Source organism: Tenebrio molitor, chromosome 8 (assembly GCF_963966145.1).
Source record: "Tenebrio molitor chromosome 8, icTenMoli1.1, whole genome shotgun sequence".
Taxonomy (NCBI): domain Eukaryota; kingdom Metazoa; phylum Arthropoda; class Insecta; order Coleoptera; family Tenebrionidae; genus Tenebrio; species Tenebrio molitor.
In genome coordinates, this window is record NC_091053.1 from 17,465,081 (window position 1) to 17,537,169 (window position 72,089).

The following is a 72,089-nucleotide window of genomic DNA, read 5'->3' on the forward strand; positions in this document are numbered from 1 at the left end:
CGCTATGAAGACTTAGCCAGTTTCGAATCCCCCTTACATCTGACGCCGCACCAGGAAACAACGTTGTCGAGATTCTTGGACCGACACTTCCAGGACTCATCCGAAACACTCGGATGCACCGACGTCATCAAACATCGAATAGTCACCGATTCACCACCCATCAAGAGTAGATATTATCCAGTGTCCCCCGTGGTACAACGTGAAATTGATAAGCAGCTGCAACAAATGCTGGAACAGGATGTGATCGAAAAATCCAATAGCCCCTGGTCGTCGCCCATACTACTTGTCAAAAAGAAAGACGGCACCTACCGCTTTTGCGTGGACTTCCGTAAACTCAATGCGGTCACGGCCAAGGATAGCTACCCCATCCCATACGTATCACACACCCTCGACAAGCTGAGAGACTCGAAATATCTCACCACGCTCGACATAAAATCCGCTTACTGGCAGATCAAAATGGCGGACGAATCCAAACAGTTTACTGCATTTACGGTACCCAACAGAGGCTTGTACCAATTCAAGAGACTTCCATTTGGACTTCACAACGCTCCGGCGACATTCCAACGATGTATAGATCTAGTAATCGGCCACGATCTAGAACCTAATGTCTTCGTTTACCTCGACGATGTCATCGTGGTAACTAAAACATTCGAGGAACACGTGAAGATATTGGAAGATGTGCTTCTCCGTCTCGGAAAGGCTGGTTTTACGCTGAACAGGGACAAATGCAAGTTTTGCGTGCCAGAATTAAAATATTTGGGGTACGTCGTGAACGAGAACGGCTTGACAGTGGACCCGGACAAAGTGCAAGCGATCATCGACATACCGACACCGAGAACGACGAAAGAGATCCGCCGAATCATAGGAATGGCCAGCTGGTACAGAAGGTTCAGCCCGAATTTCTCCACCCTTATGGCCCCGATTTGCGCACTTCTGAGGAAGAACAGCAAGATACAATGGACCCCACATTGCGACCAGGCTTTTGACAAGCTCAAGGAACTCCTCGTGAGCGCCCCAATATTGAATTGTCCCGATTTTGATCTATCTTTCTCGCTCCAGACGGACGCGAGCGATTTTGGGTTAGGAGCCGTGCTCACGGAGATGACCAGCGATGGCGAAAAAGTAATTTGTTACATTTCCAGGTCTCTCGAAAAAAGGGAACGAGCATTCTCGACCACCGAGAAAGAATGTCTCGCCGTTTTGTGGACCATCGAAAAACTACGGCCGTACCTGGAAGAAATTCCCTTCACCGTGATTACCGACCACCACAGTCTCACCTGGCTACACAACCTGAAAGACCCTCATGGGAGACTCGCCAGATGGGCCATCCGGTTGCAACAGTACGATTTCAAAATCCTTCACCGGAAAGGGAAAGAACACGTAGTTCCCGACACCCTGTCAAGGTCAGTCCCCGTTGTTGACCCCGTGGAACCACCCGATACACCGTCCGACACCTGCGACAAGTGGTACCTCGACCTTCACCGCAAGATAGCCAGCAGACCCGCCAGGTACCCCGCCTTCACCATCAAGGATGGGAAGATCTTCAAGTATCTCAAGTCGAGCCACGTCACGGTTTCGAATAACGGTTGGAAAGAAGTCGTACCCAGAGAGAGACGGAAAGCCTTGTTGTCCGAACACCACGACAGCGCTACTGCCGGCCACGTTGGAATTGCAAAGACCCACAGCCGCCTTGCGAACTTGTACTATTGGCCAAAGATGAGACAGGACGTCTCTCGCCACGTCAGCAAGTGTAAGATTTGCCTGTCGGTGAAAACCCCGAACCAGGCTCCCGCAGGACTCATGTTGACGCCGAAACCTCCGGGACAACCTTGGGAAAATATCGCCACCGACATCTTTGGTCCATTACCACGATCCACCAGCGGCTACTCGTATATACTCGTTGTGCTCGACCTGTTTAGCAAGTTTCCCCTGCTTTTCCCCCTCAGAAAAGCAACCGCACCCGCCGTCGCGAAACACCTCGAAGACGGCGTCTTTCTCATGTTCGGAGCTCCTTCCTCCATTCGCTGTGACAATGGAAGCCAGTTCCGAAGTAGAGAACTCAAGAACTTGGCCCAGAAGTATGGTACGAAACTGTCCCTGAATCCACGTTACCACCCTCAGTGCAACCCCAGCGAAAGGACTAATCGGACCATGAAGGCGATGATTAGAGCCACGTTAGCCTCCCACGCCGACAGCAATTAGCGCGTATGGGACAAGGACTTGGGGAAAATTGCTTGTGCCCTCCGCACGTCGAAGAGTGACACCACCGGTTTCACCCCGTACTTCGTCAACTTCGAGAGAGATATCATTCTCTCGGGAGACCAACATCAGAAACCACCCCCGGATGAAAACCAGCTCTCGGACCCGACCAAAAGATCAGCAGCTCTTCGCCAGATATACGAATAGGTCGAAAGACAACTCAAAAAGGCGAGCGTGACACAGAAAAAGTACTACGACTTGAGACGGCGAAGCGACGAATTCCACGTAGGGCAGTACGTCTGGAAGAAGAACTACGTCCTGTCCGATGCCTCCAAGTACTTTTCGGCGAAACTTGCCCCTGCCTGTGTCGGCCCATTTAGGATCTCGCGAAAACTAAACCGGTGGACCTACGAACTGTCCGACGACGCTGGAAAATCCCTAGGAGTCTGGCACGCCAAGGATCTGAAAGAAGACCCGTCAGACGATTGAGAAAATTTGTAAATTTTCCCTCTACGTAAGGGAGGAGTTTGTAACGTGTCGTTTCCACCCCGTCGTCACAGCCGTTTGAGGTTATCTTGTTTGTTTACATCGGATAGCCGCGGACTCCGTCAGCGATTCTGACCTCCTGTTCCACCCCCACCTTGACGCCGCGTCTCTTCAGTTCGACCAACCCACTTTTCTAGTGATTTTCTCCTTTTTCCGTTTTTTGGGGTCGAACCGTCGAGCATCATGGGCGGAAGGGCGGCCATGTCACTTGTGGTTTGGTTGGTCTAAAAGTGAGAGTGCGTGTCTTGTCGATCCTGGTGACGAATTGGATTTTGCAACCGCAATCTTGGCCGGTTGGTTCCATCGACTATAGGTACCTACGTCGGATTAGGTCACCAGCGAACCTCCATTGTGCTGCTTGGACGAACATTTTGTCATTTCGCAACCTTGAGAAGGTTGAGCACGCGACTTCAGGTCGGATAGCGAAGACACCACCACGTGAAAGCCGACCACCATCTGAGGTAAAGATCGCTGCCGAGTTTCCTACACCAGGCCAGTTTCCCGTTGTGACGCGGATTTCGACTTACAGGCTTTTTTCTTTTGCCCTCCCCCCCCCCTCGTCCGACCCGATTGGACCCCCCTTGCTGACCCGATTGGAGCCCCCTTGCTGCACTCGATTGGATTCTGGAGCCTCGCCTGGGAACGTCTCATCGACCCGGACGTAGCACGCCGACCACCCCGAGGAGGTTCGACCTCGAACCGCCGTGCCCCGCCAATCGACGATTTCATCACGCAGAGACGGTCAGACCACACCCCCTTGTTCCCCCATTGTTACTCCCATTCAATTCCTCCTCACCCCCTTCAATTTGGATGTAAGCCCCGGTCGTAGTCGTTAAGTCAATTGTACCCTTGGTTCGGTTTGCATTGTATTATTGTATCGCACCTGTGGATCACTCCCGACCAGGAGTAATTGTAGACGAGCTTCGGCCAAAGGAATTACGCATTATTCTGTTTGAAACTTGTACTTATTTGTTTAGCATAGTGTGCTTATTTTATTATTTGTTTTTTGTCAATAAATTGGAGACGGTTCTGGGAAATTTGTGTTTCCGATAATCCCTAATCTTCGGATTTAGATTAGTCGCACCGCTCCGGGTTGGTAGAGTTCTCGAAGTTGAAACTCCGTGGCGCTCGTGAAGAACCGAATTTCGAACCCCCCGTCTCCGAATAGTGGGTCTAGTCAGGCCGGGTTCTCTACCAGGGCGGCTCTTGAGGTTTTTCATCACAAACTTCCCAGGTATGAAATACTACACAAATTCTGGAATAATCAGTGGCGGCTCGTGAGGGAGGGTCCAGGGTGGCGCCCTCCCAGAAATTTATAAAGGAAATAAGGAAAATATTTTTTTAAATATTAAAGGTTGTATAATTGACTCAAGTTGCAAAAAACCAGTTCGCCTTTGCAACAGCACTTTTATGGCATTAGTCATTTGAAATTACTTTAAAACTGTACTTATATGTTGCAAATGACAAGTGGTTTTTTGCAACTTGAGTCAACTTTAGTAATCTTACTGTGTCCACGTTCGCTGTAAGTTTAATATTATTCAATCTTCCCTTTTGGGCGTCCAGCGCGGAGCTCTCTATCGCGTATCATGCAACAATGAAATGCAGCGTCGAGTTGTGTTGCCATGACAACGTCACCTTTTACCAGACGATCTGTGGCAGGAAAAGTCGGCGCCCAGCGTTCACAGGCTTCGTTGCAAACGAGATTTTGACGCGTGTTGGCAGTATTTACACTTTTTTAACGTTGACAAAATGAAAGTAAATGACTTAAAAAATCTGAAGTTTAAGGTACTTGACTTGACTATAGAGACGAAAATGTATTTAAAAAACAGAGTGTTTATAAAAAAAAAACACCGTGGATATGTGGTTGTGAAGAAACAAATGCCTTTTTCTGTTTTGTGTGCCTACTGTTTGGTGGAGACGATAAGTGGACTAAAGAAGGTGTGTGTGATTTAAAACATCTTGTTACAAAAATAAACAAGGGGGACAGGTAATCTCGCCACCAGTAATTACCTTAATCTTTTGCGCATCCCTGTTGAGTAAAATCCCATGGGTAATTTCGCCACCAATATTTTTCAATATATTTTCATACCCAATAAGGGTGGATTTAAGTAACTACCTGACACCTGACCCAACTTTATTTGTGTTTTTAGAAAAAATGAAAGAATTTCAAATAGACACTTATGTGAAAATACAAAGTCTACATTTGGTAGCAAAAATTCATAATAAGCATGTCAGAGACAGACAAAAATTTATAAATAATATGATAAAGCGACATAATAATAAGATTACAATGGAAAGATTAATTCTTAAAAATAAAAATTTTATTTTTAAGAATTAATCTTTCCATTGTAATTAAATAATAAATTGTTTTTCCATATATGTACATGCATTTACTTGTTTTCCTCTGTCAGACTCTCAGATACAGAAATACTTATGTCGGCCGTCCGCCGACGCCATCCTTATGGGCAGGTAGGTGTAGAATGTAGATTAATTCCGGGAAGTACGGTGGCGAAATTACCGGTAGGCTTAGCATGCCATTAAACGGTGGTGGCGAATTTACCTGTACCTTAATCTGGTAATGATGCTTGGTGGCGAAATTACCAACACCGTAAACAAGCATGAGGGTCCCAAAAAACATAAAAACAATTTTGTGAGGTTACGAAAAATAGAGATATTCTTGCAAAAACTATAGATATTTTACGTTTATGTGATGTAAAATGGTTTGTTCAGTTCTAAAGTGGATAAGTCAATTCATTTGAGATAGGCAACCAAACTTACATATACATTAGGCGTATGTTCAGTAAAATAAAAAACTCTCGGTATAATACGTTTCGTGTACTATTCGTGTTTTTGTGTGATGTTCATACAGCATAAAACATTTTTTTATCTCATATATGTGACAGAGCCCTCCCTCGTCAACGAGTCACGAGCCGCCACTGGGAATAATTGCCGCTTACAATTACAGTAAACATCTGTAAACTTTGCTAAAAGGTTAATTACAGCACATTGTTGACGTTTCTTTGACATTTCCGCGGAAAATCTGCTTACCAGTGGCGTCGCGTTTGGCAACAAAGCTGGTAAATTACCCATTCTTCCGAATGTAAAATGTTTATTTAGTAAATTTCCTTCATTATCAGAGAATAATAATAAAATGCACAATTATAATTCCAATGTCTAAAATTCATGAGGTATGATTTATTATGAACTGGCGTTTAAGACCACAAATTGTCTACGCCCATGCATTGAACGCTTATTTGCATATCTAGAATCCGCCACGACATGACCGATAATAAATTTGCAACGCCTGCTGTGTTTGTATGTTCAGGGTAAACTCAAGAATTACTGGACCGTTTTCCAGAAATCTTTCAGAGGTTCAGTGTTGGATAGCTTTGTTCTTTCGCATTAGCATAATCACGCTATCACGTAAGGAAGCTAAACAGTGAAAAAAATATTGTGAGGACTCCAGCTGAAGACTATGTCTGTTATTTGATTACGAGTGCAACTTTAATCACAGCCTACAAAATTGCTAAGATCTGTGTCATCATTATGTCACTGATCTTGAGAGAAAAACAGGGACTGCGTGTCCATCCATGCGGAGGAAGTCATAATTTTATTGTTAGTTATGATTAATCATTATAATCGATTAATATATATTAATCACAATTAATTACGTCGGATTAGTTGTTTTGGAAATATGAGCAATTTTGCACTTATCGGGTGTCTAAATAAAAACATGTTTATTTTCTCTGTGCTGCGGCTTATGAAACCTTATAGCCATCACAATATGTTGTCACTGTCGTCAAGTGTAAACTTCCAGTTTGTGATAGAACATCTTCTTCGTTCCTTTCGTACACTTCTTTATTACAAACAGTTTTTTCAAAACTAACTGATATGGTTTATTTATATTTATTTTGAATGCAAAGTAACTAGACACAACAATTACACTTAATTTAGAGCATGATGCCTCATTGGTTATCTTTCGACACCTCCAGTTCTTAAAGGATGAAATTTAGGAAGAGTAATATTTAATAGTTTTATTACTAATGTTTAAAACGCACAATATAATTACAATAACACTGTCATAAGAATGTTCAAAAGCCCATCACCAAAGATCTTGCAGAAACGTTATACACCAGGCTTAGTTGTTCTTTGCAGGATCCATACATATGTGACCGCAGTTGTTGGAGCAACATTTCTGGTCCTTTGCACAATCTTGATCTGACTTACAATTTTCGGGACAAATTCCTGGTCCTGTAGAAGTGGGACAACGACCAGGTTTCTGATTTTGTCCAAGAACCAGAACAAAAATACAAAGAAGAATCAAAATTTTCTTCATGCTGAGCTAACAACGCTTACAACAAACTAACTTGATAAATTCAAGTTTCTACTTTATTTATTGTAAAATATGCACTTAAGGTATGTTTTAATTATTTCGGGTATTTAAAAAGTAATGTGCGTCAAAGGATTTGCGTCAGCGCATAAAATAACATTGAATAGTTGAAATAAGAAACGAAAACAGGTGGTGATAAATATGCAAATACGAAGTGATGGAGTTGTCAAAACTGTTTATTTTATTCCTCGTAGTCACTATTCTTGTATTTATTAGTGATCATTTTCTAATAAGTACAGGGTGCCGATTTTATCTCTTCCCGCCTTACGGTTTAGCAATAGGCAACACATAATACATTGCACAGATATCTTGGTGGAAATTATTTATTTTTTAAAATAAGAATCATAAAAATTATGTTGCCTATTTTGTAGTTTTAAGGCGGGAACCGATAAAATGGGAACACTGTATTGGAAAAAAATTATTACATGTCATTTTACCAATAAAAAATTTGAAGAACGAAATTTTCACTTTTTAAACTATCGTTACTTTTCCTTACATTTTTTATTACAATTTAATTCTGATAACTTTCAAAATAAAAGATTCATAGATTTCCTCTTTGGATCAGACTGTACATCCTGCTTATTCGTCTTAACCTAACTCTCTACAACGTAAATGCCAACATCCTACATTAGAACATAAGAAATTAAATTTTTCACTAATTTTTGTATTTCTTCAATCATTTAATTTAATATCATCCCTGGCAGTCTCAAAGGCTTGCTGCCTTGACGCATCTTCTACTTCAGCGTCTGGATATTTGCAAAAGAAAAAATTTAACAGAACGTGTAAAATAAAGAAGATATACCTAATGTTCATTTGAAATACTCCTACCAACCTACATATTACATATAATTTCCTCAAATATTGTACCTTCGTGTTATTGACGAAATATCAAAATCCCAATTTACTTTACGCAGAGTATTTCACGAGTGATAATGAGCCCGATTTTGATTTAGAAAACGTAAAACATAGTTAACTCTGCAGTTTCGTAAATTTTGACATAAATGTCATATTCGCTTGGTTAAATGAAATTGTGAAAAAGCAAAGAATTTTTTATTGTCTGCATAAACGCGCAACGGCAGAAGCATTTTTATTACATTCGTCTTAAATCAGGATCATGTCTGTTTTCTCATCGTTCGAATACATTTTAATCGTCGTGTTTTCACTTTTTGGTAAATGTCAGTTGTGACAAATAAAATTATTGGAAGCAAAGCCATCATTGATTCATAATTTCATTGTAAAACAATACGAAATGTATTGTGGGTTGCATTTTCAATTCCGCCGGGCTCATTATCACTCGTGAAATATCCTGTATACAAAGACAAATGTCCTGACTGACCGATTCATATTGTCCATCCTAAACCCTCAGACCAAAAAATATGATATTCGACAAGTATGACATAAACATTCGCTACGATTTCACCACTAATGGAGAAAAAAATATAGTCTCGCAAATCCGGTTGGATGTCAACTTGGTTTTTGTTTACAAAGGTTACCCATCCAAGAGCTTGAACATGTTTAAAGTTTTTTTAATGTTATATAAATACGTAATACCTGTATGTTTCATATACAGATACAAAGAATTCGGATTTTCAAATTAGCTTGGTTAAAAAAGGTTTTATTAAATAAGTCCTTTGAAATCTCGTGTATTAATTAATAATTACCTAATGTTAACATTTAAAATGATTATGTTAATGACAACTTTATATAAATGTTTGTAAATTACGCCATACACAGTAATATTTTAAACATATGAATTACATTACAGGGTGGTCCAACACTTACCATTTTTGCGATTACACGTTTAATAATTGTCCAAAAATTCTGAAACTCGGTAGGCACAATCTACAATTAATATTCTATAATTGAACATGATCAATTTTTTTCAATTAAATTTTTGTGATGGAGCTAACTTTATAGCGATTTAATATCAAATTGGTCCAAGTCTTGAAAGCTTTTTTTTTCTCTACTAGTTACAGAACTCCTCACCTTTTTGACTGATCCACTTCCGACTTTGAATTACAATTAGGTAATAGCGAAAATTGCGATCAAATATCAAGTTAAAGAAAGCTGGAATCCAAGACCGTTTATGGTAGAGCTGAATAGGACAGCTCGTAATATGATGGTCCCCCAATAAATCTTTTTGACACAGGGCTGTCGGCTCCCCCGAAACCATTTTTCAGGTCAGTACTGGTGAAATTCCAGTTTATGATAGAAACGATTCGCAGCAAATAAAGGATTTTTCTTTAAATGAAAAATAGATATTTTAGAAATTGAATATTGAATAATTTCAACTTCATTACGTAATTTATTTGAAAATTTCTTCAAAATGTTTGCCGAAATTGCTAGGCGTAAAATAGTCGAGTTCGGCCCTGACAGGGTAAGTACCTGCAGTTTGGCGATGGGGTATTGTAAATCTTACTTCTGATTTGGTTTGTGATTAGGCACTTAGTGTAACTGCGTCATAAATTCCTGTCAGTTATGTGACACCTTCTTTAATTGCAAATAAATCGGTAATGTGATGCGTTTTAATTTTTTTTATTTTCAGATTTCTGTTTTCTGTATTAGTTTGAACCTATTTAGATTAAAAAAAAATTTTGAATTTTGATTAATTTCACTTTATCGCCTCTTGACGCGAAACCCAATTGATAATAAATAAAATAATGAGACAGGCTTATAGCTCCATAATGTGTGTCTCTTCCTAGCCAAGTGTAAAATTTTTTCGATAATTAGAAACCGCGTAATCGCAAAAATGGTAAGTGTTGGACCACCCTCTATGTGCAGCAAAGAATTTGGTATAAGTACCGGCGTAAGGCAGGGAAGAGTACTCAGCCCATTGATCTTTATTATACTTATAGATGAAACTGAAAAAAATTGACGTGAAAAGATGAAAAGCGCTGTGATGGGAATAAGACATCTGCGATAAATATACGAGTACTCGTATGTACTTGTGGATTACTGAATTAATGTAATTAATTCAAAGATGTCTCTGACATTTAAAGTAGTTTCTGCTTCGAAAATAATTCGCAATTTTGCCACACACTTGCTGACTTCTCAACGGAGATTTTTTCTGGTAATCTTTATTATATTTAATCTTTATTATAGTTCACCATCGTCAGTTTCAGCACTTTCAAATTCAGATTAATCGTGTTTTGAGTAGGCACCGTCAACGATCTGTTCTTCTTCGATTGAAGTTCCATTAGTCCATGCAAGATTGTCAATATGTACAAATTCATGAAAGTTGATTTTTTCAGAGTTTAATGCCATACAAAATTTACTCTTAGAGGCACTTCGTCATCCTATTGCTAATCTCCTTGAGCTTCTTCTATTATACCCTGGTTTAACTGCTCCAGCACTGAAGTTGTCTTGCGGGGTAAAAATACCAACTTAATATTTTTTCAAACTAAGGACTTGTGGACGAACTGACCAATTATGTACGACGACGCGAATTTTTTTTCTTAACGAGTTCCGAATCCCAGTCATGAAGCTCTTCGCCATTATCCGTTCTTTCGATAACTTACCCCCACAAGACTTTTCAACTTTAAATTTAAGACTTAGAGGCCGATTTCAAGTTGAGTTGCGACGGTCGCACTTGTTGTTGTCATGGTAACGGCACAAGAGAGAAAGATGACGCATATTGGTAATTAATGTGTAGGACAAAGATAGCTACACATTTGCGCTGCACCACCTATTTGGCACCATGACTTGAAATCGGGCCCCAAAGAGTCTCATCAGGTGTTAGTTTATACAGGGTGATCTTTAATAATTCCAAAATGCTATTACAACTTTATTTCTTGTCTAATTTCAATAAATTACAGGGTGTAATCGAAATACACGGAATAATTTTAACCACGAGCTACTGGCTTCATGTAGAACTCGGAAAAAATATTTAAAAAATTATATGTCAAAAAAAATTGACATTTGATTTTTGAGGTACAATTTTTTATAGTTGCTTTTAGTCTTCTACGTTGTCCCACAACCTCGTAGGTAAAATTTCACCACATTTTTAAAATACACCCTTGTATATCATGTTTTATAAAACGTACCCCAATGCGGTTCCCTTGTTTCAAAGAATATTCAAGGTATACAAGGGTGTATTTTAAAAATGTGCCAAAATTTTACCTACGAGGTTGTGGGACAACGTAGAAGACTAAAAGCAACTACACGGTGTCCCCAAAAAAAAAGACGAGTCCATAAGTCTCTTATTTATTGGAGGATTTTAATTATTTATACACCAAATTAAATGGCTATTCTTTCGTTTTTTTTTTAAGTGGACAAGATTGACTGGATGAACCATACTCTTTGCATGCTACAGATTTTGTAACACCACCGTGGACTTTTTATAGAATTTCCATTTTTCACTAATTGTGAACTGTCTACGTTTTAATTTAGTAAAAGTCCACATGATTCTCTTTAGAGAGGTCGAACGAGACTGAATATTTGCCGTTTGGAAACATAAATCAAGCCAAATAAGGTCTGCGTCGGTCGGTGATCTATTTTTAGATCTCGTTATAACAGGATTTTTCCGCATGACAATTCAAATATCGTGCGTTCATTTAAATTTACGCTGTGACTAGCCTCCCGGCTCCGGTATTCATACGAATCCCGGTTTTATGCAAGTGAGGTCATCGACGACCGGTATCTCGGCTGGCGATGCAGTCTAGCGTCTACGTACACCAATCTTGCGGAGCTTCGCGTCTGGGTGGATGCGTTTTTCGCGTTTTTTCTGGCTAGACAGCCTCAGGGCGTCCTCCTAGATCGTGTCCCACCATTCAAACCTTGTGCAAATGCCTTTTTTTTCTCTCTTGTTGTGTTTCAAGGTCGCGCCAAGTCTTAGTATAACTAAAGGGTAAGGAAAATTTTCATTTGCACAAGGTTAATCGAATACAAATTCATTGTTCTCGCATTGAAAATGTCCATCAATCGTATCGCTACTTAGAATTTACAGTTCCAGTAACCATCACCGAAGTTTCCACGAATTATTTATTCATATTTAGTCAGTGTAAGTGCTTTATAAAACTCGCGCTTTGCGACTCGTTTTATAAACTTGGACTCATGAAATAAACACTTCGTTATGAAACTCGTTTTTTAATATAGGTACTATTTTTGGGCGCTATTCTACTTTTGACTGCATTGAATTTATTTGTGTCTCATACCATCATTATTAGAATAATAACTTTGTAATTCGTCGAGGAAACGAGGCTTTCACGACCGATCTGTTCCAAAATGAGAGTTTAGTTTCTGGGTATTTTCTGTCAGGTAGAAATGCAAATAGACGGTCAACAATCCTGGAAACCAGCGGAATCTTATAATTCAATTATAAATAAATTTGTTGGGGGTAAAAGAATAAATTTTTCTTTAAAAGGATTTTATGAAGGTAGATGCTATGCTGCAACAATTAGTTATCATACAAAAGGTCAATTTATTTCTACGATATCTCAGGAATTAAATAATGGTAATATAGGAAAATATACAATGGAATATAGTGAGAAAGTAAATAAATTACGTCAAAACAGAAAGGTAACGGGTCGAAAAGTTAAAAATCGTGCTTGCAGCACCGATTCAGATTATGGTCAAAACTGTGAGGCATTTAGTGCGATTCTGTTTCAAAATTTAGCAAGATTGTTATTGAACAATATTGATTTTGCACAGATCCAACCAATCAACAGCTTCATATTATAGCAACTGCAACATTGTTATATAGCAATATTCGTAAATTTTAAAACAGAATCGCACCAATTACCAGAATTTCCAGACATGTCTACGGATAAATATGAAAATGCAAAGATTAAATTTTTGAATGAGGTTTCTAGCGTCAACATTTCTGATATAGAACAAAAAACTCGAGGGCAAAATTCAAATCCTGAATGGTATAGAGAACAATCATTTCGACTTATGGTTAGTAAATTCGGGAAAATTTGTAAAATGCGTTTAAATACTGACACTGCAAATACGGTAAATGAAATTTTATATTCAGAAAGATCATCCACTCGAAATTGTGTACCTAAACCACTGTTACATGGAATGCAAAATGAAGAAAAAGTGAAAGAAAAATTCCGCACGTGAAATAACAATTGAAGAAGGTATAAAAAATAAGATTATTGATTATTTAACAATAGATGACGAAAAGTATATAAAATTAAAAACATCTCACCCGTATTATTATCAAGGTCAATTGCACGTCACCAATCGCAATATTTGTTACTTCGTTGTTTACACTCCAACGAAAGAGAAATTCAATTCGGATTTAAAATACTGCATAATTAAAAAAGACGATAGATTCTGGTGTGAAAATATGGAAAATCACTTGGAAGAATTTTATTTTGGGGCTTTACTTCCGGAATTAGTAGATCCTAGACATAAAAGAGGACAGCCGATTAGAAGAATACTAAAAAAAGGGTTATAATTTTCCATGGTTTAATCTTCTAAATTTAATTCAATTCTAATTTCTAGTCATTTAGATAAGGAATAAATAAATTTATTAAAAATTTTATATCAGTTTTCGAAAAACAGATTTTTGTTAAAATAATAATACATTTTTTATAATTAAAGAAAGTTGATAAGTCGCACTAATTTAATGGAGATAGGGCTATTGCTGAGGCCTTCATAAGAGCCAACCCATCAATTAGAGTACCTCTGAGGTGATGCGGAAAACCCTTGTGAAATTATTTTATCATATTGACCAATACCTCCTACTGCGTGCTGTTAGTAGCCGACCAAATTCTAGTAATAACGACATGGATATTATGTACCTCCTTGTTTACGCGCTTTACTTACCGCAAACATTTGGAAGAGTCGTTTCACTTATTACCTGCTGAGACCCTCATAAATCTACCCTCTTATTGTAAGTTGTGTTGCCTATTTCTTATTTTATTTTAAAAGTCGTTATCTATAAATTCTATCTTTGCTTACAAAATATCACCTTAAACAAAAATCTACGATTGTAGCTGAATAGATAACATTAACAGCTACATATTGAGTGTAATTTCAATATAAAAATCTTATTTTCGAGGGAGTTATGACGATTTCCGTTTTTAGCATTAATACGGTTTTTTTCAAATATACAAATATTTTAAAAAATCTGTCAACGTAGCGTCACTAATACAGATATTACCAATATGTAGACACATCGACCGCTTTTTCAAAGTTAAAAATGTGGGCTGAAACACGATCCGCGTTTGCACCATTTTCCTCGATTTTGCCTAGTAGTTCACAGCACCCTTAACAAGGTTTGAATACTATTTTTTTCCCTACCGGCACAACTTCGTTGAAAAAAGTCAAAAAAAGATGGTTAGGTATATTCCTGATTAAAACGAAAATTTTGAGAATTGAATAGTAGGCTGGGTTATTTGTTTAATTAACTTGTCATCGCATTTGAAGATTTGACGTTTGTTGGAAAATTTGATATAAACAGAAGTTGTAGTACCTACCTAGCTTATCTGTTTATTTTCCAGATTATATGATTGATCTACCAACTTGCTTTATTGAATTGGCTTTCATTTATCAATAACTTATTTCACTTTTGACACTTTTGATATTTGTATTTTGGTACAGTTTTACCATAAACATTTCATGATTAACTTTCTTACCTTAGCGAGAAAGTTGAATTTTCTCACCTCAAATGAGGTATCCACAGCCTACAGTTCTAACCGCTAGGGAAAAAAACCATTTTTGCGTTGAAAGTATAAAAAATATAAATCTGACATTGTCAATGTCATAGCCGCCCCTTATCTAAGTATGTAATTGTTGATCGCACGATACAACCAGCGAACTGCGATCTCGCGATTAATTCACGATACTCGTATTTTGCTGCGCATTAGAGATATCGAAAGAAGTGACGAGAAAAAGTTGTTTCGAATCTAATTTTGAGTTTCCGTACCGAGTTTCAACGCAAAATTCGTATTTTGATTGTTTAGCAATTTCCAATAGTTTGCAGCTTCGGATCAATTTGTGTCCCAATTTCTATTTCCACTTTTGTTGAATACAGAATAAATGTTTTTTTTTATTTGTTATTGACAAGTTCTTTCGTTTTGATGGTACTTTATTCACAACAGTAAATCAAAACTACAACTTATTTATTATTAAGGAAATAAAAATGTGAATGTGTGAATTTTGCATTAAATCTCAGAACATGGGGTCAGAAAAATGAGCAAATGCATCTTGATTAACTTTTTCTCATAACTTTTTTCGTTCTCCAACGCGAAGCAAAATATCGAGAAGAGACACTATTTGTGGAATCGCAATTGGCTAGGTTTACAACTTACGGTAGTGTTAAATACCTGAAAAATCCACACTTTATAAAGTTCTAGGGCTGTGGAAAAATTCAAATCTTTACTCGTACAGCAAATTAAAATAGGAAGTGCGACACACTGTATGTCCTTCTGTCGGGATTACTCTGCTTAATGTAGCCGATTAAATCTACAAACGGACATCGAAGTGACAAGTTTGGAGAACAGACCGCAGCATTTAGCGTAGTGGATTACACTCAGCACTCAAATGGTCAAGTTTAAGTAAACTTTAATTAACGTAAAGCTCAAACGGCACGCTCATGGACGACAAATGTTTGGATAAAGAAAGTACGTATGGTGAATATCTTTCTGAAATTAAAGCAGCGCGTGGGTATTACATTACACCCCCGCACAACCGCTAGAAATGAATTCACAAACAACGTATGAACCCTTGTTAACTAGTAATAAACAAGAGTAATGACAATTTGAGCAACTTTTATACAGACTGTCTATCAAAGAATGTGAGATCGCAGAGGGCTCTGGAATTTGAATTTGCCACCCCCTTTAAATTCATCCATTACTAATTACAAATTGTCAAATATTCATAAAATATAAACAAAAAGTCAACCTCATTTCCGCTTTCGAAGTCCTCAATTTTCCGGTGGTGTTACAAAGGTATTGTCTGCTTTTTATATTGAAAATCAGAATAATTTTAAAACCTCTCAAATATTTTACAAGTAATTGCTAAAATGGTCTTCACACTTGCACAAAATAAGTTCCTTTGTAATGTCTTATTACTGCAACGGTGTTAAAAGAGACGGGGAATGGACATACAGCGTTCAAGCTTGCAAAGAAGAATTTTTAGCCAACTACCTGGACCAAAATATTTTAGGAAATTCCCTCGCAGCTCACATACCTACATCGATTTGTTAATTGTTTTGTTACTACCGGTAGTGCTGAAAAGAGGAAATCGTTAGGTCGTCCCAAGGTGATGGAAGATCTAGTTGAAAATATACGAGATCATTTAGAAGCACATCCGAGAACATCCCTTACTAGACTGTCTCTTCAAACTGCAGTACATGTCATAAAATTGTTAGAGCATTTACATCCATACAAAGTAACAACTGTACAATAGCTCCTCCCTAATGATCCTGAAAGCCGCATAAATTATTGTAATTGGTTTCAGAATAATCTGTTCACCTGACATAACTCCCTTAGACTTTTCTGTATTTGGCTACTTGAAAAACGAAGTGCATGAACGACAAATTAATAATTTAAATAATTTAGAAGAGATTAACAACTGTTGTCGTAACATCAATGAACAGATGTTACAAAATATTTTTGGAAACAAGAAAGTGAGAAAATGTTCAGAGCAAAATGGAGGACACTTCGAGACATTGCTTTAATTTTGATTGATACTTTTTTAACTGAATCACTGATGTGATTTAAATTCTTCTTAAGTGTTTAATAAATACGTAATTTCTTGAGAATGTTGAGACATATTTTTGTAAGTATTAATTTTGTCAAGCTAGGCAATAGGCAACCAGTACAACCAGTTGATTTTGGGGATGCATATCGTAGACCAGACTAATATTATTCGATTTCTGGTGAAAGAGTCGGCACACTTTCAAAGCCTACTTCGATGCCACAATCATTTATAGACGCTCTGTATAAGTTAAAGACAAAGTCTCGTAATCGGAACGGTTCATTATCGTTGTTATTTTAAAGTTATTTTTTTAAATTTGGCATGAATATGTGATCAAAAATAAACAATTGATTGGTAGTATGTATTTTCAAGTTTTTTCAGGTTTCGGTTTAACGGGAAATGACCCCAACTTATTTTTTTTTAAATAGAACACCGGTATATTTTTATTAACGCAAAATCAAGATACCCTTGAAAGCAATGACGTAATAATAATAATCTAAGCATATCAGATTGTTGTGAAATTTTGGAATTTAATTGTGGTTATTGTTTTTTATCATTACACGAGTGTAATCTGGGATCTGGATGGTCCTCAGTCAACTCACTAATCAATAATCATGTGCATTTTGAAAGGTTTCACTTTTCGAGATTTACGAATTTTTAGGGCAAATTCTTGTGAGATCGTGGATTCATCCCAAATTTGTTGCCATAAAAATATTTTAGTGACTTAAATTCGCTCTGATTTTGTAGTGTTTACTCATAAGATTAGATTTAGATTAGATATTATTGCTTTCAAAAGAACATGATTTTTTTTTTTATCGTTTCTAAGAATTATTATTTTATTAAGGTTAAAATTTGACAACAAACTCATAAGATTAGATATTATTGCTTTCAAAGAAACATGATTTTTTATTAATCTTTTCTAAGAATTATTTTTTTATTGAGGTTTAAAGAAAAACGTTGATATTGATGTGGTTTTTTATTTTATTTTCAAAAATGTAAAAATATAGCAGGTGTTGGGATCGTTTTCGCTAAACCCGAACAACAAAACCATTGAATCAATTAATTCTCTATTTTTGCTCAGATATTATGCCGAATTTGTAAAAAATCACTTTAAGACTGTTATTGACTTATATTGGTTATCCACATATTCCTATTACCAATTGATTTTTTTTTGGTAAGTTGACTTGTTTAGAAATAGCTAAACTGAAATACGAAGTACTTTGTGCCGAGTCTTTTAAAGCTCCGGGTCAAGTAAGAAATTTTACTGACGTGTTTTGTATTACAATTTTCCGGAAATCGTAAAAAGACGAAATTTACAAATTTTAGAAAATTTTTTTACAAATTCCATAAAAATCAAGTTTGTCAATTTTGTTGGCAACTATAGTTACAAAGTGAAAAACATCGAAAAAATTTATTTTGCGTCTTGTAAAGTCTTTACAGTACTTGTCCGGAAATAGTTATTTGTATCACAAGGCCAGAAACTGCACGTTTGCGAGCATGAGTACGGTTTGCAATACGAGTCGATAGACGAGTATTGTAAGTACGAATGCTCGCAAAACAGTTTCTGGACGTGTGATACACAAAATTTTTCGTGCCGACTTCTGCGGATTTTTGTTAAATGGAAGTTAAAGCACTTGTTTTAATAATGGGAATTGTTGACTTTTTTGTGTTGGCAACACTTACATTTAAACATTTAAATTTTAAAATCAACATCGCTCTTGTTTCCTGACATTTATTAAATTTAATTAATTTGTTTTGTTTTTGACATTTTCCTGTAGAGCGGCATTTCGTATTTTTACAAGGGTAATGCAAAGGTGACTAGATGTAAATCATTTTATTCCACACTGTAGTTTGTACGTTGTTATAAATAGAAAAACATTTTTAACGAGCCATCCACAGAACAAACATTGACGTTTGATAGAATTCTGATAACAAATGCCAACCGAAACCGATGACAACTCAAAATCTGGACGATTTCGATTTCGAGATCTGTAATTTACCAAATTCCGACCGGCGGCGGCGGCACGAAAATTCAATTTTCCTGCGCGTAAATAAGCAGGAAAATGTTGTTTCCAAGACTATTTCCGGAAAAATGTATTGAATATAATGCCGTGGAAAGAAAGCTCAACAAAAAATTTAAATTTTCGTTAACATGCTAGATATGTGGAAGAATGAAAAACTGTAACCTAACTTTTCATTTTCCCAATATAAAATTAAACAGCTTGTGTTTCCGACATGTGAACGTACAATACTAATTTTTTGAAATCACACATGTATCAAAACATCAAAAATTTTGAAAACAAGTCATGTAGCTTCAATTAATTTTTTTTTTTTTTTGACTGATTATTGTCTCAGCTGATACGGCCTAATCCTGATACCTTCGGGTATCCCCAACAGCATTACCATGTCTCAACACACAAAAGTGAGCCTTAAGGGCTTCGGAGAATTTTCCACGAAAATCAAGTAAATTTTCTACGTTTGTCTGTTGAAAATTGCCTCATTATTATATTTGACTTGGCAAACAAAATACACCAAAAACAACGCCATTGAAGTGTTTTTCTATTTTGCCAAACTATTTGTTAAATGATTATCTAACAAGTATTTGATTTCTTATCTTACCTACCTATGTTTTCAATGAGATGTGGTACTTAATACAAAAACGAAATCTTTTGAAAAGTTGTTTGTTGTTTAAAATAATGTAGTCAACACTTTCATAAGTGGTCGTAAATTGCAAAATAAGTATACCAACTAATGAGAAACAGCTACATTTGAAAGATCATTGTAAATCATCTACCTACAAAATTAAATTAATAATTGCGCTAGACATTGGATTTCTACATTTTTCTGTTGAAATTATATTTGGCTTGTCAAACAAAATACGTCAAAGATAACGCCATTGAAGTGTTTTTAGCACTTTGCCAAACCATGTTAAAATGATTATCTAACAAGTACTTTATTTTTCTTCTTACATAAATCTTTTCAAAGAGATGTAATCTCTTAAAAAGTTATTTGTGTTTAATAATGTCGTCAACATTTTCATAAACACTCGTAATTTACAAAATATGCCAACCAATGAGAAATATCTGCACTTGAAAGATCAATGTTAGATAAATCAGCTACCTACAAAGATTAACTGGTTGAGAATGCTTGCCCAATCTCTAATAATATATTGTAATTCAAGTGTGGAAATAGACTCGTTACAAAACGAATATAAAACTGGATCACGAGTGTTACAATTTTTTTTTCTACACCACTTCTGATAACTGTTCAATTTTCTTTCTTGCTCTTGTCAGGATAATTCAGGAATAACACCGATTTAATTAAATGATGAATATATTGAATAAAACTTAACAAAAATAACACAAACACAAACAATATTACAATGAACTGTGACAAACAGTAGAACTCTTAAGACTTATTTCGTTAACACTTTGGACTCTTGTTTGGGACTCTAAGTTGGGACTCGTCTCCAAAGCTTCCGTTCACATCTTTTACTCAAATTCAAACATCGCTCTACCATTCTTTCATCCATTCGGGATTCATTCTTTACAACGGCTAAACTGGAGCTCCAATCAGAAGTTACTTTCATTACCATTTTTAACCGATTTCCAATTTAACCGTTGTCTTACTCTAACAATTTATTAGACCCTTGGTCCGATTCTCGCAAATCTCACGTTTGCCACAATTTTACGACAAACGGTCTTCAACGGTCTTAACGAACTTTCCACATTCGTCCCACTTTCATGCCATTTTCAAAATATTATAACAAGAGCAATAACGAGTTTTGCAATATAAATTAAACTAATATAAATTTTTAAACAGGAAAATGTCTTATTAAAGAATTAATTATTTCTGAAAATTTTGATGTAAAATCCGGAATTTCGTTGCCACCCTTTTTTCGCTTTTAGAAATCGATATCAGTCATCGATCTAAAGGTCGTACTTGGCACATGTGTTAAAGCAGAATTCAATAAGTAATAAATTTTGAGGTACTGTTTAAAAGAGTTGGTGATGATGAAACAAAAAAGGGTGGAAAATGCAAATGATAGAAAGTTGTTTCTTTTAAAAACAATTACTTCACTTGTTCGAGTTCTTTTCGAAAAGCTCAACGGGAGAAAACATATTTATTTTTCACTTTGGTATAATTGCATGATAACTCCTAGGATACGAAATACGTAAACATGTCCATAACAACCGGGGAATAATAACAGGGCGTAATAAGAATAAACGGGCGTAATGAATTCATAACGCCCTCATCAATTCATAATTGCAAAGATGCCATTTTTTTTTTAAGAACACGTATAGTTAAAAATAAAATCTTTTATGCACCACGGCATCACCGAATGATTACGCCCATCGAACGTGTTACCCGTGGGTCGTTTGGGTGCCTGGGTGGTCTAAAACCACCCCCGCTCGTTCTTTTGCCACATTTGGTCCAACTTTTTAAAAATAGTCGACGCCGGCCGGAAACAGCACGGCACGGCACTTCTCTACCTGCTCTAAGACGAGAAGGTTGTTTTTTTTCCGTGCTCCTCTCCTTCTGCACAAAGGGCCTGACGGTCCGGGTAAACCGGCTGGATTGCGAAACGGCTATCTTCTTCGACGGGGTGCATTTGCTACCCCGGCGTTAAAACAAACGATATCCATCTCTCCGGGCGTAATCATCGTTGTAACGCCCTTGGTGCATAAATAGCTATTTCCCTTATTCCAAATCACTTATTCCCACAAAGTTTTTTTTCGGCCTCCGTCTAAATTTACTGAGTTTTCATTCGCCCAAATCGTCTTGGAACAGTGAATTCCACGCCTAGGCAAGAAAATCGAAACATATCATTAAGAGTAGAAGTGAGTCTTTTTGTGACTAGCCCAGAACTTGAAGACCGAAACGCAGTTGCAAATCTCGACGGAAACTTTCCCAAAATGATAAATGATCGCGATTTGTAATTTTTAGTATCCTGAACTTTTACTACGATACCAGAGTCCAAAATAACTGTAGTTTGAAAATTTAAAAAAAAAAATCTCAATGTGAAAGTAAAAAAAATATCTCTATGTGAAAGTAACAAAATTGAATGAATTTTAATTTATTATAATATTACAGTGTTTTTCTTCTGGTTTTCCTTTTTTGTGAATTGTATTTCACCATTTCTCAAAACTATTTCATATTTACGTCACTTTGACATTTTTTTTAGTGAGATATAATTGACAAAAGGTGAAAACCAAAAGAAAAACAGTGTAATAATTTTATAAATGTTATTATTCGACCATTTTCGAGACCGATTAGGTTACTACTTAGCGGCTTTGGGTAAAAAGTTTGAACATTTAAAATACAAAAATATTTGTCCACATCTTTAGTTTAAAATATATAATTTATAAAATGTAAGAGTTTTCAAGAAAGAATTGCTAACTTTAAATCTAATGTTCCTGTACTCAAAAGAATTCCTAAAGGTGCACGAATTTCAGTTGCAAACAAACTATCTTCCGTGATAAATGCTTGTGTTAACCTTAATACGATGAATGCTTGGGAAGAACTTTTTCTATTTTCTTATAGGATTTTGAATATTTCAACTAAAAATTTAAAGGATAAATCTTTGACTTCAAAAGTAAAGGAAAACATCTCTTATTATGAAGTTCCTAATACATTTATTAAAAAAAAGAATTCAAAATTTTCCGTTTACAAAACAGCAGAGAATAAAATTAGCGATGGTGACATCCGTGGAGCTATTCGTTTACTTTCTTCGTCAGATGTTTTTGCAGCAAACAACTCAGATACTTTTGCTCAATTAGAAGAAAAACATCCTCCACCTTCTAGAACACTTAATCTACCTGAAGCACCAAATGAAAATATTGATTATTTATCAGTTTCTGAAGATAAAGTTTTTAAAGCCATAATGTCTTTTCCCAATGGTTCTTCAGCTGGTTTAGATGGGATAAGACCACAACATCTAAAAGATTTAATTGGTAAAAGTTCATGTGATGCTGGCCAACGTTTGCTGTCTGAAATAACGCGTTTATGCAATTTTATGTTCTCTGGGAAAATAATTTCGAATTTTACACCTTTTATCTATGGAGCTTCTTTATGCGCCCTGTCTAAGAAAGATGGTGGAATACGCCCAATCGCTATTGCATCGAAATTAGGATGTTATTATCTTTCTGGAGAGATTTCAAATTATCTTAAACCAAAACAACTTGGTTTCGGTACCAGAAGTGGTTGTGAAGCAGCTGTGCATTCAGTAAGATCATATTTAACAAACTATTCAGCCGAAGTTTTTTTGAAGATTGACGTTAAAAATGCTTTTAATTCTGTTGAACGTGACTCCCTGCTGTTAATGGTTAACAACAAGATTCCCCTGATTTATCCTTATTTATGGCAATGTTACTCTTCTCCTTCATATCTGATTTACAATGGAAGTTTAATTTATTCCCAAGTTGGTTGTCAACAAGGCGACCCCCTTGGTCCTGCTATATTCAGCTTATCAATTCACCCGACCATTGAAAGACTTTCGTCACACCTTAATGTTTGGTATCTTTAGGAGGTTCAGCTGAAACTGTTTTAAAAGATCTGGAAACTATTATAGTTGAATTTGAAAAAATTGGATTATCATTGAATTACTCTAAATGTGAATTATTCCTCTCTCCTCATGTTTCTGAAGAACGCAAAATCGACATTTTGAAGAAATTTGAATCTCTTTCTCCAGATATTAGAAAGACCTCTGCAGAAGATTTATCTTTACTTGGTTCGCCGTTATTTGAAGATGCAATGCCTAATTTTTTCTCAACAATTTTGGAAAAATTCGACTTGTTAGTGAAAAAGATCGTAAACATAAAACCTCATATGGCTTTATTTCTGCTACGTCATTGTCTTTGGATTCCGAAACTAAACTATTTTCTTCGTTGCTGTCCTTTTTGGAAATTCAAAAATTATTGTAAAGCTTTTGATGAAAAAATTCAATCAACCTTGGAAAAAATTTTGAACATTAAATTATCTTCAAACTCATGGAATCAAGCATCACTTCCATTAGATTTTGGTGGACTAGGTATCCGTTCAGTGACTGATTTATCTCCAGTAGCATTCCTTGCTTCAATTGCTCTCATCGGATGTATACTCTCTCCTTTAAACAATACATTTGAGATCAAATATTTGTCAGAAGCTTTGGATTGTTGGAAGCTTCTCTGTCCCGGCATTGAGATACCTGATTCACCTAATTTGCAAAGGCTTTGGGATGCTCCAATTATCAACAAAAAGTTTAATGAAATTTTGGATTCTTCTGATCATCGCAATAAAGCAAGACTGCTAGCTGTTTCTGAATTGGAATCTGGAGCCTGGTTAAAAGCTCTACCATCTTCTAACCTTGGTACTTTATTAGACCGTCAAACACTTCAAATAGCTGTTGCTCTTAGAATTGGATCTGAAATCTGTCATCCACACATTTGCATTTGTGACTCTCAGGTGGATAAATGGGGTCATCATGGTCTTTCGTGTTTAAAAAGTGCTGGTAGAATTCCACGCCACAGTACCTTAAATGATATTTTAAAGCGTACCTTCTCTTCAGTCAACATTCCTTGTATTATTGAACCTTACGGATTGCTTCGTGAAGATGGTAAAAGACCAGATGGGATTACTTTAATTCCTTGGAAACGTGGTAGAACACTTGTTGATACCTTGGCTGCAACACATTTAGATGGTTGTTCAAGAAAATCAGGTTCCGCTGCTCTTTCAGCCGAAAAATTAAAACACGGCAAATACTGTACAATTAAAGAAAATCATAATTTTGTCGCTTTTTCATTAGAAACCTTTGGCCCATGGAGCCCAGATGCTAAAGAGCTTTTTAAAGATATAAGCAAGTTGCTGCTTGAAAAATCTGGTGTTTCCGAGTCCCCTAGCTATTTCCAGCAAAGAATAAGTATTGCTATCCAAAGAGGAAATGCTGCTAGTGTTTTGGGAACTGTGGCCAAAAGCTCAGGACTTGACTTATAAACTTGTATCATAATATACTATTTTAAAAAAGAGAATCTGTGCGATTCCATTTACACATTTTTATGATTTAGCGATCGTTATTTTAACGATCGATTTTTTTAAATGATTTTTAAAGAGCTTGCTGATTCCTTAAAGCAAGTTGATGATCTGTACAAGTATATATTTGCTAAATTAACTTGATTTTTTTAAATTTTGATTCGAAAGTGATTGTCTAATTTTTAAAAAAATATTTAAAACAAGCAATTTTCAATGTAACGATCGATATTATAACTATTTGGAAACAGAATCGCACTGAATGTCATTGACCTCCGTTTAGGTGCTTATCAACCAACCAAAAGTCAAGCTTTGCTTCAAAGTTGATTTTGTAGAAAAATTCCGAAAAAAATAACTCCATGTATTTAGTGTAGGCGCAACGTGAGGGATTGTGGAGCCTTAATTCATTCAACTGTTGGCCGTTTTCCCGACATACAGGGTGAGAATACAGAAAGTACCTTAGTTGAAAAGTACTTTTTCACTTTGATAAAAATTTCAGCAACTGTACGTAACTTGTTATCATAATTAAAAATTTTAACAAATTGATTTTTACATTTTTTATAAAAAGCCGATATAGTATCACATCCTGCGAAGGCATGAATAAAAAAAAGATGCTCTTTTTTGGTATTTGCAAACTGCTTTAAATTTGTTTTCGTTGATTAAACTCGCTGTAACACATTATTTTTTATTTTTGCTGTTTGACATTTTAATCTGTGAAGTAACATACCACCATCAATTATGTAGAAAAACTTGCTAAGATCGTTAACATTCATTTTACATTGTTCAAATATACCGTGCCTTCAAATAAATTGGGAATTAGAGGAGGCTGTGATTTATAAATTTTGTTTATTAACGGTTGGCAGACGATCACAATCGTGTGTAAGGTACTATATCTTTAGAAGGTAGCGCCATTCCGCTCCACAATTTTTTGACTGGAAATTAAAAGAGATGGCATTATTGGTAAATCCCGTAAGTGTGACAAAGATAGAAGTATACACAATTTTAAGGGATGTTTGTATCGAGTCAGATAGATTCTATCTTTGTCACACTCACAGGATTTATCGATGATGGCATCTCTTTTAATTTCCAGTCAAAAAATTGTGGAGCGGAATGGCGCTACCTTCTAAAGATATAGTACCTTAATCGTGTGCTGTGCTGTCCAAGGTCACTGGTGTGCTCTATTTAAATATTACATGTTACCAACTTCATAACAAAATCACAGCCACCTCTAATTCCAAATTTATTTGAAGGCACGGTATCATATACGGGGTCATTATAAATGTTTGTAACAACTAGTGGGCGTAGCAACGCACCTAAAGCATAGCGCACAGCCACCTACGATGGTACAATCATTTATAATGACCCCGTACTTACTCGTATGTGCGACGATTCAGTCGTTTTCCTCATTCCAGCAATCTTCTTCTTACTTATGGCCCTTACATTAAAATTGATACGTTTTGGGGAAGATTATAGGAAAATCTTTTATGTTTATATGTGATGTGTGAAAGTGAGTGTTGGTTGAACAAAAACCCAAATTTGCACTATTTTCAGTTTTTGTTCAATATCTCCTAAGATATGAGTCTCACAGAAAAAGTTGAACTCATATTTTTTAAACTAGAGTAAATTCACTAAAATTTGAGACCTAAGCAAACTTTGTTCGTCCAGCAGTTTCCGAGATACAGCTTTTCAAATATTGGATATGTTTTCCAAGAAGTGAAACAATTTTGTATACGTCTCTAATTTTATTAAATATCGTCAAAAGTCATGGGTAATGAACTTGAAGTATATTTATTTAGCCTTAAATTGAGCTCCGAGGGGCACCTGCAGGTTCAATGCTTCCCTCAAAAGTGGCACCACTATATTTCTGGTTCCACTATAAAAATCTGGGAAACTACAGGCACCTGTATCTTTTTTAAATACACAACAGGGTTAAATTTAAATTCAGAAAACGACGATTAAAGGATTTTAGGATTACAAGTTTTTTTTGTCAAAACAATTTATGACCGGTATTGAGAGGTAAAATTCCAGGTAATTTTCCAATAATATCTTTTTCGGGGTGGCTGTTGTCGTTTTATGGGAGTGACCGCTATTAGGAGGGTCATTAGTATGGGTTTTCGGTATAATCTGTTCTGAGAACTATTTTATCTCCAAGCGGAACACAACCAAAAAAAAAATCGGACATGAACTCAATTATTTGTGGTGAGCCCAGATATTGAAGACCGAGACGAAGTTGAGGAGGGCAACTGGGCGATTTTGAGATCTGTCATCCGTGCACATGAGCGGCTTGTGTTACATCACAGTGGCACCGGTTAAATATTAGGTAATAATTCCGTTTTTTCACTTCTTTAGAGGCTTTCTTTAACAGGGATAATTTAATTATTAAATATTTCGTGTAATTGATGGATGTAATTGATAAATAAATCGTGACAAATAGTTCAAATGACCTTACATTTGACTCGATCGATCCGCCTCTGGACATTTCTACTCCTTGAAGTACTTCTACTCCGCTCAGAATAGTTAATAGTACCGTGCGATCAAATTAAAAAAAAATTAAAGTAGCCGAAAATGGTGGTTTGAACCAATCAAAGCATCAGAATAGAACAATCCACTCGATTTTTTTTTTTTATTGATCGCACGTTATATTATATCGTTAAGAGTAGAAATGAGTCTTTCGTGGCTAGCCCAGAGATTGAAGGCCGAAACGCAATTGAGGCCGATAACTTTCTACTCTGAATGATATATACTATTTTATCTTCAAGCGGATCACAAAAAAATCGAAAATAAACTCACTTATTTATTTTTCTTTTCATGCAGTTACAATCTTCAAATTTTAAGGCACAAGTAATTTCTACTTCCCTTGTTATTAGTACTTGAAGTTTCGATAATATTTGTAAAGTCTATAATGCTATTCATTGTGTTCGATATACTTTCTGCAAATTTCCACGTAAAACTTTCCCAAAATGGTGAATGATCGCGAATCATCCGGTCAGACATAACTCTATGGACATAACCTACAATAATTTATAATTCTTCGTCTAGGGAACTCAGAAATTTTACCTTTGTAGCCAGATCACCGTGATTCATGAACATTATTATACTATACATACACAATTTAATACTTTTCGGGACTTTGGTGGGACTAGATCCTACATAGGTAGTTTGCCGCGATCTGCGTCAATTTTCGTGGAGTAAAATTCATATGGCCATCGGACTTCAGTTATTTGCTAAATATAACAAAAATTATCAAAACGGAATAGCAAACGATTACAACTTACAGCTGTTTACTTTTCAACAGTGAACGGTTATCTTGCGTTATTTTTTAATATTGACATCCAGACATCATGGCGTCTGACATCCACGCTGTGGCCATGCCCACAACTCCACAACGGGCGGCTCGTGACAGAATATATGGGACGTGGTTAAATATTGGGTAATAATTTCGTTAATTCGCTTTTTTAGAGGCTTTTCTTTAAAAGGGATAATTTAATTTTTACATATTTTGTGCAATTGATAATTGTAATTGATAAATAAATCGTGACAAATATTTCAAATGACCTTACATTTGACCCGGTCGAGCCGCCTGTGGGACACTTCTACTCCTACGACTTGAAGTACTTTTACTCCGCTCAGAAAAAAATGAGTCTCTATGGAGATACACAAAGGCGCTTGAAGATAAAAAAAAAGAGTGTGTCGTAAAGACGCACGATAGAAGTGAAACTTTTGTATTACAGGAAAATCAGAATATTGTAAATTATCTCTGATAGATGCAAGAGGAGGTGGCTGAGCTGAGGTGCTAGTTGCTGGTTCATTATCTTTATTTACACCGTTTTTTTCACATTCTGAACTGTCACTTCACTCGTACGTTTTCTCTCACGCCACGCTCTTGTTCTTTCTGCGTCTGACTTAAGCATATTTACAACAAAATTGTATATTTTAACGATAACACTAAACAATATCGAAATGCGTAACTCATTGTTCATTTTTAATTAAAAGAGAGGACATTATCGATAAATGCCGTGAGTGTGACAAAGACAGAAGTATACACAATTTTAAGAGATGTTTGTATCGTGTCAAACAGATTAATTTACATAAATTAGACTCCAAATTAAGTGAGATGGAAACATTGGCGCAACCGTTGTGCGAGCATGTGTTTACCCCCACCCCTTTTCGTCACACAAAAAGGTTGCCGATCAGAATTTCAAACCCCTCCCATAAAGTTTCACTTCAAAAATTACACTCAGAAATATGCGATTTTCGACCGCTTGTAGATAAAATAGGTGTATATTCTATATAGATATTTATTCTTTAACCTTTCTGTAATAATCTTATCACAAAAATATATCAACCGTATCGTTAGTGCTAAAAAATATCATAATATCTTATTTATAATAGATTAAACAGAATCACTTCGAATTCAAACGGTACGATATTGTCATCAGAATAATTTCTACCGAAAAGTGCATTAATTCAACGTCCTTAAGTAGCATGTAAGTGTTTTTCACAATAATTTGAACATTTTGTCGGATGATCTTAATTATCCAGTGTTTAAATAGGCAGAATATTAGTTTGGTTCAACTACTGTGTTGAGTATTTGTTATCTCGTGGTAATACAAATAGTTGGCGCGACCACACCCATCACCATGTAGGATTCTATTTGGCTTCTTTAGCTTTACCTTATTATTCTTCTCATATTTTACATTTTTAACGAGTTGTTTACTTATGTACTCTATAGATTATCAATTGCATAAAAATAATGAACAAAGGCAGTCGTCCAAACTTGCAGGAAATTAGTTTAGAGAAGAATCGATTGACTTTAGCCTTTGCACTAAGCCGATTTCAGTCTGATATGAAATATAACTTGCAGAAACAACAAAAAAGAACTTTTCGTTTATATTTTACCCAAAAATTGATTTAAACAATTAGTAACTTTCTGCTTTTGTTACCGCTTCTGTCATCATTGAGATGTCAATATTTCCGGTGACCTCAGTTCTTTTGTTCACCACTGTTTTCCTAGTATCCTTGAATAAAGTGCTTTGGAAAATGTCAATAATTTGCGTTTTATCGTGATAATAATAAAGTTAGACCTGAAATGAGCAATAATAGTATATTGTATATCAAGAGTTGAAAATGAAAGATTTCGCACGAGTTTGCAGAATTGAGCCACAAGCCGTAGGCGCGTGGCTTAAGCAAACGAGTGTGAAATCGAATTTTCAACACGTGGTATACACGATATTTTTCCGAAGACCACAAAAAAAAAGCTAATATTTGGCATCCCTTCAAACTTCAAGTATTATTCGACAGAGCTGCGGACAAAATAATTATGCCGTTGAGCGGAGATAGACATCGTTAATCATCGGCCCGTGTACAATATAAAAAGGGTAGTATTTAACTGTTTATCAAATTTACCAAATTTATTCATACAAAAAAATACTTTCGTTTCCCAAAAATACTAAATGCTCACCAAAATTAAGACCATACATAATCCTAGAGCGATAACCAGATATTGACATCCTGCTAGTTTCTTATATTATTTGCTACTAAAAATAACTTTTGTTGCCTAAAAATGCTATATGTTCACCAAATTGTATTCCATATTTAATTCTGAAATGCTAACCAGATAATTTTAATTTTTGTTAGTGTCTTATATTTATGCAGTAAAAAAAACTATTTGTCTCACAAAAATACTAAATGTTTACTATATTTTATACAATATTCAATTTCAAATGGATAGCCAGATGTAGACTTCTTATTAGCCTCTCATACAGAGTGTCTCATAATTAAAGCATTCCGACTCCAAAGCGTTGCAGAGAGTATGCCGTGAAGCAAGCAAGAACTTGTTGAAAAAAGTTTTGAAAAATTCTTAAGATGATATAACCCTTCTAACTTTGTTCAATACAGCAACCGCATTCCTTACCTTATAATTTTCAGATCAAAGCGTTGCTAAGATATGTACAAAAATATGCCTAGGTTGATACCAGTTTGAATTTTCCGTATCCAAGGTTACAAAATATTAATCCAGCCCAATTGCTGTATCTTTTTGAACAAAAATTGCAAAAATTAAAAAAATTTTTACTCCGCGATAACGCTACTTTTCTAAGACAATTTTTTGCATCATTATTTTCTCACGATAAATAAAAATAAACGGCAAACATTCCGAATTTCTATTTGAAGAAAATTTGATGCAAACTCTACACCTTCAGTATCTTTGTAAGGAGGGGTCGCCCGAATTTTATATATAGTATATCAATTGTAAGAAAAATCTATGTTTTATTAGGTCTCCTCTCAATAAGGACATAGAATGCAAAAGAATTTCGCAATCGAGTATCAGTCAACGTTTTTTCGAAAACTGCACAGCTCCACATTAGCGGAAAGTCAAAAAAATTTTGTCTACAATTATCTTGATGTTTTAAATTTGGAATGCTCTGACCAACTAATAATGGTACATAGCAACCGACAAACAAACGATGTAAGTTCTAATTTTGTAAGGTTTGGTTGCAATTTTGGGACAATTACTGGTGTTTAATAAAAGAAAGAAGAAAAAACAAAAATGAGTTCCAAAATTGTTGAAGATGATCTGCCTTGGGAAGTATTAGAAACGGCACGTAGTGCAGTTTCTAGTCTTATCCCGGAAAAGCCTTCTAGACAATATGAATCTGCTTAGAAGGATTTCATGAATTGGTGTGGCTCTAAGAAATTAAGAACGTGTCTGAAAGTGTGATACTGGCCTATTTGGAATATAATGCTAAGAAATTGCGAAATTGTGACCACAAAGAAACAAAAACTCCAATTATAGCTATTTATGTAACAAGGCAGTAAAATGACACTTTATTGAACGAGTTTGCAGATTGCGAAACGTGGCGGAGCCGAGTCGAGCAAGCAAACGAGTTCGATAGACACTTTACTGCCATGTTACATAGGTACAAGCTTTTATCGACTACCACTATACTGCTACTTACGAAAGTCGGTCACCTAAGGTAAAAATCATCCGCTTCCGAAGTGTATACAGGATGATTCACGTAGCCCGTTCGTTGGAAACTTTCCGATTTTCCAAAATCGTATGAACATGAAAATTGGTAGCCGACTATAATGGACTCCTCCAAGTTGAAATAAAATATTTTCAAAATGGCAACACATCCGGAAATACCGGAAATCGACACCATCTTTGTTTTTTTTAAATGGAAAGGCCTCATTTTGATTGCAAGTTTCGATTCTACGTTAAATTTTGAGTTTAGAACGTCCTTTTGTCAACACTTATCTGTCATCGTTTTTGACCTATGTAATTTTTTTCACAAAAAGGCGGGGTTGCAGGGCTTCATTAAAAAATTTATAACTCCTGAACCATTGGAAATACAAAACTGATTTTTTTAAATTGAATTCTTAAAGATGTGGCCGATCTTCTAAGCCGCTAGTGACATTTTTTTTATGTTTCATATGCCTACTGCAATTTTTCAAATTTGATAATCAAAAAAATGTCGAAAACTTCATCTTTTCAAATGGCAACTACCCTTTCTGATACTAGATATGAATGTAGAATTTAATTTTAGTGCCACTTTCATTAACATTTTGTATGCCTCTTTCCAGCCGTTTTGCTGTAATTTCTATTTTTTGGATAAAATATTCTTTTTTTTTATTAAGCAATTGTTTTATTTGAATTTTTATTCAAAAATGCCATTGCGATAAATAGTAAATATGTAACAATAAAATAATAAAACATTAGAAAATAATGTTAATAAAAGTGGCCTTAAAATTAAATTTTACATTTATATCTAGTGTCAGAAATGGTAGTTGCCATTTAAAAAAATGAAATTTTCGATATTTTTTTATTATCAATTTTGAAAAATTGCAGTAGGCGTATGAAACACAAAAAATGTCACTAGTAGCGAAAAGATCGGCCAAACCTTTACAATGCAATAAAAAAAATCAATTCTTTATTTCCAATAGTTCAGGAGTTATAATTTTTTTAATGAAGCCCTGCAACCCGCTTTTTTGCGAAAAAGATGACATTGGTCAAAAACGATGACAGATAAGTGTTGACAAAAGGACGTTCTAAACTCAAAATTTAACGTAGAATCGAAACTTGCAATCAAAATGAGGCCTTTCCATTTAAAAAAACAAAGATGGCGTTGATTTCCGGTATTATCGGAAGTGTCAGCATTTTGAAAATATTTTATTTGAACTTAGAGTAGTCGACTATGGTCGGCTACAAATTTTCATATTAATACGATTTTGGGAAAATGAGAAAGTTTCTAACGAACGGGCTACGTGAATCACTCTGTATACAATCTTTTTTTGCACGACCCAAGGATTTTAATTGATAATTTAATTCATGTATAAAAAATCCCATAAGCCGCGATGCATTTGTCACTTTGACATCGGATAAAGTTAGCTCTAACTTTGCATCTGGATAAAATGTGCTTAAACTTCCATGGCAAACTTTTTCGAACCTGATTATTGTTTGTTGTTATGATAACGAACCAACAATCTTAAACATTGACACAGCTTGTAATAAATTGACGTGCAAAATGGCGAATTCAATTTTTCATAATTACCTACCTATCATTATTCATTAAATTATCTCATCGAATTACGCTCGAGGTTTTTTCGTCCAGGATAAAATTTCATTTTTTAAACTCTAATTTGGTTTCTTTTTGGTAAATTGACTCCACAAACCACCAAATAAAAAAACTCGTCCTTCGGACTCGTTTTTTTATCGGGTGGTTTGTGGCGTCAATTTACCAAGCAACCAAATTATCGTAAAAAAAAATCAATTTTATGCGGACAAAAAAAGACCTCTCGTGTAATTACAGTCGAAAAAAGCCGAATGTTTTAAAATTATTTTTAACTGTCAACATGATATTTGTTTTACGAATATAAAAATCATATCGGTTTTTTGAGTAATAATTAAAAATGTTGTTACACAGTCTTGGACTGGTTTACAAATCTATGAGGGGCGTGATGACCAACTCAATAGACCGGGACCAATGGCTTAACGTGACTTCCGAATCACGAGATAGAATATAGCCTTTTTTTTTTAATTTCGCCCTGGGTCGGAATCGAACCCGCGACCCTCACGTCCCTGAGCCGAAACGGACTCCGTTAGGCTATATTCATATATAATATACCAAGGGACAGATATATTGCCGGAAATTTTTTCGAGCAGTCCTGACAGACGAGTGTTTGCCGCAAGAAAATTACACGAGGGCTTCAGCCCGAGGGTAATTTTGAGCGACAAACACGAGTGTTGGACTGCAAGAAAAAATTTCTGGCGATATATATCTGTCCCGAGGTATATTCGGAAGAGAATCGCCCGAAAAAATTTTTCCCTAGGGCAATTATATCGGAAATTTTCCCTAGGGAAAATTTCCGCTTAATTAAATTGTGATTGGTTGCTATTCAAACAATTCGGAGTTGTGATTTGTCAATATAAATCATGTGACATTTGAGGGCGATTCTCTGCCTAATTAATAATACTAATCGATTAAAATCTTTCTTTAATATTAGTAGCGATAATTGATAAATGTAGGATTTGCGGAACTGAAGGGGAAACAATTGAACACATCATTTCTTCTTGCACCGTTTTGGCTCAAAGCGAATATAAAAAACGTCACGATATATTCGCTAAAATTATACACATGAATTTAGTTGTTAAATTCAATTTATTAAAGAATACACAACCACATTATATAGTCTTTGCCAAAGTCAAATAACCACCAACACTGCATTCTACCCAAAAAATCTACCGGCAACGTTGTACACTTAGATTTGATTGGTCTAGCATCCTAGTAACATCAAAATTGCCATTATACATTTAGTATAATTTTGTTTTCACCAACATAATTCAACAGGTGGTGGTTATTTGGGTTTGGCACGGCCTATAGTTATACACCAGAAAGTTGTTTGGAAAATGACAGTTACAAGTTATATTTTGATAGAATAATTTTAACTGACATTCATATTAAGCATAACAGACCAGACATTATAATTTTAAATAAACAACAAAAGCAAGCATATCTTTTAGATATAGCTGTTCCAAATTTCCATAATATAACACAAAAATTAATAAATATTTAGAGCTCTCCGTTGCTATGAGAAATCTTTGGAGTTTAGAAAAAATTTCGATTTTACCACTTATAATTTCAGCAACGGGAATAGTACCGCAATCTCTTTTTAAAAATTTAAAAATTCTGGATTTTGATAACACATTGGTAGTTGAAATTCAAAAAGGTATATTATTATACTCATGTCACATCGTGAGGAAGTTCGTCAACATTGACACAGAACATAATACACAACAAAGTCAAAATGCGGAGGCGAGACGCCGGTAATTATGTTGATAAGCACTGCACTATTACTTGATAGTAATATCCGTAATAGTGTATGTACTCCGGCAAAATTGCCGTGCCGCCGGGTGGAGGTGGGATAGTGCGATAGTAAGATTAATACAAATATATTAATATGAAATAATGAATTAACAAAATTGTCATTAATTAATTAACTGATAATGAATTATTTGTATTTACTATTTAATGTTTTTTTTTTTCAGGTTTTCATCGGGATTGCAGATAAAAACATCTAAAATGAGTATTTGGTGAAAGTTATTAAAAATACAGAACCGCAAACATGGACGATAAGGATACCGGTAATAAAATATGTAATGAAATGGAGGAACACTGTGACAACAAAGAGAAGCTGAAGGTGGACGAACAAATTGAGTTGCAGAAAAAATGTACCGAACAAGATTCCCCCTGCAGTAGTACAACTTATGAGCATAACGAGGAAGCTCGAAACTTTCAGAAGAAAACTGCTACTCATGAAAAGCAGAAAGGAGTTTCTATGGTAAGATGTATTTAAATTTATGTTACCTTAAAATTTTAGTGAGAATCGCCCTCAAATATCAAATGATTTATATTGACAAATCACAACTACGAATTATTTGAATAGCAACCAATCACAATTTAATTAAGCGGAAATTTTCCCTAGGGAAAATTTCCGATATAATTTACCTAGGGAAAAGTTTTTTCGGGCGATTCTCTTCCGAATATACCTCGGGACAGATATATATCGCCAGAAATTTTTTCTTGCAGTCCAACACTCGTGTTTGTCGCTCAAAATTACCCTCGGGCTGGCGCCCTCGTGTAAGTATTTTTGCTACAAACACTCGTGTGTCAGGACTGCTCGAAAAAATTTCCGGCAATATATCTCTCCCTTGGTATATTATATATGAGAATCGCCCTCAAATGTCACATGATTTATATTGACAAATCACAACTACGAATTGTTTGAATAGCAACCAATCACAATTTAATTAAGCGGAAATTTTCCCTAGGGAAAATTTCCGATATAATTTACCTAGGGAAAAGTTTTTCGGACGATTCTCTTCCGAATATACCTCGGGACAGATATATATCGCCAGAAATTTTTTCTTGCAGTCCAAACTCGTGTTTGTCACTCAAAATTAACCTCGGGCTGGCGCCCTCGTGTGATTTTCTTGCTACAAACACTGGTGTGTCAGGACTGCTCGAAAAAATTTCCGGCAATATATCTGTCCCTTGGTATATTATATACAGGGTGTTTCTGAAATAAGTACATTAATTTTAACTGGTAATAGAATTCATCAAAAGGAATAACTTTTTTCTCTGCCATTTTGGCGAAAAACGTTGCGTAGTGGCTTAAAAAAATTGGAAAGATTTTCCTAAAACCGTTCATATCTCCAAAACTAAGCTACCTAAAAATGTGAAACAAACAGAATCTTACGAAGTGGATTTTTTGCTATAAGGGTAGATTTATTTGAATTTCGATTTCGGCATTAAAACACGTTTTCTGGATGAAAATGGATGTTTTTTTCATATTAGCGCTGATCTCAATAAGCCATTGCAGTATTTAGTGGCGTAGGGTTATTTTAGTGAAAAATCTCTCCAATTTTTTTATGGAATTAAACATCGTTTTTCGGCAAAATGGTAGATAGAAAAGTTGTTCCTTTTGACGAGTTCTATTACCAGTTAAAATTAATGTACTTATTTCTGTTACACGTTGTATGAATATTGAGAAGTAATATGTGTTTTCATGCCGCCGGCCGTTATCGACGGTTTTGCATGATTCAAAATCCGCCGGGAACGTTAAATTCCCGGCCCAGTACTTACAAAAGTGACCTTGGTTAAAAATTCGCTAGAGAATGGGCAGCAACAAAGTTTGATATAGAAGTTACTTTGGTTGAATTAATTAATATACAGTCCTTTTTTTTTAAATCAGCTGTCAAAGTATTGTCAAGTTGGTATGAGCAATTGAAAGTGCATTTCACAATATAGGTTGGCAACGTCGAGCCGTGCAAGGTCATCGGCGCTGTCATTGCGCATATACAGGGTGTTTGAAAATTGCTAGTACAAAAAAAAACTGTGGCATCTAGAAGCCCTAAGAAATACAAAAAACCAATTTTTAATTTTTTTAAACAAAAGGGATAAAGTAACCCTATCCCAGCATATTTTACGCCTCAGGCGGGGCAGTATTTTTTAAACCTTGGTAACCAAGCGTGATAATGAAGGACTATACAACAATATGAAAAATAAATATTTTTTTGCAAGATTTTGGCAACTAACAATGGTACTAACAATTTTTAGTAATTTTTATTTCGAAAACTAGAGGACTTTTATTAAAAAAATTTTTTGCCGATGACTTTAACTCACCATCACCAATTACCAGTATTTTTTTGTACTAGCAATTTTCAAACACCCTGTATAATCTATTCATTTTGATTGTGACCACTCCCTAGTAACTTTTCAGTTGCCAGGGAATTTTAGATAACACTAAATCCAGTCGCATTTGGCAACTCTCAGAGGCGCCATTTTGACAGAAACGTCACGCTCACAGAAGACAGAACAGAGAACGACTTGCGCAAACGTTTTTCGACGTTCACTGTGCGCATATCTATAAAATTGAGTTTTGGTACAAAATTTTAGAATTCAAAAAGAAAATGCCACGTCGTCTTCTCAAAGTTGGGACCAAACGGTTAATATTGACTTGTTTTGAGACATTTATTGAAGCCAACGGGAAAACAACTCACAAAGACGAACACCACCAATAAAGTTAACTCTATTTGTGCTTTTTTGTTGTACATTTTGACTAGTAAGTGTTGTAGTTTGATACCTTTTGCCTTTTCATCCCCTGTAAATCATTTTTTTGAACTTTCTGTCTGATTAGTTTTTATCTGAAAATATTTGTATTAATCAATGCTAATTGAAAGTTCTGATTACTTTTAGTAATCCCCAGGCATTTTTCGCGTTTGTCTTACTGCCAAATGACCATTTCCTTCGTTCCTCATAAATATCGAGAATTGCATGAGGTGATTTCGAAGTTTTTACGTTAAATAATCTGTACCTGAATATAACCCCACTTTTCAACAGACGTGATCACAGAATCAGACAGACGTTTTTAGTTTCTCCTACTTCAAATATTGATTTCCGTTATTAATATTGATTAATACATTAAAATCATTGCTTTACTACCATGGTCAACTTTTGACAATTCTGACATGTTCACACCACACAAATATTTAGTGTAAAACGTATGCAGCACACAGTTAAACATCGCCTACTATGTTTTTCGTTGTGGTCACAATCAAAGTGAATAGAAGATATTAACTGTCATTTGCGTTTGCGTAAAAAAATTAACGCTCAAAATTTGAAAAGGTGCCTTCGTAGTGCACAGAGAGTGAAAAAATGGCCCCGATTCGGTACTGCGAAGAGTTGAAAGGTGACAACCCTGAACTGAATAAAAAGGCGATTTGTGAGAAAGCTTCAAACATATTCAATGTATCGTATTAAATGCCTATTTTCTAAATTCTCATTTATTTCCGTAAATACTCTTCTAAAATAGATACGTTGGACGTCTGCAATCATATGTGATGGCTTTAAAACGACAAAATGTATTCAACTCCGAAAAAATTAATGTTTTCTTCATTGTATAAACTGCAACTGTGTTTCATTACAAAAAATTGTTGTGTTCCAAAGTCCACTTCAATGTACCTAAACGAAAGTACATGTTCTACAAAATACTCTTTAAATACAAGTATGTACCTACCTACATAAACCTACATTTCATTGAAACCTTTAACACTGACTGACTAGGTTCGACATTTCAATTATGTTAGACAGACTGACAGACATAACCTCAATTTTGACGTGGGGGGAATTGTTATACAATTGGTCGGAAAGTACAGGTTTTAGGCTTAGGGTAACACAGTCTGGTCTTTTACAAAGTTTTGGCACTGACAGCTAATTAAAAAAAAAATAGACTATACAAAATAGCCTAAGGGAGTCCGTTTCGGCTCAGAGACGCGAGGGTCGCGGGTTCGGTTCTGACTGTGAAACAAATTTTTTACTTTTTAAAAATGATTTAAATTTGTCGGCATGAAAAATTTTGTGGATTACACGTCCAGAAAATGTTTTGCGAGTGCTCGTGTTCGCCGCGGCTAGGCGCCTTGTCTACGCAATACCACTCACACTCGCAAAATATCGTTTTCTGGACTGGTGATCCAAATAACTATTATATATGTTGATACGTAAGGAGTGGCAAATGAGGCAAGAAAAATGTTTAATTTAACATTACCTTCTAACAAATAGTTATTTGGATCACAAGTCCAGAAAATGATATTTTGCGAGTGTGAGTGATATTGCGTAGCCGAGGCGAGCAACACGAGCACTCGCAAAACATTTTCTGGACGTGTAATCCACAAAATTTTTCATGCCGACAAATTTAAATCATTTTTAAAAAGTAAAAAATTTGTTTCACAAGCGGAATCGAACCCGTGACCCTCGCGTCCCTGAGCCGGAACGGAGTCCGTTGGCTATATTCAATGCTGCCTGCCCATTCTCTAGCAAATTTTTAGTCAAGGTCACTTTTGTAAGTACTAGGCTGGGAATTTTACGTTCCCGGCGGATTTTGAATCATGTAAAACCGTCGATAACGGCCGGCGGCATAAAAAATTAATTTTGAAAAGTGAAGTGCATTCAAAAAATTGTGGCCAAACATGGTGTCCTGTCGTTTTAATTGGTACGCTTTAACAGTTGTGGTGCAATCCTGGTCAGGACGACACCAATGTAAAGTTTCATTTTTTTGGTACAATCCTGGTTGCTGCTTTTCCTCGGAAAACAAAAAATTGTGAGCAAAGAAACTACAAGTAAGGCCCCTTCAGAACACTTTGTTTTTTAAGCATTTTGACCTTGTTTTCAAAGCTATGTTTAAAAAAGCAAAACTGTATGGGCTTGTTCAGCACACACCATTTTTTTTATCAAATCTACCCCGTTTTTCAAAGTTCTTTTGTTAAAAGTTAAAACTCGCTATTTTGCCTTGTTTTTCTATTGGGCCACTTCAGCACACTTGTGAATACGATTTCGTTCAAACAAATTCACCCTTTATAAATATTTAAAATTCGCCTTTTTGCCCTGTTTTTTGTTGGGCCACTTCAGCACAAAAATGAATACGGTTTCGTCCAAACAAATCGGTCATGTAAATTTGTTTCGAATTGCGAAAATTTTGTTCATTAGCAATTAGTGGAATTTTTACAAATCGTCATTAGATCAAGAATTAAATTAGCAATAAATTTAGAACCAAATTAACGTAAATCCAAATTCAAATGCTCGAAGTTTAATTACGGCAAAAACTGTAAATGAAATCATCATGTATAAAAATTGTTCAAAGTAGTTTTCCGAAATGTTGTAATGTCATAAGCCATCACCGTCAATAAAAATTGTAGCCTAAACAAAAGGGCAAATTAACGAAGTTTGTTGTTGAAAAGGGGAAATAAAACTGTAATAAGAACAAAATCAATTATTCCAATTTTTTAAATATTTTCTACAAACTTTGGTTTTTCATTGCACAAAAGTATCACTTTTCCTTTTTGGTACAAAAGTATCACTTTCCTTTTTAAAAGTCCCACAGTCTTGCCGCTAAGTGTAGAGATGGGCTAAACTTTAGCCAGACTTTAGTCAGAAATTGTCGTCAATTTCAAATTTAAAAAAACATTTGGATAAAAGGTACCCAACAATAAATTTGAAACTTGATGAAAGATGTGCAAAGTCCAGTGTCCTCAACATCAAATACTCATCAAATACTGGTGAGGTCATCTCAGATTCACAACCCAGCAACAGCAATGATGTGCAACCCCAAACCAGCATTAGTACCGAAACCAATAACACTAACATTATTGTACAACCTTGCAGCAATCCTTCAAAGTCTAAATAAGTACATCGTATATCATCATTTTATGTGCCCAAAAAAGTTTCGGAAGGTCAAGCAAAGAAAATAGATAATCAATTACTCAAGCTTTTCATAACTGACTATCAACCATTTTCAATTGTTGAAGACAAGGAATTTGTAGAATTTGTGAAAGCCCTAAATCCATCTTATCAATTACCCGGAAGAAAAGCAATTTCCAAAAACATGATACCGGCATTACACGAACGTTGCTTGAATACAGTTCAAGAAAAATTGGACAGTATCAAAAGTGTATGCATCACAACAGATTGCTGGACATCAAGGAATGTAAATAGCTATTTAGCAGTAACGGCACACCACATCATGGAAGATTTTTCTCTAAATAGTGTTTTAACTGGATGTTCTTTAATTACTGGTTCACATACAAGTGAAAATTTGGCGGAAAATATCAAAAACATGATCGCAAAATTTAAATTATCAAACAAGGTATTAATTGCAGTTACAGACAACGCTTGCAATATTAAAAAAGCAATAAATAGTCATCTTCAATGGAAACATTTTGGTTGCTACGCACATACATTAAACTTAATTGTCCAGGATAGCTTAGAGGAGGTGCAAGAACTTGTCAATAAAATTAAAACAATTGTAGGGCACTTTAAACGTAGTACAACAGCTAATGAAAAATTAATAGCCTACCAACAATATTTAGAATATAACGCTTTCGAATAAATTAAATCATATTTTATTTTTTTTCTCGATTTTTTTTCTGATGTAAGTGGCAACTTTTTTTACACATTCAAATGTAGAAAAAAAAGCTTTACAAGAATAAGCTAAGAAATGTATAGTGTACTATTAAAAAAAAAAGTTGACTGTCTTAAACTTTGACCTATGTTATCGTAGAGAAGATTTGACAACATCATCTATTGTAGTTTCACAAGCGATTTACAAATATATATGGTTTGCTATATTTTTTCTTAAAACAAAGAAGACGTAGGGGCGCGAATACCAATCTGAATCACCCGGTATAATCTTATACCTTAAGCGTTACTTTAATTTATGTGATTTTAATAAAGAAATTGATACATTTTTAATTTTGCAAATCATCATTTGTATATTTTTTATAAGAAATATGTTTGGTTAGTCAATTTAAAAGATGACTTATGATAAAGAACTGAAATTAATTACAGATTATTTATATTTTTTACCAGATGATTTTCAAGAAATTTCACATATTTATCAAAGATCTTCAGGTGATGTTTTAATAGTTGTTAAAAATGTATATTATTTAATTGATTTTCCAAGTTTTAATGTTAAAAGTGGATGTAATGGTCAATCTATTGAAAATTTAGGAATACCAAAAGGAAAAAGAATTGATGCAATATTTAGAACTTATCTTGGAAAATAGTATATTATATACCAAGGTGGAGAAGTTCATGATTAGAGCCCGAGGCCCGCCGAGGGTTGTAAGGCGCGAAGGCTATAAGGGACTTCTCCACCGTGGTTTATATACTATTTTTTTCACTACTAGGTACGTTAAAACCCTTTCTGATAATAATTATTAATCAAATTATTTTGTCGGATGCGACGTGTCCGAGTTGTCATTTCTTGACAGTTGGTATGAAAATCGTCTACGTTAACCAATGAAATAGACGACAATCTTTCGTTGCTAGGTGACGGTTGTTCCATTATTCACCACTGGTTAATAATGAAAAATTATTTACCTATGAAAAAACATATATATTTTATGATAGAGTCTTGTACATTGAGTTTAATGAGTGTTTGTTTAGATCAAAGAAACATGGCCTTATTTCAGAATTATTTGCTGGAATCCCTCCAAATATAAGCAGAGTATTCAGATATTGAAATTTATATTCCTTTAAAGATAAAATGTATTATGAATTTGATGATATTTGGAATACATTAGTTAAATCTGATAAATTTGACTTGACAGTTTTCGGATTTAAATGTGGTCTTATCGATCAAATAATAAAACAAATTAATCGTCTGTGATTCACCTAAGCTATGCTATACATTTTCATACAGTATTTATGGACGTGATTAGGAACATTGATCAGTTGAAAGAATTTATAAACATGGAGATGTTTTTATTCTTGTAATGAGATCATAAAGAATTAATGTTTTATTGTATAAATTCTTAAAATTTGTTATTTTTGCTCTTTTACTTGAAATATTATATTTTTTAAATGACCTTAAAAATTGGCCATTTTCTGGAGTGTATACCGTTTGGGTATACACCAAATTTTCCAATTCACATAATTCATTTAAATAAATTTTATCTTTTTCATCTATTTTTGACATAGTTCTACTTGCTAATCCTTTATTGTTGCTATAACATCAATTTTCTTTTAAAATCGTTATCTACATGAGTTTGTATAAGATGAAGCCTGCTACCTTAAAAAACAGGTTTGTGAATTCGCTTCGCTGATGAGGACCTTTCCGAATTTGTTTGGACGAAACCGTATTCATTTTTGTGCTGAAGTGGCCCAACAAAAAAACAGGGCAAAAAGCGAATTTTAAGTATTTTTAAAGGGTGAATTTGTTTGAACGAAATCGCATTCACAAGTGTGCTGAAGTGGCCCAATAGAAAAACAAGGCAAAAAAGCGAATTTTAACTTTTAATAACGGAACTTTGAAAAACGGGGTAGATTTGATAAAAAAATGGTGTGTGCTGAACAAGCCCATATAGTTTTGCTTTTTTAAACATACCTTTGAAAACAAGGTCAAAATGCTTAAAAAAACAAACAAAGTGTTCTGAAGGGGCCTTACTTCTAGTAAAGAAATATTTATTCAACCTACATTGTGTTATGTTACGTATTTTTTATTTAATAAAAGTTAGGACAACTCTAGTTAGTGCTATTAAATTTCGCAAAACTGAAAATGTTTGTAGTATATACAGGGTGTAACAGAAAAAGTACATTTATTTTAATTGGTAATAGGACTCATCTAAATATTACAACTGTTATATAGTTATTTTTGTATTAAGTGCGCAAAATGATTTTTGTTTGGGCATGAGAATGAGAATGAGTTTTTGGTAGAGACCGTTAGGTCGAGACTTCAAACTCATTCGAATGCGCCAACAAAACAATCATCTTTCGCACGAAATACAAACACTATTTTTTCTACAGCATTTAAAAATTTTTGAATTTTTGTAAAATTTTCCTTGGATGCTAAAATATTCGTCAAAAAGTTTCTTTGGCTGCTAAAATGTAACTATTTTAGCATCTAAGGAAACTTTTTGACAAATATTTTTTCACTATCAAAAATGACATACTTTGCGACTTGATAACGATGCATAAATGTCACCTTTTTTGACAGTTGTAGAAAAAAATTTTTTTTTCGAAAACAAATTCTAAATGGTTTTCAAAATTATTCTAAAGATTTGCTTAAAAGAGCTTTTACACATAAATGAGAATAGAGTCAGTTGCTTTATTGCGCCCTAACAGCTAACCTGTTTAAAACCCGTTGCAGCAGGTCAAGATATTGCGATTTGTGGTTTTTTTGCAAGCAGAGGACTCAGGCCAAAATCGGAGATATTTTTATTGGGGGTTACAAGTGTCGGTCTAGCCCTGTCTGTGGGTTTACCAAGGATAATTACATCCATAAAGTAATTGACTCTGTTCTCACTTATTTCTAGAAGGGGCTTACCCGACTATGGAACAGCAGTTTAATAATTTAAAAAGAAAAAACGAAAGTGAAATCATTTTATTCACAAATATCATACGAAGGGAATAAAAATATTCAGTTTTTACGATTCCCGTTTAAAAAAGTTTTTAAATTTTGCCAAATTCCAAGAAACTTTATTTAGAAAAGTTGTTGTAATTGATGAGTAGATGGTATTACCAGTTAAAATAAATGCACTTTTTTCTGATACACCCTGTATGTATTTTGAATTCGTTTGAATTGTGTTATTTCTTTAAATAAAACGAATAAAATAACGAAATTGCTTATGATGCTTTATCGAGTGGCTAACTTCTCATCAAGACTGTTCCGCGATGTTGATCGTTCGTTAACGTTAAAACCATAAATGGGTGAATAAATTATTTCTTCATTACCTACTACGAGTTTTTAAATGTATGATGGGCCGTCTCGTTTATACATATTTCCTTTTTTAATGATACAAAAATAAATTTAAAAAAAATAAAAAACCGAAGGACCTAGGTACCCCAGTAGACATTTTTTTTTTTTAAGCTCCAAATTGGTTAGGTATAGATTTAACTATTAATTTCATTTCCTGAACATAAGTTTTTAATTAATTAGTTATGAAATTAACCCGTTTCAAAAATGGCAAATGTAGTTGACCCATATGAACTAATTGTATGTATATACATAGTGAACTCCAAAAACATCCGTGCTGTCAAATGTCACAATTTGTGAAAATTTATTATTCGCAATTCGGCTGAAAGTCGAAATACAATTTTTGATTGAAAGTGTAGGTACTATGTTATATTTTTTGTGAGGTTATGTATGATTTTGATGTTAGTGTCAAATTTCGGTCAGCTCAAAATTTATTTTGACTGTTGTTGGGTTGTTTAAATCTAAAAAAGACATGCACCATTAAATAGAAAAACCAGAAAATCTCATTAGAATAGCTTCCTTTTTTCTGGCTTTAACTACTGTTCTCTTGTGTTTTTCCATTTTCCTCGAATTGTTGACAATTTGTAACTGACACTGTTTCATAAAAATTTGGCGGGATTTGTATTGTTGCAGGGTGGTCAACCAAGTACAATGAAAAGTACTAGAACAGCTTTGTCAATAATAATAATCAGTGTAACAACTTGACGGAACTTTGATAGTTCAGATCTTTTTGGAATTCACTATAGTGTGAACATGTTTTCACATTGGATAATGTCCTGAAAAGTTATTTTACTATATTGCTGAAAAGTTGTAACGAGAAGTCATAAATAGTCTACTTCGATTTTAACAAAAGACAATTTCAGAAAGTATAAAGTTATGTAACTGAACAAATACTAATAGATCACAAATAAGAATACAGATAATTAGATTTTGTAAATACCACTATAATTTTGTAAGTGACTCGTATTTCAAAATTGTCTAATTTTCATTTAATCTTCAGTTTGCAACCAAGAAGAAGTCCTTCGATCTTTCAGGTCAGCTCCGATTTGACACTTACAAAAAAAGATCTGGAACCACAGATCTCGGCAAGGACTATGAAAAACTGATGTGCGCTCTATTCGCTTTAAAATTCAGCACAAGTGACATTGTGGCCGATTTCGAGATGATAACCAACAGTGACGATTGTGGAGACTTCGACGACCTGGCGCTAAAAGTGACTTTTGTGGATGGACAATCGCAAATATTTCTCTTGCAACTGAAACATTCTGAGAATATGAAAAATGTTAATGACGAAATGTTTGCAGCGGAAAATGGCGACTTCAGCTTACAGAAATATATGAGATCTATTTCAAAATTTAAAAACACTGAAAATGTCAGTTTTATTTTATACACAAATAAATCGACAAGTATCGAGAGTAAATCAACAATTGATATTAAAAATGAAGACAAGACAGACGATAAGGTTGTTGTGACGGAACTGCAAGACTTGGATTCTGAGAAACTTCTGTTATGGAGCAAAAATGAAAATACTAAGAAAAAAAATAGAAAAAAAAACCGCCTTAAACCTCAAAATCAAGAGAAAGGAACAAACGTTTTTCAGTTTGAATTAAATCAGAGTAGTGGATCGGTTGAAAGTCTTGATGATTACTTGAAACGTTTTTATTTCTTTGCCCATCAGACTGACGTGACAGGAGCACAGTCGTTAATCAACGCAATTTTGAAAAAAGAGTATGGAATTAACGATGCTACTTGCTCTTCAAGTCTTCTCCAATTTATGGAAACGTGGTGGTCAAGTAACTTTATACTGACTAAATATGACGTGATAGCAAAATTGGTTGAGTTAACGCTTACACCTTTTATACAAACGATATCGGACAGTAAGTGCAACGAAAAATCAAAATTTCTTAAAGAAGCAATTATGGAATTTGACATGACGTTTGTTAGAGATACGAATGATGAAGTTGTCGCTAACATTTGGAACGAAACAGTAAGTGATGAGAAAATCAGTTTCACATCGCTGAAATATTATGGATTGCGTGTTGAGGGTATTAAGGATTTATCTCCAAAGGAAAGTAGTAAAGTGTTGTGGCATTTAAACAAAGTTCCCTTGATTGTGAAAGCGGAAGAGTGTCGTCAAGAACAAGTTAAACACGCCATCAGGCTGCTCGAGAAAATTAAAAAAAGAAAAGTGATATTATTGGCAAACGCAACCAAAGAAGAGTTTCCGGAGTGGAGAATTTTCCAAGATCTTTCGGATGTACAAACTGAAGGTGTCTACACAGATATCGTTAAACATTTTGCGGTGTCTCTTCAAGGTCGACCACCAATTTTTTTGGACCAGTTACTCAATTTTAATCAAGAAAATGCCAGAATTATTGAAACTACTGAACTTATTAAAATGACACAAGAAGTTGTTCAAATCGGTCGAAGTCGGGAGAATGCGTTTAAAAATTACATTCCCAGAAGAGTTTCTACGATTAGTTTAGGCATAAAGAAAATGTCAGAGTTTTGTAAGAAAACAGGTTCTCCCCTAATTATCTGTAATGTTTCTCAACCTTGGAATAAAGCAATTCGACAGTTGAGCTTGCACGTGATGGAGCTTGACCAATGCTTGGAACCGGAAAAGGAAGAGGAATTAAGCAAAGTTGATGTCTTGCTGACAAGTAATAGATGGCCTCAGGTTCGATTCGATGAAATTTGTGAAAAGACCAAGAAGAACGTGCATTTACTCCAAGTTTTCAACGACAAAAGTTGTACTTCAGTTTTAAGTAAGGAAAAGAATTTTTCATTGGAAATGATGAAATCTGAAGGAGCACGTGTCGATGAAAAGGAAATTTTCACATATCTCGACCATCCTCTGAATGTCATTTGTTCACCACCCGGAATGGGAAAAAGCACGCTGGTGTCTCGCTTAACCAGCATCTGTCCGTCTAGTTACTGGAGTGTCCGTGTAAATTTGATCAATCACAAAGCAGTTTTTAAGAATAAATTTGCGCACGCTGAAATATTACACCATTTTTTTGAAGAAGAGGAAGATCCATTAGCGGTTAACATTCGTTCGATGCTTTTACAAAATAAAAGAATGTATTTATTTCTCGACGGATTGGATGAAATAGATAGTGACTGTATTCCGATCGCTTTGCAATTTATTCAGCACATCTCTTCGTTGGGTCATCGGGTGTTGATTACTTCACGTGAAAATTTGGAGCAAACAGTGTCGCATGAGCTAAACATATTTCCCATAAAAATTGAAGAGCTCACAGAAGAGCAGCAGAGAGAATACATCCAAGAGCGTCTTCAGAATTGTTACCAAAAAGATGAAGTAGAACACATTATCAATAAAATATACAAAAACGTGGATATCGTTAACAGTCAACACTTGTTAGGAGTCCCTTTACAGTTGTTCATGATTACAGAAAATTTTCTCAACAATAAAAATTTATGGAAAGAGCCCGACCAAGAAATTTTTGTATTAACCAAAATGTATAAAATATTTTTCCAAGGAAAGAAGAAGCACCAACATCGAAAATTGGGAGTGCACGAACACGAGGACCAGATCGGATGTGACTTTGATCTGCGTCTGGAACAATACGAGTTGCTAGCACTGAAGTCCTGTTTGGACACCAAGACTTTCAACAAGTTAAAGATCAATTTCGGAAGGAGTCAAAAGTTCTTAGAAAAATTAAAAATTGGAGATCCGTTTGGAATAGTCAGTAGAGTGACCGACGATAATCAAGCCATCTTCAACCATCAAACTTACGCAGAGTATTTTGCTTGTGCGTGGATGAAGAATAATCTGGACAAGGTTTCGCTGCTGCAGGATGAATTATTTTCCAAAAAAAATCAAAATTTGAAGCTCATATTCGACATTATGATGGCTGAAAATAGTGCACTTCACTTGGCTGTAATCTATAGACATATTAAATTAGTTTCAAAGCATTTGGACAAGAGAGAAGTCAAAGATGAATGTGGTCGAAGTCCACTTCAGTTGTTGTGTACTCATGGAGTCGAACATCCTCTTTTGCAGATAAATAAAGGACACATTTCAAAGGAATTTTATATTATAAATGACATCGAAGAAGTCTCTACAGAGTACAGAGAAATATTCAAAATGCTGTCACATTGTGATGTATTTGAAATCGACCACGTTTTTCAATGGACCTCTCTTGAATTCGCAATTCGACTTAAAAATTTGTTCGCTGTAGAAAAATTTTTAGAGAGATTTGGAGACTCGATAAACCTTGAAAGATTATTCGAATGCTATGACATTGGCACACTTGCAATTTATTCGTCTCAGATGGGTTATCCAAATTTATTAGGTTCTGTCATTAAAAAAGAATCAAATGTTCTATCAGTGAAAATTGGAATACAAGAAATTACATTGTTGCACCTGGCCGTAAATGGAATTAAAGGGAATAACCACACAATAATGGAGGAAAGAAAAAAAGTGATAACAACATTAATAGAATGCGGTTTAGATGTAGATCAACAATGTAAAGAGAAGAGAACTCCTTTGCATCTTGCTGTTAATGACGATGTAATCGCTAAACTCTTACTGGATCTAGGAGCAAATATTAATGCGACTGATGAGGATGGACAGAACGCACTACATATTGTTCTCAAAAATTCTATAGTAAATACAAGAACAGTAAAACTCTTGATAGATAAAGGGATATATGTAAACGGCAGAGATTGCAATCAACATACTCCATTACATTATTGTTGCAGAAATGGCCATTACGATGCCTTGGTAATTTTATTAGAATGTGGTACTAACATAAACGCTAAAGATTCAATGAATCGCAGTCCACTTTACGATGCCATTTCGAGGGATAACTACAATTGTGTAAAGGTGCTACTTGATCACGGTGCTGATATTAATGCTGCCGATAATTCCGGGAAGACTGTGTTACATGCAGCTTTCAAAAGGTTCGGAGGGTCAAGTTACGATTGTATAAAGATGCTACTTGATCACGGTGCTGATATTAATGCTGCCGATAATTCCGGGAAGACTGTGTTACATGCAGCTTTCGAAAGGTTCGGAGAGTCAAGTTACGATTATATAAAGATGCTACTTGATCACGGTGCTGATATTAATGCTGCCGATAATTCCGGGAAGACTGTGTTACATGCAGCTTTCGAAAGGTTCGGAGAGTCAAGTTACGATTATATAAAGATGCTACTTGATCACGGTGCTGATATTAATGCTGCCGATAATTCCGGGAAGACTGTGTTACATGCAGCTTCCGAGTCGTTCAACCAGAATAATTACTATTGTATAGAGATGCTACTTGATCACGGTGCTGACATTAATGCTGCCGATAATTCCGGGAAGACTGTGTTACATGCAGCTTCCACAAGGTTCGGAGGGTCAAGTTACGATTATATAAAGATGCTACTTGATCACGGTGCTGATATTAATGCTGCCGATAATTCCGGGAAGACTGTGTTACATGCAGCTTTCGAAAGGTTGGGAGGGCCAAGTTACGATTGTATAAAGATGCTACTTGATCACGGTGCTGATATTAATGCTGCCAATAATTCCGGGAAGACTGTGTTACATGCAGCTTTCGAAAGGTTCGGAGAGTCAAGTTACGATTGTATAAAGATGCTACTTGATCACGGTGCTGATATTAATGCTGCCGATAATTCCGGGAAGACTGTGTTACATGCAGCTTCCACAAGGTTCGGAGGGTCAAGTTACGATTATATAAAGATGCTACTTGATCACGGTGCTGATATTAATGCTGCCGATAATTCCGGGAAGACTGTGTTACATGCAGCTTTCGAATCGTTCGACGGGGAAGATTACTTTTATATAAAGATGCTACTTGATCACGGTGCTGATATTAATGCTGTCGATAATTCCGGGAAGACTGCGTTACATGCAGCTTTCAAAGACCCAAACTATTTGCCTGAAGTAAAGGTAATTCTGTTGTTTTTAAGTCGCGGTGTTGACGCCAACAAGCGAGATAAGGAACAAAAAACTGCTCTAGATTATGCTGTAACACGTCGTGGATCAGAACCCCTATTAAGGACTAGATACCGCCAGATCATGAAGATAATGTTCGATGCTACAGCATACAGGCAGTTGATGTCTACTGACTATGTAACGTTTCTTCACTACGCTGTTTACGATGGAAATTGTGTTGCCGTAGAATTATTTCTAGAAAATGGATTAGATCTGGACAATATCGACGTCAACAACCAAAAATACCCTTTGCACTTTGCTGTCGAAAATGGACACCTTCGGAGTGATCTACTACTGAAAATAACCAAGCTTATGCGAGATTACAAAACACATTGCAAAAAATGTTTTCCCAAAAATGACAACATTCTTGGAATTTTAGAGGAATATGTCTCAAATGGCTATGAGTCTGTAAGTTTTTTTAAATTTGTTTATTTTTCAAAAAGTTACACTATTTGTTGAATAGAGAGCGATATCTTTATGACGATTTCATGGTCTTTCAAGAATCCCAACTTTTTATTGCCTCTTGTCCTATTGTTAAAAGGTCTAGAAACCTTAAAAAATAAGCTGATAAACAAACAAACCATCTTTGATCTGGGGTATGCAACCGGACAATCCAATTTAAAATTTTGTATTTATAATCGTTGATTAGTCCGTAATTAATAAGCATTAGATGTAGATTTACTAAAAAAAAATATTGTTCTTGTTTAGCAGTTTTGAACGGTGACAAAATATTTTATAAACAGGCTCTGCCTTTAAAAACACGGTAGAGATACCAGGTTATCCCTCTTGGGCCGAACTGTGGCTTCCTTAACAAAAACTGTCAAATTACAATCTTCTCATTATTGAAGTGAAAGTGTAATATATCGTTAGGATTCTTGGACGACTATTCAAATAATTCGTACCATGCCCATTTTGTTTTAACCATGAAATCGATCAGATCAGCACAGAAATTATTCCATTGTTGAAAATAAGTCAAACTGTTAATTTTCTGTTTGAAGTAACATCTTTAACAAATTTACGTTATTACTATATTTACACAAACTTTTTGAACGAAGGTTGCAGATTGGTTTAATTAAAAAAAAATTCTTTTAAAAAATGAACGTTTCTTTCCCGCATCGATTACCTATAATAGTGAAGAATTATCAGAATTTTTATCGATTGTAAATGACTTTGCCCACTTTTTCCTAAATTCGTATGTAATTACTCAACCGACTGAATTGGAGATGTTAATGCAGAATCCTACTCTTCTCATCAACGAAATCGATAAAAAAGCTGTGTATAAGGCTCTACGGAAAGTTAAAGATAAATGTACTGCAGGTACATTTTTTTTTATTTCCAGTTTGCAACAACCAGGAAGTGCTTGTGTTCTTCAAGTCAGCTCCGATTTGATTCTTACAAGAAAAGAAATGTAACCGGAGAAGAGGACAAGGACTATTAAAAAATGATGTGCGTTTTGTTCGCTTTGAAATTCAGCACAAGTAATATTGTGGCAGAGTTCGAGATGAAAACAAACTGTGACGATTGTGGAGACTTCAACGACGTGGCGCTAAAAGTGACTTTTGATGGTGGACATTCAGAAATATTTCTGTTGCAACTGAAACATTGTGAGAATATGAAAAGAGTTACTGAAAAAAATCTTGCGGCAGACTTCAACTTACAGAAGTAAAATTTGAAAACACTGAAAATGTCAGTTTTATTTTATACACGAATTTGTCGGCGAGTATCGAGAGTAGTTCAAAAATTCGTCTTCAAAATAAAGACAATACGATTGAAGAGATTATTGTGAAGGAACTGCGAGACTTGGATCCTAAGAAATTTCTGCTAATGAACAGAAAAGAAATCAGCGATGAGAAAGAGGTAACAAAAGTTTTTCAGTTTGAACAACATCATAGTAGTCGATCAGTTGAAGATCTTGATGATTCTTGGAAGCGATTGTATTTCTTTGGTGATCAGACTAACACGACAGAAGCACAGTTGTTAATCGACGCCATGTTGGGAAAAGAATGTGGAATTAACGCTTTTATTTACTGCTCAAGTTTTTTCCAGTTCATGGTAACGTGGTGGTCTGGTAACATTATACTGACTAAATATGACGTGGTAGCAAAATTGGCTGAGTTAATACTTACGCCTTTTATACAACCGATATCGGACAGTAAGTGCAATGAAAAATCAAAACTTCTTAGAGAAGCAATTATGAAATTTGACATGACGATTGTTAGAGATACGAATGAAGAGGTTATCGTTAACATCTGGGACGAGACAGCAAGTGATGATGAAATTAGCTTGACATCGCTCAAATATGGATTACGTAATAAGTGGAGTAAGAAGTTATCTCCAGAAGAAAGAAGTAAAGTTTTGTGGCATTTAAACAAAGTTCCCTTGATCGTGAAAGCGAAAGACTATGATAAAGAAGAAGTTAAACACGCTATCAGACTACTCGAGAAAGTTGAAAAGAAGAAAGTGGTATTATTGGCAAACGCAACAAAAGAAGAGTTCCCGGGGTGGAGAATTTTCCAAGATCTTTCCGATTTACCAAATGAAGGTGTCTACGCAGATATCGTTAAACATTTTGCGGTGTCTCTTCAAGGTCAACCACCAATGTTTTTGGACCAGTTACTCGATTTTGATCAAGGGAATGACAGAACTATTGAAACTACAGAACTTATAAAAATGACACAAGAAGTTGTTCAAATCGGTAGAAGGTAGGAGGAGGCGTTTGAAACTTACATTCCCTGAAGTGTTTCTACGATTGCTCTAGACATAAACAAAAGGACACACTTTTGTAAGAAAACAGATTATCTCCTAATCATCTGTAACGTTTCTCAACATTGGAATGAAGCTATTCGACAGTTGAACTTGCACGTGATGGTCCTTGACCAGAACTTCAATCTCGAAGAGTGAAACAAATAGGTCCATAACTTCTACAATAAAGAAAATTGATTTTTTTAACATTTTTACGTGATATTTTAATGACTATTTAACAACGTACTGCTAAGGTGTTCCGCGAATTTTGAGGCACAAGGTGTACCTACTCTTGTAAAGTAATATGTCGCAAATATGTCTCATACCTTGATCAATCTTGACTCCGAAGGCCGAAAAATTTTATGAAAAAATTTGTCTATTCTTTTTCTTGAAACTCCAACTCTTGAAGACAGAAATGTCCAAATTGACACACATTTAATCGAATGCAGGTTTTCACGGCCGTTGTAAATAGGATTATTGTTTTCCGGGTTGTGTCGTGAACTTTGAATGTTTACTTTGAAGCTCCAAAGAAGATAGCAACATGGCTATTGAAACGTCAGCTACCCAGCAATCCAGACGACCGCGGCACAACCCGGAAAACAATAACCATGTTGACACACATTTACGTACCTAGATTAAAACACAATCATATGTATTTTTTTTAATCAAAGAACCGCCAACACTTTAACACCCAAGATTCGATCGGCAACGTTGCGTAAACTTGAAGTTGGGGTGGAATGAAATCGAGATTACATGGAAATGACAAATGTCATCACCTAACCAACCAACAAACACAAAAGTCAATAACAGTATGATTTTGTGATGTTTTTAAGAGAAATTGTTAAATTCACATTTCAAATTTTATGCGTAAACTCGAGCTTGCGTATCTCGCATGACATTTGTCAATGATAGATGGCAGGTGCAGCCTAGTCAATCGGACAAAATTAAATTCACTACTACAATTTCATTTTTTCACAACATAATGCAACAGATGGTGTTTCTTTGATTCAAAAACAGTTTATCGTTAAGTTGCTTTAATTTAATTTTTATAAATTGTTTAATAGAGATTCGTTCCAATCTGTTAATAAATAAGGGGTAAATTCACGAAACTCAGATAATTTGCAAATTGTTAACGAAACGGGAAATACAATGCATCAACAATATCATTTGTCATGGTTTTGAATTTGCCATGCCTTATCGAGCCTTTCCGGGTTTCGTGAATGACCCCCTTAGTTCGTATATTTGTACTTATTGTCATAAAATTACTGTTAAAATTTATTAATTATACTTTTATACCTATATTTATTGACGAACCTTTTTGCATCATTTTACTTACATTAATCGTTAACCAGACAACTTGCCATATATGTACTAGTGTCTTCTGAAGAATCTTCTGATGCTCAATCCTTCAAATAAAATTGTATCAACACTGTTCACTAATCAAAACAACTTGTTTTAGTGCCTAATCGCTTCTTTTTTCACGTCCTTGATATTTTTTTCAGTATTCGTTTCCGCGACCGAAACGATTTTCTTTAGTTACTTGAGGGAAATGTTTGGATTATGCTCCTGTACAGAGCCTCCTATACCAGCCAACGCCTGTCATTTTTAATCTCCTTGAAAGTATAGTCTTTGTATCTTCGTAAGGAATTCTGACTTAACCCCTAAATAAACCGAACAAAGACCCTACTTAAAGAAATTTATTGTCATATTGTGCCTGTCGGTTCCACGACAAATCGGCGCTGCCAAATCAGCGCCCGACAATTCAGCGTATGAGGATTCGGCGCTACGACAAATCGGCGCAAAGACAACTCGGCGCAAAGATAAATCGGCCCAACGACAAATCGGCGCAACGACAAATCGGCGCTAATGTCGAATAATCAAAATATCAAATATCAGCAGAGTGCATAAAATGAAGAAGCGCGTTTTCCTGCAAGTCAGTCAGCATCAAAATTACAAGTCTTGTAATAGCAAAAAGTGAGGTTACAAATACAGTTGCGGCCGTTGAAAACTCAGACACTTTGACAACGCCAAACTTTTGGCTTTGTAAATGGTATTGAAAGTGACGTTTCTCAAAATGTCACTCAAACATTATCCAGATTAATTTCTCTCGCAATGGCTCTTATACTCACACCGTCCCTCAGTCTAACACATTTTTGCAAATCAGATAATTGCGGCATTTCAAAAGTCACGCGCGATTCTGACCTAATATGTCAAATACTGACACTGACTTTATAATCCTTAATGAAAATCCTGTTTACGCTAATCAAATTTCAGAATTTATACAGAGTGTTTAAATCTTTCCTGTCTGAGATTTCAACGGTCGCAACTGTACATAAGGCCCGCTTACATCTCATGTCAATAGAATGACAAGTGACGGCCAAAATTCCGTGGCCGCAATTGTACTTACCAAGAAGGTTACAATGTTAACCTCCTTGACTGGTACACTATGTTACTATAGACACTTCCAAAAGTTAATCAAAATTTGAGTTTTGGGAGTGTCTATAGTAACACACTACTATTATTCTTTGCCCGCGATAGTATATTGAACCACAAATACTTCCATACGTTCCAGAGCAATCTAAACGTCCGAACTTCAGATTTGGATATACGTTCAAAATTTCAAGGGCTTCTTTGCTATAATGATTGTTGATTGTACGGTGCTAGTTGCTATGATTTGCGGTGAGTTTTGAAGTTATTATTCAACGGCTCGTGGGTAATAAATCCTGTTATCCAATAAACGCACTTTAATAATTACAGTAATATGAATAGTGCGACGATATGTCATTGCGCCGATTTGTCTTAGCGCCGATTTGTCTTTGCGCTGATTTGTCTTTGCGCCGAATTGACGTAGCGCCGATATGTCAGCGCCGAAACGACGTGCGCCGATTTATCCGCGCCGAAATGACGTGATACCGTGCCTGTCAATCACTAGACGGTCTCCGACAAATATTTTGAGTACTACCCCAGGTAATTTTTTTCTCTGAGACCCCTTAGTGATTGACAGGTACAATATCACAATAAATTTCTTTAAGTAGGGTCTTTGTTCGGTTTATTTATGACTTAAGTCAGAATTCCTTACGAAGATCCAAGTACTATACGCAAACTCGCATCTAAAATTTTAACGTGTTATTAAAAATGCCTCGCAGAGTAAGACATTTATCAAACTCTCAAATTAATTGTTATTAGTTGTTATTAACTTTATTAATATGCTGCGCTACTAATATCTCTAATAACCTCAATTTTTATATGATGAGATTTTTCACCATAGGTCAAAAGTGTACAATGTTGTCAGCTCTATTTTAGATGTAAATTGCGGTGTTGTGGTTCTTTGATTAAAAAACAGACTATAACTTCACGAAAAATTGGAGCATCAATTCGTTACTTTTATATCCGACTTCAAACAGTTCTCGTTTATCTAAAAACCTCGCGCTGTAAAATGGAAGCTACTACATTTGTAATGTAAATAACTATTTCATTCGTTATTCGTTCATTGGAGATTTCGTAGTTGGTGAGGCTCCACCAGTGTCCATTTACTCAAATAGCTGCGGTCCGGCGCTGAGCACAAATTGCAGCCACGCCACCCATCAATGGGGAAATGAATCGCTGACAAGCAGCTGACAAGTGAAAAGAGTTTCTCAAAAGTGTGATGACATCGTTCCTTTTCTCGATTCTCGATGTTATTCCTGGCTTGTGCAAGAGGTTCCATGAGTATTTGCGACGTGTAAATTTAACGGGGGAGACAATTCAATACCTGCAGGATCATACCTATAGTTCACATCTAAAATTCTTTTAGTACTGTTAATAAATTCATTGTTCCAGCTTAATCATTTATGTATCTCTGTTAGTCAAATTTCAATTCACTGGCCGCAAGTTAAAACTTCAATCAAACATCCGCTAAGAACTCATTTATTAAATTCACTCTTTATAAATTTTGCTCGGACACAACTGAAGACGATTATTTTGAAATAAAATTTAAGTTTTCAATCGTTTTAATTTCATTTCAAACTCTTGCAACAGTACGACCTCTCGCAGAACCTTAATTAAATTAAATAAAATAAGTAACGTAATACAACGTAGGATCAATACATTTTTCTTTTCTCCCAATTTTTTTTCTTTCATATTTTTTGCGCAATACCATCTGAAGAGAAAATTAGAAAAAAAAATCCGAAACAAAACCCACCAATCGGAACACTTTACGTTGGTACCGTGACCAGGATTACACCAAAACGGAAACAGCAGATTCGTACAGAAGCTTGCAGTATCTCTTTAGAATATCAAAACAGTAGGAAAAATCCCTGAAGATTGTGAAGCATTTATCGAAGTATCGAGAGAAAACATTAAGGTAATTAAAAAAGTAGTACACCTTGTGGTTTGTTCGAAAAAAATTAATACAATGAGAAAGAAACAAAATTTGAATTTACAATGACATCTAATCATTCATATCATCCAAATGTTGTGACCAGGGAGATTGAGAGTAAGTGTTGGGATATTTGAAAGAAGATTTGATTGATAGTCTTTGATGCTCTGTGCGTTGAGTTTGATGTGAAGAATGAGGGACAGGTTCTGAGTTTGATACTTGGTTGTATGGTGGTTATAAATGTGCTATGAGACAGGTCCCTCATACACAGATCCATCGTAAAATGCTCCATCGGCTTTTACCTCCTTCATCGTTGTAATTGAATAAGACTTATTGTTGTTGATTTTGTTCTTCTATTAGTTACTAGTAGTGTACTTATATTTTGCTATTTGCCTAAGGATCTTGATATTTGGATGGAAGAAGAAAGTTGCCAATATATCCCAGGATGTTTGGAATCTGCCTCACTGTGTAGGTCCTATCGATAACAAGCATGTCGTTCTACAGTCAGCAATAAGTTTTGGTAGTGAATACTTTAATTACAAGTTGCAATTTAGCATCGTGTTAATGGCGGTAGTTGATGAGCAAGAAGTTCGGAACTGTACAAAATGATGACTAAGAAATTAAATTATCATGTTAAAGCAGAAGCTATTCCCTGGAAAAATAGATGTGCATCAAAAGTATTCATTAATCCGCGTACGAGGCTTGTTTCTGTCCTCCAAAAAAATCGGAAGATCTCATTCCCAAACCATCAGAACGAAAAAAAAAAAAATAACAAAAATGACATACCAATGTAATTATATTAAAATTAATGTAAAATTATATGAATGATAAACTAAACATTTCAAGTTAATCTAATGTAGTGCATTTTTTGTTTTGAAATAAAGACAGTAAAGACATATGAAACAATTTTTTTGTTAATCAGTTTACAAATAAAATTTAGTAATGACAGTTTTTGAAGTGAAAACTTCTTTAGGCGCACTACATACATTTTATTCCCGGGCAGTGAATTAGTTTCATGCGACACGGTAAAATCGTAACGCAGCACAAGCGAAAATCGTCCGCAGAACGACACGGTAAGGAGTCGAGATTTTTTGGGGAGCGAGCGAAAAACAATCAACTGTGCGTCAGTTGTCAGTTTTTAATTTTTAGTGATAATTGTGTTGTGACCTGACTGACCTCAGTGCCATTGCCATCTCGAACTCCAGGCCTTAAGCCAGACAGCGTGTGACGTCCCGAGGAAGGCCAAACGTCAAAATTTGACATTTGTTTACATTTTCAGAAAGTATCAAATACGGTGTTTTAATCATTCTTATGAAAATTGTGAGATAAGCAAAAGCTTGGTGGCAAGTGTATACCGGGTGTCCCAACGGTTTGGCAAAGTAGATTTACTAAGTTAATATAAGTTCTTTGAAAAATGTTATTATTCCATGTTATACATACAAGTTATGAGCACGGTTTAAAAATATTTTAGATTATACAGGGTGTTTGGTGTATCGGTGGCAACACAAACTTTTATTTTATTAAATGGAACACCCAGTATTTTTTTGCGTTTTTGGAAAGCTCTCGTCAAAACAAAGAGGAAGATACCACATTTGATGGGTCTAACTTCTGCTGTTAGTAAACTATTCGCTCTTTTGTGTCCGGACAAACCAAACTTTAAAAATTTGTAAAAAATTATAACAGATGATAATTATTTAGGTTAGGTTTTTTAAAACATTGTAAATATCGTCAATTTTATTGCCTTGTTGAAAAACATTAAGATTTTTACTTAATTACGTAGAGGGCGCTTCAAACGCAAACTCTTTATTTAGTCAATTTTTTTAAATGGAACGCCCTGTATTTCGATATACCGTTGGATAGCTCTTTCAATAAGCGTTCAAAAGATATAAGGTGTTTGGCATCTAAAATAAATAGTTTATCCACAAATTTGGATAACTTGTTTATTGTGGTTTTTTTTTTGGAAAGTGTACAACCGCCACTGTTCTTTTTATTTCTTTTTTTTAAGTTAATTAAAGGTTAAATTTATTCTCTTTTGAATTATTTTGTACATCTATAGTAATATTAAACTCGATGAAATGTATTTTTTTGGTTCAGTTAAATTAAAGAAAAATCTAAAATATTTGATATTTTAGATGAAATTTGTGGATAAACTATTTATTTTAGATGCCAAACACCTTATATTTTTTAAACGCTCATTGAAAGAGCTATCCAACGGTATATCGAAATACAGGGCGTTCCATTTAAAAAAATTGACTAAATAAAGAGTTTACGTTTGAAGCGCCCTCTACGTAATTAAGTAAAAATCTTAATGTTTTTCAACAAGGCAATAAAATTGACGATATTTACAATGCTCTAAAAAAACCTAATCTAAATAATTATCATCTGTTATACTTTTTACAAATTTTCAAAGTTTGGTTTGTCTGGACACAAAAGAGCGAATAGTTTACTAACAGTAGAAGTTAGATCCATTAAATATGGTATCTTCCTCTTTGTTTTGACGAGAGCTTTCCAAAAACGCAAAAAAATACTGGGTGTTTCATTTAAAAAAATATAAGTTTGTGTTGCCACCGATACACCAAACACCCTGTATAATCTAAAATATTTTTAAACCGTGCTCATAACTTGTATGTATAACATGAAATAATAATATTTTTCAAAGAACTTATATAAACTTAGTAAATCTACTTTGCCAAACCGTTGGGACACCCGGTATAAATAATAGTTTCAGTTGATACCAGGGTATTTACTGTTCATAGGACGTCGCAAGAGACGTTGAAACCTGGGAAGTATTTTTATACCCTATCAACATTTTCGTGATTACAAGTCGTTGTAAGGGCAATTTAGTTGAAACTATATTTGCTACACGTATAATTGATATGTAAGAAGCATTTGTTGTGATTTGGTGTTATTTAAATGATTCACAAAGTAAAAATTACGCAAAAACAATAAATACACAAACTTAACCTTACTTGTAAATGACAATTTTCACGTTATTAATGGCATTTTACTCCACGACGCAGTAATTGTAAAGCCTAAACACATCGTTCTACTAAAAAAAAAAGAGTGCTAACCAAAAATGTTACTGTTTTTATTAAATTCTGGAGGTTTAATGCGTTTTTCGATGAAGCCTTTACTGTGACGTCACGATCAAAAACAATTGCTGCCTTAAGGCTTTGTGTTCTAGATGGCAATGTCAGTGCAGAGCTGCAGGAGTCATTGTATATACAGGATATTTCACGAGTGGTAATGAGCCTGACGTAATTTAAAATGCAACCCACATTATATTTCCCAAAAAAGCTGGCTACTGAAATTAAAATGTCCGGCTTTTTTTGAAAATGTATTGTGACTTGAATTTATTATTCCGTCAGGCTCATTATCGCTCGTGAAATACCCTGTATAGTTTTATATAATATAAACGATAAAGACACGACAAATATTGTAAGTTTACGGATGGATGTAGGATTTAATACGTAATTCTCAATTATATGGCTTCAACAATTCATCCATTGGAAAAATTTGTGTAGCAAAATTTGAAGAGGAAAATGAACAAATTATCATAAAACAGGGTATTATCGTAGTATTGCTATGAAAACTTGTGTTGTGTTCAATGTCATCGTCAAGAAAATAAAACTTAAACATCCAAACCTAACCTCACAAATTTTGCTAGAGTGTACAGTTGCGGCCCCTACAAACTCAGACAGTGTGACAAATAAAAAATGTTGGCGGTGTAAGATGGTCTTAAAATTGAAGTTTATAAAATGTCACCCAACTGAAAGAAAGTCAGTGGCGTATAAAATAAGAAATTTGAAAAATGTAAAAATTCAAATACAATACAGTTAATATTTTATTGTATCACCATTAGCATCTATGACCTTTTGGAGTCTCCTCGGCATTGACAGAACTGTGCGTTGTACACCGCCCACAGATATTTGAATTTAATTGAGGCATTTTAAAAATTGTGCACGCTTCTGACTTACAAAAAACTGACACTGACATTGCCATACCGGATAAAAGTCAAATTTACACAATACGATTTTTTTGAATTTGGCAGAATGTGTCAAAAGACGGTGTCTGAGTTTGTAGGGGCCGCAACTGTACCTCTAAAAGCGGACGTATTTGCAGTTTCTATTAAAAAATACAGATTTTTTATGTTTATTTAAAAACAGCATTGGAATTAAATAATACTAATTATTTATGCCTTGCTCCTTATTCCTCCAAGTCATCCATAATGATATATTTTTTTATAGAATAGGTAGGTACAGTCGCGAGCAATAAATTTTGTTCGTCAAGGTCATTCTTTGACACAATGGAAAGTGCTCTAATGTGAAACGGGCATAACCTCTAATAAATTCTATTTGTCTTGTCTTGTCAACATCTTGTCAAGTTTCACTGACGTTAACATTGCTTGAGAGAAAAACACAGAAAATGAATTGTATAAGAAGAAATGCAACGTAAAGTATATTGGAACCAAATACATTTAAACTATTAAACTATGACAATGTATAAAAATTAAAAACGCAAAAAAATAACGCAACAAAAATATCACAATAGTTATTTATTTAACGAGTTCGTGTGTAATTTGGGCTTTTTTTGCATGAGTGGGCCAGTTTAAAACTCGAGTGAAACGAGAGTTTTAAAGGTCCACGAGTGCCAAAAAAGCGCAAATTACACAAGAACGAGTTGAATACAACGTTTTTTTGTTCGACGAGCCCCCCCAAAGGCTCCAAATAGCTGGAAATCTTTAAAATTAGCTTGACGTTTCGTTTTGACAAGTTGTCAAATTCATCAAAATCCGTTCACACAGGAGAAAATTCTCAAATTCTGACAGTGTCGAACAAAAAAAAAAACTATAAATTTAATACTTGGTCATTTCTCCGTTCGCCTCAATAACTCTGGTCAAACGGTTGGGCATGGACAAGCATAGATTTCTGAAATAGTCTTGATGAAGCTTATTCCAAGCGTCAGTTATCACAGCCTATTCTGAGGTCTTACTTGACGGTGTTGGAGGCTTCTTACTAAACTACCCCACATATTTTCTACGAGGTTGAGATCTGGACTGAAACTCGGCCAGTCAAGCACGGTTATATTATGGTTTTGGAACCAATCTGCTACCCTGTGAGCGGTGTGTATAGGACAGTTGTCTTGTTGAAAAATAAAATCGTTTTCTGGAAAAACTTGTGTCACCGAGGGCAGCATAACGTCTTCCAAAACCCTAATATAAACGCAGTGGCGGCTCGTGGGTTTTATTGTTGAGGAGCCTAACTTGAACAAACTACTTTAAATTTATCAATAAACAATAATAAATTAAAATCCGAGCCTATTCAAATTAAACGGGGAATTTATCAAGGAGATTCTTTAAGTCCTTTATGGTTTTGTCTAGCCATTAATCCTTTGACAAATCTATTAAATAGCACTGGATATGGTTTCAATATTAGACTTAATAATACCACACTATCCAAATTAAATTACCTTCTTTATATGGATGACATAAAACTTTATGCATCAAAAAAGAATCACATTTTATCTTTACTAACAATAACTGAAAATTTCTCAAATGATATTGGGATGAGTTTTGGTATTGATAAGTGTAAAATGCAATCAATATATCGCGGTCATTACGAACATTTAGAATATATAACTAAAGAAGGAGAAATCATTAAAAATTTAAATAAAGGAGAATTTTATAAATATTTAGGTATTAATCAATCAAATCATATTCAACACTCAATTATAAAAGAAAATTTAGAAAAGCAATTTTATTTAAGAATTAAATCTATTTTAAAATCAAAATTAAACGGTAATAATTTAATTAAAGCAGTTAATACATATGCTGTTCCATTACTGACCTATTCTTTCGGTGTTATAAAATGGTCCAAAACTAATTTACAGAACATAAACATTAAAACTAGAGTTCTTTTTACCAAATTTAGTAAACACCATCCTAAATCTGCTATTGAAAGATTTAATTTACCACGCGAAAACGGTGGTAGGGGTTTTTCAAATCTAGAAATACTGCTAAAAAATCAAATTGCTTCACTAAAAAATTATTTCCTCAATAGAGCTCGTGATAACACCTTTTTCAATGCTTTGGTTTCAGCCGATAAAGGCTACACACCTTTAAATTTAAGTGATAATATAATTTCAGACATTGTTAAGCCAAATATACCTGACACAATAGCAAATATAAAACAGAAGTCTTTACATGGAAGATACTTTAAAGAACTGGAACAACCAGAAGTTAATATTCAGGCCTCTCATGCATGGCTTAAGAAATCAAATATTCACCCTGAGACGGAGGGTTTTATATTTGCAATACAAGATCGTGTTATAAATACAAGAAATTATAAAAAACACATATGCGGTTTACAATCGATCATTGATAAATGTAGGATTTGCGGAACTGAAGGGGAAACAATTGAACACATCATTTCTTCTTGCACCGTTTTGGCTCAAAGCGAATATAAAAAACGTTCCGATATATTCGCTAAAATTATACACATGAATTTAGCTGTTAAATTCAATTTATTAAAGAATACACAACCACATTATAGTTATACACCAGAAAGTTGTTTGGAAAATGACAGTTACAAGTTATATTTTGATAGAACAATTTTAACATATTATTCATATTCAGCATAACAGACCAGACATTATAATTTTAAATAAACAACAAAAGCAAGCATATCTTTTAGATATAGCTGTTCCAAATTCACATAATATAACACAGACATATAACACAAAAATTAATAAATATTTAGAGCTCTCCGTTGCTATGAGAAATCTTTGGTGTTTAGAAAAAATTTCGATTTTACCACTTGTAATTTCAGCAACGGGAATAGTACCGCAATCTCTTTTTAAAAATTTAAAAATTCTGGATTTAGATAACACATTGGTAGTTGAAATTCAAAAAGGTATATTATTATACTCATGTCACATCGTGAGGAAGTTCCTTAACATTGACACAGAACATAATACACAACAAAGTCAAAATGCGGAGGCGAGACGCCGGTAATTATGTTGATAAGCACTGCACTATTACTTGATAGTAATATCCGTAATAGTGTATGTACTCCGGCAAAATTGCCGTGCCGCCGGGTGGAGGTGGGATAGTATTGTAATAATAATAAATACACCATAATAATAATTTTTTTAAATATACTATACCGGGTGCCCCAAAATTCGCGGAACAGCTTACCACTACGTTGTTAAGTAAAAATATCAGGTAAAAATGTTCAATCATCTTTTTTGTAGAAGATATGAACCTACATATTTGTTACACTATTAATATCTTATTTTTGTTGTATCCATGGAAATAAGAAAGAAAAATCAAAGCCACGTTGCCATAAGTTATTTGAGGTAAAACCGACATAAAGTCACTTCTTGGAAATGCTGTAAATAATAAAGTAAAGCAAACCTGATCACAATCATTCAGGATTATTTTAACATTGGCTAGTCAAAAACAAGTATTCAAAATCTTTTTTAATATTTAAAATAAACGAGATCAAAGCTGCACCTTTTGAGCCCCCATATCTTCAAATCTAAAAGATATAGGATTTTTTAATTACTTTTCCAATAATTTCTTAACATGAGTTGATATTGCTCAACTGAGTTGTTCCACGAATTTTGGGGCACCGGTATATACAGTTTGTCCCCGGATTGAGTTTAAAAGAGGAAAAAATAAAACTCGCGAGAAAGTTTAGATACGAGGCTGCACGGCCGAGTGTTTAAGTTTTCAAGAGTTTTATTTGCTGGTAATCAACAAACGCAGTACAACATTTTATCCACAACGTATTTTTGATTTTACGCAAAAACTTAAGAAGAATGACATTTTTTTGGTTCATTTAAAACCCCCATTTGTATTATTAAAATTTCAGTATTGATATAGGTACTGTATTCTTAGATTAACATTTTCTGTGAAAATTTTGAGTAAATTTTATGTTATAAATTTTATTACAGTTAACATTGCTTTTTGACAAACAGCATATTATTGTTCTGTTTTTAATGTTCTGTTTTCACAGTATGTAATGAAATTTTACGGCTGACTTGATGTCCTCTTTTGATTTTTGGTGTCGTTCGATACAAAGGGCAATATTTTTAAGATCATTAAATCTTAAACGCGACTAAACCGTGTTTTCTGTTTCAGCAGCAAATAGCATGCAAGGCCAACAAAACAACAAATTTTTGTTCACACTTCCGACGAGTCATTTGCATTTCTGATACCACGTAACCACGTAGTGTTAAATAACCGTTTCTGCTTTCCACTTACGCATATAAGGCCGGTTAAATTTGGTTGTGGCTGTTCTTGACTTTTTACAATTTGTCGTAAGACAATGAATTAAATGGATGATTTAACAATTAATCAATAATATCTTCGCAATTTTTTAATTTCCATATCTTCATTCATTTTATTAAACAATATAAAAATAAATAAAACACGGACTTTTGACCAGGGACCAATAACACCACTCCAAATCTAAAACAAAAACAAACGAGCACCTACAATCTACACTTGTAAACAATCACCGGTGCGTGGTCAAGAGTCAAGACTCGTGTTAGAGCTCAGCTACAGTTCGAGAGACCCAACAACGTTCGTTCCCGCGATGGTCATACAGGTGTCCCAGAGTTGCGAAAAAGCTCCATAACTTGTTTGTTTTTAAAAATATCAACTTTTTCTTTTTTCTAGATGATAGCTACGCTTATACTGCATATTCGTAAAATATTGCGGTATATATACAGAGTGTCCCAATATTATAAAAACACTAAAGTTATGTTTTTTTAAATGGAAACTACCCAGTTTGATTTTATTTTTGAACTCTATGCTAAATTATGAATCAAATTTATACAGGTCGTTTGTACTTATCTGCCATCGTTGAGTGTTTACTCAACAACCTGCTTAGTCGCATATGCCTACTGCGATTTTTTAAACATAACGAATTAAAAATGTCAAAAACTCATTTTTTTCAAATGGCACCCCGTATTTATTATTGCACTGGTCGAAAGCTTTTTTGACAAGCTTTTGAACAATATAAGGTTTGTATAGTCGAATCTGAAAATCTAGGGTGCTATCCTAAAATCGCTAAATTTGTTGCAATTTTTCCGTTAAAAAGACAATACAAAAATCTAGTAGGCCTAACAAAAGATAATCACACAATATGGTCACTCCATAAATATGAATCAACCAACCAAACAGTGTTTAACAATTAAACATTTCATTATTTTAGTGATTTTAGGTTAGCACCCTAGATAGTGCAGGGGTCCCTTCGAAAATTCGTACCATCCAAATCGTTGCACATAAATTAAAATAATTGACACTGTTTGATTTCTGAATGTTTGCCGCATCTGTTAAGTGTTTACTCAATAACGTGCTTAGTCGCATATGCCTACTGCGATTTTTTAAATATAACAAACTAAAAATGTCAAAAACTCATTTTTTTTCAAATGGCACCCTGCATTTATTATTGCACTGGTCGAAAGCTTTTTTGACAAGCTTTCCAACTGTATAGGGTTTGTATAGCCGAATGTGAAAATCTAGGGTGCTATCTTAAAAACACTAAAAATCACTAAAATAATTAAATGTTTAATTGTTAAACACTGTTTTGTTGGTTGATTCATCCTTATGGAGTGATCATATTGTGTGATTATCTTTTGTTAGGCTTACTAGATTTTTGTATTGTCTTTTTAACGGTAAAATTGCACCAAATTTAGCGATTTTAGGATAGCACCCTAGATTTTCAGATTCGACTATACAAACCTTATATTGTTCAAAAGCTTGTCAAAAAAGCTTTCGACCAATGCAGTAATAAATACGGGGTGTCATTTGAAAAAAATGAGTTTTTAACATTTTTAATTCGTTATGTTTAAAAAATCGTAGTAGGCATATGCGACTAAGCAGGTTGTTGAGTAAACATTCAGCAGATGCAGCAAACATTCAGAAATCAAACAGCGTCAATCATTTTAATTTATGTGCAACGATTTGGAAGGTACGAATTTTCGAAGGGACCCCTGCAATTCGAAATTCTGGTAAAAAAAGCGCCACTGATTAAAAACGATGGCAGATAATTAAAAACGACCTGTATAAATTTGATTCATAATTTAGCATAGAGTTCAAAAATAAAATCAAATTGGGTAGTTTCCGTTTAAAAAAACATAACTTTAGTGTTTTTATAATATTGGGACACTCTGTATATATACCGCAATAGTTTCAGAATATGCAGTAGAAGCGTAGCTATCATCTAGAATAAAGAAAAAGTTGATATCTTTAATAACAAACAAGTTATGGAGCTTGTTCTCAACTCTGGGACACCCTGTATATACGAATCGTGACGTCTGAAATCGCGGCATGCCGCCGACCGAGGTTATTTCTCGGGCAGAAAACGATTTATTCCGAGCGAATCGATGCTAGTTAGGCGCATTTTCGTCCGCTTAGTGGCGAACAGTGCTGCGCTAAATTAAACTCTGCCTCCGGCCGACAAAAGCAACAAATGCTAACCGCTAAAATCTTTTTGTAACACATTTTTACGAGAATAATTATCATTTATAAGCAAATATCTTCATAAATAATATGATTTAATATAATATTTAATTAAGTATTATATTTTTTATTTTCTTTTTATTTAATTTTATTTGGGGAGGCACTGCCTCCGTTGCCTCCTCGGAGGAGCCGCCACTGTATAAACGTGACTTGTCAGACGTTCTTCAACTTGTAATAATACCCCTCGACTATTTGCAGAAATCCATGCCCACATGTTAACCGAGAATCTACGGCTGGTATCAATTTTCCTAACATACTTTTCATTATATTGCTGGTTTCTTGGTCTGTAGACACGTAACCGACCAGAGGAAGATGACTGAAACACTTTTCCATCAGTGAAGATTACATGTTCCCAGATATTATCTTGTTTTAAAATATAATCGAGTGGAAATCCCACTCTTGTTTCCTTGTGTCTCGGCTTCAGTCGGAACTTTCTGGCAGCCGTGTGGTTTCTTAGATTCGCTGCTCGTATCCGACGACGAGCGATATGGACCGACGCTGGAAAATTTGTAAGACCCAACGCATCTACTGCTGACAAAAAAGGTCTATTTTCAATTAGACGCACTAGTGTTTGATCTTCTTCTTCTGTCGATGTTCGTGGATGCCCTGAACCCGCTTTCCTTTCAAGTAATCCACTCTCTCTCTCCATCTCCTCACAATAAAATTTACCGAACTTTTTGGAAGTCCAAACTGGGTTGCCACCCTAGCTTCTGACACATCCATCTCTATTAGCAAAATAATTTTTGCTCTATTAAGATACGATATTGGGGCGATAATGTTTAAGGTTTAGATTAAATTTTGACAATTCTTTTTTGAATGACGTTTTATTGACATTGGCCGTAATTAAGCAGGCAAAATTTTTAATTTGTGACAGTAGCGGGAAGTTTCTAAATGACCTTGACGACCAAGATTTAATGCTCGCGACTCGCGACAGTACATACTCGTATTACTTAAAGTCAGTAACAAGCATCATAGAAGTTTTCACTTCTGTCGTGCGGTCTTAAGCACACACTCTTTTTTTTTTTGAACATTTTTTGTTAGTCAAAAGAACAATTCAACTTGCAAATATTTCGTCTCATTTATTGAACGTTATCAGTGCTAAAATTGGTATATCACGTTTGTCATAGTTTAATTACTACGAAACGAGGTTTAGGAATATTAAAATAAAACTGAATAAATTAAATGGGCGTTAATGTGACACTTTTTTTATTGCAGCAAAAAACAAGGGGTTTTTTTACTTCAAATTAATTTGAACAAAATGTCATTTGAACAAGAACAATTCTCGGTGACAAAAACTAAAGATGAATAACTTCCCCAAAAAGCACCCGGCGCTCTGCGGCGATCACTCAAAGTACACTTTTAAACAGCAGGTCGTGCAGGTCGGTTTAATGCACAGACAATTAAACTATAGTAAGACTGTCAAGTGGGATTACATTTTCGGGGACGCGCTCAAGTGGCGCTGCCCGAGCGTTAGGCCAAACTAATGTATAACAAGTTGCATATCTGACTTTCTGTATACCTAGTTGCCTATTTTTTTTTTCAATTTGATTTAAATTGATACTTATTTAAAAAAAATAGAAACGACTAAATAAGTATTAAACATTTTAATACAAATTCTAACATATACAACAAATTAGTAGTTCATTAAACGAGTTTGTGTGTAAATTGGGATTTTTTGGGCATGAGTGGGCTAGTTCAAGGCGAGTGAAACTGAATTGAAGGGTAGATCTAGTTCAATAATTTGATCTTGCGTTAACTTCTAAAATTTCTGGAGATAATTTTAGAATCGTGTAAAAGATTTTTTAATTTTGAAATTGTTTTTCGCTGATATCGGTCCATATAATAAATGTTTCTACCTTTTGAAGTACGACTACTAACTTTCTTGCATTCAAGTACTTGCAACACACTAGAAGATTTTGTTGGGTGTCTATTTTGGGCCTTGGGCATAACAGGAAGGATTAGATTCTTTACAGTGGGATTTTCAGTAATCGTAGAATTTTCAATTTGTTCAGCTGGTCTAACATTATTTATTGAAGTTTGTTTGTTTTCACGAAGAAAAATCGACGGCAGGGCGTATTTATGGAGTTTTGTTTTTTGAGTAAAGAAATTGTTGCTAAAATGTTTCTCGCAAATAAAGGCATTATCTGTTTTGAAGGGTGGTGCAACATTTACCTAAAGCTTCTATCCATCGTTTCCTTTGTTCTTCTAATTTTGGATACTTAAAATGTTTATTTTTTATCGCCGCTCTTGTTGTTTACATAGCATTTATGTTTAATTTTTCCCATATCCAAATAAATAAAATAAAAATTGCGATCTGAAAAACCATATTTCGTACTTTTTCAAAAAGAAAAAGATAACTTACCAAATAAAAAGATTACGAAAAATTATCTCAAGATACTGGTTTGGAGTAATTTATTTTGTAGAAGAATTTATAAAATTTATTGACTAAACCTTGACAGAAATTAGAAAATTCAAAATTACTGATGACATTATTAATTAATATTCAAATCAACCTTCTTTTTAAAGGGAAACTCCCGATCGGATTAACGAGTAGGTAAATTCGGCAATTTAGTTTGGCCTAACGCTAGAGCAGCGCTAGTGTTGTCAGTGTCTCCCATGTTTTATACGGGTTTTGAAAGTCTTAATTCTGTTGATGGTCTGTGGTTTAATGCAGGAGGTCGTGATCTTTTTAAATTCGAACAGAAATCTATGTATTGGGTGTCGAAGCTCGTTCAGATGGCGCTGCAAACGCAACACCTAAATCAAGTGTCCCGGCGGGACCAACATAAAGATTATTTTAAGCACTTTTCACGATTGATTTATGAATAATTGCACGAAATTTTCAATAATTAAATTATCCTTATTAAAAAAAGCTCAAAATAAATAACGAAATTAGTACCCAATATTTAACCGGTGCCAGTGTGGTGTAACACGAGTCGCCCATGTGCACGGATGAAAGATGTCAAACTCTAAATAGCAAGATGGCAAGATTTGAAAATTGTAAGTTTGAAAATTGTCATTTTACTGTAACTGCAGCAAAAGAAAATAAATGAGTTCACCGTTGATTTTTTTTGTGATGGCCCAGTTGGCGACCTTGACTTCGTCTCGGTCTTCAATCTTAGCACAAAAAGTCTCACTTCTACTCTTAATGATATAATCTATTATAATGCACGTCTCTGAAAAATGTTTCACACATTCTGCCGAATATTTTTGCAAATGATTCCCTATGAATAAATTTAAAATTTAAATCCCTTTTTGTTTGATTTCATTATCTTCGAGAAAAGTACGCAACATTTATTATCCATAACGAAAATTAGAAGTTTATTTACTTATTTACTCTTGAGATGTATTAACTTGGGCTCTGGTCATCAAAAACATCGTCTTTTTTTCCAAC

General features: G+C 34.8%; 1 protein-coding gene and 2 long non-coding RNA genes across 3 annotated transcripts; 1 reads left to right on the forward strand and 2 right to left on the reverse strand.

The window, feature by feature from the left end:
* Positions 1-27,568: 27,568 nt before the first annotated feature.
* LOC138137397 (uncharacterized) lies at positions 27,569-28,862 on the reverse strand. The gene is made up of 4 exons (XR_011161715.1): positions 28,351-28,862; positions 28,066-28,257; positions 27,848-28,014; positions 27,569-27,788 (listed from the first exon to the last, which is right to left on the reverse strand). It is a non-coding gene; the product is annotated as an uncharacterized lncRNA (long non-coding RNA).
* Positions 28,863-29,127: 265 nt separating this feature from the next.
* On the forward strand, positions 29,128-55,085 carry LOC138136448 (uncharacterized). The gene is made up of 4 exons (XM_069055644.1): positions 29,128-29,277; positions 35,334-35,626; positions 46,095-51,473; positions 52,405-55,085. The coding sequence occupies exons 2-4, from the start codon at positions 35,411-35,413 to the stop codon at positions 52,501-52,503; spliced, it is 5,694 nt and encodes a 1,897-aa protein (XP_068911745.1). The 5' UTR covers positions 29,128-29,277; positions 35,334-35,410; the 3' UTR covers positions 52,504-55,085.
* Positions 55,086-70,284: 15,199 nt separating this feature from the next.
* LOC138136955 (uncharacterized) lies at positions 70,285-71,200 on the reverse strand. Its single transcript, XR_011161518.1, has 2 exons — positions 70,868-71,200; positions 70,285-70,808 (listed from the first exon to the last, which is right to left on the reverse strand). It is a non-coding gene; the product is annotated as an uncharacterized lncRNA (long non-coding RNA).
* Positions 71,201-72,089: the final 889 nt, after the last annotated feature.

Excerpts from the sequence above, each read along its gene's own strand:
- LOC138136448 (XM_069055644.1), top strand. The coding sequence starts at position 35,411 with ATGGACGATAAGGATACCGGTAATAAAATATGTAATGAAATGGAGGAA. Across the intron at positions 35,627-46,094 it reads AGCAGAAAGGAGTTTCTATG|TTTGCAACCAAGAAGAAGTC; the intron begins GTAAGATGTATT and ends TTTAATCTTCAG. Across the intron at positions 51,474-52,404 it reads TCTCAAATGGCTATGAGTCT|TTTGCAACAACCAGGAAGTG; the intron begins GTAAGTTTTTTT and ends TTTTATTTCCAG.